The following is a 56272-nucleotide window of genomic DNA, read 5'->3' as shown; positions in this document are numbered from 1 at the left end:
ACAAACTGTGAGATCATGACCTGAATGGAAATCAAGAGTCATATGCTTAACCAACTGAGCCACCCAGGCACCCCTGAAACCCCAGTTTCCTAAGACAAAAACTAGATGTGTGTTTTTGCCATGATGAGTTAGTAAATTACTTACCTTCTCTTTCAGTCCCTTTAACAATAAAATAGAGACAATAACAGTATCGACCTCATAGGGCTGCTGAGAAAATTAAGATAATTATGTAAAACTTCTAGAATAGTCTCAAGTATGTGTGTGATAGATGGTATATAGCCACCACCGTAATTGTTTGTCCCCATGGCCTTTCCCGAGCGAGCCCAGCCAGGGCACTGGCTGACCAATGCCCCTCTCTGGCGAAGAGGGAGGGGGGAGATAAGTGACACCCTTGGAAAGATTTCTGAGCTCCTCCTGGGTCAGCCCCAGACCCTGGAGGGACTTTACCTCCTGCGGCAGCAGTGAAAGCTGCCCCTTCCCTAGTGCCCAACCCGGGATCCTCCTGCCCCCTCACAAGCCTCATCCACACAGAGCCTGTGCTTAATAGGTGATCAGTAAGTGGTCTGCTCTGAACAGAGACAGGCTCTGGGGACCACTGGAGCCCTGAAGCCAGGACAGGGAGGTCCTTGGTGACTCCAGGGACTTCCTGCCTGCCCCACCTCCCTTCCCCCTCTCCCCCTCCATGGGATCACTTTGACCCTGGGAGACCAGGGAAGTTAGGCATTCCAGGAAAGCCCTGATCCGCCCAGGAAACCCAAGTACCTGGTGGGGCCTCATCTGGCCCATTGTCCTAAAGGGACGGAAACCAAGTCCTCGGTCACCATGACCCTCCCTCCAGGGACATCCAGCCCCCAGCTCTCCGTGGGTGGGGTACGTATTCAGTCAGCCTTCCTCCTTGTAGCCTCCTGACCCTGGTGCTTCCTATGGTTCAGTTGTCCTCTGTCCCCAGCTCCCAGGTGGATCAGAGGGCATCTCAGCAGAACCACAGGGAAGGAGCATAAATGGGTCTGGGGACCCTCTGGGCCAGTGCATCATTAACTCCACGTTGCATCCTTGTGTCCCTCTCTCCTCGGCTCACCTCCAGGGCGGTCTCTCCCTGTCTCCCTGCAAGTGACATCAGCCCAGTGATCCCTACTAGATTCCCCAGATACTAGTGGGGATCCCAGACTATGTCTTCAAGCCCCCAGTTGCCAGCACCAGGGAAGCAGGGACAGCTGGAAATGAGACGCGGGTTTGCCTTAAGCCTGTAGACACACGAGAAAATAGCTTCATGCCCCTCCCCAAGTATGTGGATGGGACCCAAGGAGGGCAGGTCCTGTGGGTGTGCGCACGCGTGCACAGATGAGCGTGCCTGCATGAGTGTACACGTGAGCAGGTAATGTGTGTGGTCCTGTGTGCCTGCATGGTATATGTATACGTGCTTATCCTTTGTGAGTAAACCTAAGAGAACAAGTCACAGAGAGAATCAGGAGGGACGTGAAAAGAGAGAGACCGGTAGAAAAGGAATGGGACTGAGACAGAAAGGCACAGAGATAGAGACCCCGCAATTCCATCTTCCCCGGCGTGGGCTGCCAGGGCACAGCGCTCTCCTCTCATTACACTGCTTGGGGCAGGTGTCCAGAGGAGGTGAGCAGGCAGCAGGTGGAGTTCAGGGAAGGGACGCATCAGGGCTGGGATGGCAATAGTTCCACACCCCGTCATTCACAGAGCCATTCTGGGCCTTTTTCAAGGGCTGTGGTTTCTCAAACTGAGAAAGGGGTTTAGGGTCCCAAGGATGCTCTCCGGGGTACAGAAGAGCTCCAGATGCCTGTGGGCTCTTGAGGGAGCTAGGGGAGGGGAACACCTATGACATGCCCCAGGGCCAAAGACAGATGTCCTAAGACTGACACTGCATGGTGACCAATATTCACACTGAGGAGGGCCCCCATCTTCTGGGAAATGAAGGCGGTGGCTGCAGATAAGGAAACCTCAAGGGTCTATAAACTTCCCCCAACACCTTGGCCAAGAAGCATCTAGATCACACCCACCCCTGCTTCCTTGGGGGCACATGCCATGTAGGGGTGGGAAGAGGCAAAAGTCCTGGGTTCTAGGCTAGGCTGTCAGAAACTATGCATCTCTGGGCAAGAAGCTCTCCTCCCAGGCATCACTCCTCCCCCACCCGCCATCTTCTATGGGGGACAATAAGGCCCACACTGGCACTCTGCCTCCAAAGTGCCACACTGGCACTTTGGCCAGTCTACCAAGAGATGGTGGGGCAAGAAAGGACTTTGGTAGTAAGGATTCCTGCCACCAGGTATAGGAAGATCTGCTCTACGAACTCAGCATTTCCCCAAGAGTCACCCCTCAGAAAAGGAAAACATGACTTCCACTGCTCTCACTTCCTGCAGCTGTGACCCCGCTCAGCTCAGAGTGGGGAAACAGTCATGAGCCAACAGTGTCATCTGCATACTCACTCTTGCCACCAGGAAGGCCCTCCCCAGAGTAGGTTCCCAAACCCCACTCTTCAGACTCAGAGCAAGATGTGCTCCCAACAGTGATCAGCTGATCTCAGAGTGGGGGGTGGAGGGGGGATGGGTCCCAGCAGCGGGGTCAAGATATGGAGGTTCTAGTCCCAGTTCTGGGAGTCACTCCAGGTTGCCTTGAGTACCTCCTTTCTCTGGGCATCGGTGGAGAATCCTGCCTGTCCACCTGCAGCCTTATGAGCAGGCAGGAACCCAGGCAGATCATATCTGGAAGGTACCAGGGTTTCCCACAAATTATAGATGTGGGTGGCCTAAACTGCGGGGATGGGCCCTGGCATTGAGAGCCCCTGGGCTCCACACGTGGAATGGACAGAATGGCAACATGGGCTGCCAGATGTAAGAGGGACAGCCCCCTCCCTGTGGGGCAGGACAGAGTGGGCTAGAGGACCCATGCAAGGGGGATGGGAGCCAGCAGACCTACCCTACTGCCTTCCGGCCTGTGCCTGACCCCACCGCTCCATCTTGTTCAATCAGCCCTTCCAAACAGCTCATCCTCTGCCATGTGCTATAGCCTCTCACACCATTTGGTTGTGCACTTCCTGATTCTACTGCCTGGAACGCCCTCACCCTGCCTCTGTGTGTGGCCAACATCCCCTCAAGAAGGGGGAAATGGACAGAACACAGGGTTTGGAAGTCCAGGGTGTCGGGGCCCAGTCTGCTTGGGAGGGCGGAGCCACAGGCAGACCCTCAGCTGGTCTGACAGTGGGAGCATTGAGCTCAGGGTCCCCAGGGACCAGGATGGGACTGAGGCGGAGGAGACGTGGGTCGGTAGCTGGGGCAGACTGTGCAGACATTCTGGGCTGTGGGGGAGCTGGCGGGCTCAGGGCCTGGCTCGGTGCAGGCGGCTGTGGGGGAGGCTGAAACTGCAGACTATTTTTAGGCTCCTGCTGGATGGAGAGACAAGGATGCTCCAGGCTATAGCCCTTGTGTGCTGGGGAAAGACGGAAGTGGCCCCGTTTGCACCTGGAGCTCAAAAGCTTCCTATTTTGTCCCTAGAGACGAGGGGCTGGGGCCAGGAAGTAGACTGGAAGCATCTCCAGCACCCCAGAGAGGCAAATGCCCGTAAGAGGTGATTTCCATATCATTTGCACTGCCCTGCTTCCTCATCCGAAGGAACCGAAAGTTCCTCTTCAGAGGACCAGTGGCAGAGAAGAGCCGTCACCCAAGACCACCACTAGCTGCTCCTTCTGGGTTTCGAGAGAGTCCAGCGAAGGCGATACATGCCCTAAAATTGCAAAGCACAAATGGGGATTTTAGCACCTTGCTAGAGCTGTTGGATAGGCTCAGGGTAGCAAATGTGTTCTGATTAATTGGTGGAGGCCTGAAGGACCATGTTAATAAGGAGTCATTCATTCATTCCACACATAATGATTGAACCCCTACTATGTGCCAGACACTAATCTAGGTGCTGGAGATTTAGCTGTGAACAACAACAACAAAAAAGACACAATTCCCTGCCCTCATACAGCAGGTATTCTAACAGTAGTGCTGTCCAATAGAAATATCTGGGAGCCACACAGATAATTTTCAATTTTCTGGCAGCCACATTAAATAGAAGTTAAGAGAAACAGGTGAGATTAACTTTTACAATATGTATTGTTTAACCCAAGGTGTCCAATCATTTTCATTTCCAAGTGTAATCAATGTAACAAATTATTAAAAAGACCGTTTTTTCTCATATCGCACCTTCGAAATCCATTGTCTTCGGTACTTACAGCCCCTCTCAATTCAGATGAGTCACATTTCAAGTGCTCAGTAGCTTTTGAAGAATATAGTTCCAGAGGAAATTCTCCCTCTGAGCTCAGGAGAAAGAAATGCCGCCATTGATTAGTGATGTCTGCTACGGGCGTGGGTAGGCCCCATGAGCTAGCTGCATAATATTGCAGTCCACATGCTATAGCCTGTGTTCACCTCCACCTAAACCCTCTGAGCCCACTTACTATGCCTGACCTACTAAACCTCCAGTGTGGGAGTCCAGAACTTCACGTGCAGGTCAAGCAGTTCTGGCATGGGCACTATCCAAGTACTTCCTGGGTGTGGTTCTGTGTTTTTTCCTCTCCTGTGGGCTGGCCTGTGGCCACTGGTGACCCTGGGAATGTGCGTTTTGTTTTTGTTTTTTTTTTTTCCCAAGGCCTCTTCCTCCCAGAGTTAACCAATATCAACATAAAAGTGTTTCCTGAGACTGGGTTAGCCATTTCAGTCCCAGTCCACCAGCCCACGCCCGCAGACCTCCTGGCCAGAACCCCAGCTGGGAGGAACCCGACCCAGACGCTCCACTTGTTTTCCAGACAATGAGAGACTAAAATTGGGCTGCGGGGGCAGATGGAAATTGCTGGGGATGGGAGAGGAGGTGAGCTTTGGGGGACATGGGTAGGGAAGCCCCCATTAAGCCCCCATCACCCTTATCATCATTATAGTCCTCAACACCCACCCTCTGCTCAAAATCCTTTAATGGCTCCCTAGAACCCTCAGGGTGAAGATCAAAGGCCTTAGCTCTCAGGAGCTGGCACCAACAGTCATTCCGCCCCAGTTCCAGATACTCTCTCCTCTTTTATCTTATTCATGGATTCAACAAGATGTGTGGCAGTCACTGTCCTAGGTGCTAGAGATGCCACTGTGACCCAAACTGACAAAAGTCTCCCGGCCTTCCTGGAGCTCACACTGCTCTAGCCAAGCCCACGACACTCCAGGCCCTTGCACACCCCAGGCCTTCACAAATGCTCTTCCATTCTTCAGTGACTTCTCTACCCTAGGAAGTTCTACTCATCCCCCAAGGCCCACTCAAAACTTTCCCTGACCCCCACCCCACCATAGGTTGGGTACCTTCTTCCTAGGACCATCACTTGCACTTTCACCCTCCAGCCCCACTTCTGCCTCCCCTATCAGGCTGGGAGGGTCTCAGGGGCAGGTGCTATGCCTTCCATAGCCAGGACCCCAGGGTCTGATTCCAGCTGCACTCACCCGCAGGCTCCATCTGCCCCCTCCCCAACCCGCAGCTCAGGACCCAGTAGGCCTAGGCATTCGTGGTGCTGGTAGAGAGGGTGGTTCAGGACTCCTCTGAAGTCGTTCTGAAATCCCTGCCTGAGATCGCCCTACTCCTGGCATTCAAGGGGAGAGATTCACAAGAGCGAAATCACAGTGTTTCCAGCAAAAGTGGGTAGGGGACTGAGGGTGATGAGGATAGAGAAGACAGGGGTGTGTGGGGCTATAAACAGAGAGTCAAGGACATCAAGCAGCAGAGAAACTAGAAGGCAGTGATCTTTCCCCAAGGGAGACAGGAGGGGAGGGGGGCAGGGAGGCAGACACCCTGCCTCCACTCGCCTCCGCCTCCGCCTCCGCCTCTGGGGTAAACCTTAATGGCCCTGTAGTTATAAACGAGTTCCCCATTCCCTTCCCCAGGAGAGCTGAGCCTTGGTCTTTCACAGTCTCAACTCCCTATTTTGCCAGATCCCCTCTTCCCCTCTGGTGGCAGGAGGCGATGCACAGGAAAGAAGACAGAAAGCCAGGCCTGGCTCCTGGCCCCAGCCTGGCCCCCAAGAGGCTGATGCTGGTGCATTGATATCAGGTGGATCTCCATGCTTCCAGGCCCAGCCGAATGGTCCTGATGGTCCACCGCCATCCAAGGCCCACTGTGCTTCTTGCCCATTGGGAGAAAACAGGACAAGAGGCTTGTGCCCCGCATGCCCCTCCCCGCCGGCTCATTTACATGGGATTTACACGGGCTCATTTCATGCCTCGATGCACGCGGCTTCCTCCTTCCCTGGCCTCTGCCGGCACCTCTGTGGAGACAAAGGAGTGTGTTCTGTCCCTCAAGTCTTCTCCCCAAAGGCCCATCCGGGCACCTAGAGCACCGCCACAGGAAAGAGGGATCCTACCCAGAGAGGGCAGAAACCTCATTGGAGGTCACTCAGCAATCCAGGCAGGGCGAGGACCTGAACCCACACTTTCTCTACTTGCTGCTCCTGGAACCCACTCTTTCCTCCCTTTCCTCCACCGTGGGGTAGGTGGGCTTGCTGAGGGGGAAGCCCTGCCTCTACCTTTGCTTGGATGTGAGCTGGGAAAACAGACAAGGCCAAGATATAGACCCTGAGCTCCCTCCAAGACCGAGTTAATTGGTCTTAGAACCCAGAACTGTGTGCAAGAAAGGGCCCCACAGAAGCGCCGGCCCAGCCCCTTCTTCTTACACATAAGGAGAATGAGTCTCAGGGAAGGCAAGGTCTGCCCAGGATCACGAGGGTGACGGCAGACCCATGTCTCTACACCCAGCCCAGAGCTCTTCCAGATCCCCCCAAACTCCCGGACTCCTGGCCCGAGCACCTGCTGTTGCCTTAATCATTCTGGGAAGGCTGGGTATGGGGAAGAAAGAGCCAGGCAGAATCTTCAGTGGGGGACTGGCCCAGGAAAGCACAGGGGAGGCTGACAGGGAGGGGGTGCCATGGGTGAGGGTGATTCCAGTTCTGTGGGTGTCCACCAGAGCCACCCAGAGGCTGGGCTCAGACTCAGAGAGGGGAACTGCCCCAAATCTGCCACATTCGTCTTTCCAGCAGTTACTGTTCAGGAAAATCTCCCAGCAAACCCCAAAAGGTCTGGGTCCCTGCCACAGGGGTAGGCCAGAAAGGAACAAAGGGGAGGAGAGGCCTCTGGGGGATTGCAAGGTTCCTCTCTGCGTCCCTCCATCTAGCGCAGCCCCATTCCTGGTCCTGTCCTAGCCCACTACCTCCCTGAACAGCCTCCTAACTCCCCTCCCTGCCACTCACCCCATCCCTTCTCATGCACCCTTCTGAGTTCTGAAACCTACGCACTTTACCTTGGAGGGAGTCAAGTTTCTAAGGCACAGACCCCACCCCAGCCCTGGTCACTGCCCTGGGGGTTGAAAAGCCAAACTCTGGGGCTAGCACATAAACCCCGCACCCCGCCACCAGTGTCCCCTTGCTCGCCAGCCTCCCCCTCTGCACATATGCCCTGCCTGGCAGGCCAGCCCGGAGGAAGTACCTCGTCCCCACTCAGGCACCACCTGCCGCCACCCTCTGGCTTCCTGCACACACACTTCTATCACCACACATTTATCCCACCGGGTCTCATTTGATCAGCTCTCCCTCCCAGCATGGGCCCCCTGAAGGCAGGAAGGCCTGAGGCGGTTTCTAGCCTGGCTAGGCCAGGCCTCTCAGGGGAAGTGGTGGGAGGTAGAGGCAGGGGGGTGGGGGTGGAGGTGGGGGTGGGGTGGGGTGGGGAGAAAGGCCAGCTCCCCAGGTATGAACAGAGGAGCTGGCATGCAGAAGCCGCCTGGCTTCCCGTCAACAGCTTTGCAGGCAGCACACCACGGCCCAGGAGATGTGGGTGCACACCCCACCCCTGTCTCTCGCTAGCTAGGTCTCTAAGGGCAGAAACAGCGAGTGTGTGTGATGAGGAGGTGGCGAGTCATAAACAGGAGCCCCCCACCCTTGTCCCCCAACCGGGCTGGCTTTACAAGCAAGAAGCAGGCACAGGTAAATAAATAGCTTGTTTATTAGTAATATGTTACATTATTAAAGTGCATTGAGAAGAGATGCAGGGGCCAAAGCTGGAAGGCCGCCGGCCCCAGGCCCTGCCCTGCCCTGGGCTGGCCAGACACAGCCAGAGAAGGGCCCAGCTCTCTGTTGAAACCCACGGACAGGGCTGGGGGCAGAGCCGTGCACCTGGAGAGCTTGGCCCAGGCTGTCCCCACCGGAATTCACAGTTTAGCCTAAGTTATAACATGTCCTGAGCTGAAGGTGGGAGACTAGGAGCATGGAAGCACAGCCCCTGGGGAAGGGGGCTGAGGGGAGGGGAGGGGGCCCCCCCCCCGCCCCCCAGCCCCCAATGCCAAGGGCAGAGTCCTGGAACCTCCCCCTGAGGACCCGGCTCCTCCTTCTATATGAATGTGGTGAACCTAGGGCTCAGTTTCTCCTTCATTTTCCCCTGTCTCCCTCACCCGACCCCCTCCCATAACCGCCCCACACTGGGGACTGGGACCATGCCCCCCTCAGACTGGGATCCCAGGGCAGAGCCAGCTCATGCCACTCTCCTCGAACCCATGCCTGTCCCTAGACTCTTATCCCATCCCCGGAGCCTCAGACTGGGACCCCCCCACCCCAGCCCATTCCTTCCCCAGTCCCTCCCTGTCCCACCCCACCCCCAGCATGTAGTTTTGGTATTTTCATACAGATGCAGTCAGAATTAGCTATACATGAAATAAGCCTAACATAAAAATAGAGCTTTTTCCGTCCTTCTGTCCGGAAAGCAAACATCCTTCAATAAACATGCAAGACGGCTGCCTAGTGGGACCCAGGGCTGGTGAGGGAGCCGTAGAAGGCAGCCCTGGGCCTACAAGAACAGCAGCTACCCCCAGCCATGACAGGAGGGAGGAGGAGGGGGCAGTTTGCGTATAGAGAGTCCGATGGACTCGGGCCTCAGCCCCAAGGTCCAGAGCCTGGGGCCCAGCTTCCCTTTCCAAATCCCATTCTGGCCCATGGACTCTTGGGCTGGGAACATCGCTGCATTTAGTCAAGTTTGAGGAGGAGTTTTTGAAAAGTAATCTCCAGAAGGTAAAATCTTAGGTCACCAATGCCCCAGCTTCACAGTCAGCGCCTTCACTCTGTGGCCCCCGCCACCCGTGCCTGCTCGGGCCCGGCAGCCGCCTGCGGCTGGCCATCTCCAGGCCTGGTGTCCTTCATCAGGTTATGCAGTCCCCCTGGAAGAAGCATCGGGCAAGGAGCTCGCCGGGCCCAGCCGGCTCTGGATGGGAAACTTTTCTAGTGCCCCTGAGGCTGCAGGAGCCTGTGCCATGCCCAGCCCCAGGGGACCTTAGTGGACCAGCAGGCTGAGAGTGAGCGTGGGCAGGACGCCCAGCCAGAGGGAGGCGGCCAGGGCCCGGGCCCGACCCAGCAGGTGCTCAGCCATGGCACCGTCATCGGGCAGCAGCTCCCAGTGCTGAGCCTCACGGAGGTAGGAGCCCTCCTGGGCCTCGCAGTGGTAGTGGCCATACTGGCGGGCTGTGAGGTTCTCGATGAACAGGATGCAGTTGGGGCTCTGATGGCCTGGCTCGCAGCTCTGCTCCACGTTCTCCTCGTGGCGCCATGAGTAGGTGGCATGACGGGACTCCATGGGGCAGCTCAGGTAGTAACGAGAGTTCCGAGCCAGGGAAACCTTCTGCAGTGGGGCCCTGTCTGGAGAGGGACGGGGGAGGCAGCCGTGAGGAGAGGCCAAGCGCTCCCAGGGCAGACTGTATCCTCCTCTGCTGGCTGGGCCTCCAGGGCCAAGGCTTCTAAATGAACACAGTGCCAATCTCCTCCCCATTCTCCCCTGCCTCCCTCACCATCCCCCTCTCAACAACCACCCTCCCATACGACAGGGCCCCCTCTGCAGGACTGTCCTGCCCCATCTGCCTGGGGCCCCCAGGGCCAGGCCATGTCTCTCTCAGACAGGGCTGTGCCACCCTCAGCAGATTGGGGCCCAGCAGGGCCAGATCATGTACCTGGCTTTGGGTTGGGGCATTCTTTGTGTGGCTCAGCTGGATTAATGGACTGCAGCACCGGCCTGGAGTTGGAAGGGGAAGAGAAAGCTGAGTGGACAGGAGGTCTCGGGTCTGGCCCCCCATCCCTGTCCTCGTTCCCCACCCCCCACCCCCCCACCCCACTCAGAGGAGGTTGTGGCCCAGCACCGAAGCCTCTTGCAGCCCACTGACGCCACCCCCACTCCTATGTCCACCTCCTCCCAGGAACAAGGGATCCTGGCCAACGTACCCTTGGGAGCTGTAGATGGAGACACAGCGGCCCTGGTCCCAGCCGCAGTAGGGGTCTCGGGCCATGAGGCAGCCATGACAGCCCCCGCCGTAGACCTCACACAGGTCCAGGGGCACCTGGCTCACCTCCCACTGGGAGCTCACATACAGCTTCCGCTAGAAGAAGAACACAACTGGGTCAGGCCAGGGCCCCCAGCCCCAAGAGAGTTCTAAGTCCCCAGGCTACCCTCCAGGCTCTGAGCCCTGGGGCCCAGAGGCTCTTAAAAGGACATGCAAAGGAGCTCTGTCCTCAGCTGGCCATCGCTGGGTAGCTCCATAGGATACAGTGGGGTGGGGAGGCTCACCCGCTCAGCGTCCAGCGACATGGCCTGGATGGCGGCCGGGTGGTGAAAGGGCTGGATCTCCATGATGTTGAAGGCAAGGCTGCGTTCCCGCTCCTCTGACTCCACCACCTTGTGGATGGTGCCCCTGTCTGTGGGCGAGGGGCAGAGGGTCAGCGGGTCGGTGGGCAGGAGATCCCCAGAGCCAGGCAGCCTCCCTCTTGGCTGTGCCAACCAATGGGATAGTCGGTGGGGGAGGGCTGGGAAGTCATGGCTCAGGCGAGGGTCACAGGACTGGGGTGGGGTGAAGCGGGGAGAGGGTGACTAGGAGCCTGAGGGCAGCTCTGAAAGCTTCCAAATCTGGGCCACAGAGGCCATCCCAGGAGGCCCAAGGCTCTACCAGTCCACAGGGGCACAGAGCCGACTGTCCTATAGGCACAGCCCTGAGTGCCTAAATCCTGTGGGTGGGAGCCCATGCGCATTAGCATTTCGGTTGTTGAATCCTCCACACCCTTAAGAGGTGGGTATTATCCTCCCAGTTCAAAAAGGAGGAAATGAGGCTCAGAAAGGCTGAGCAACTTGCTCAAGGTCACACAGGTGATGACCGGAACCCAGAGGCATCAGAACCCCACCCCTCAGCTCCTTCTATGATTCCCCTGTTTCCTGGACTCTTTGGGGATGTTTTCTTTAAATAAACTTTTCATTTCGGAGTAATTTTAGCTTTACAGAAAAGCTGCAAAAATAGTACAGACTTCCCGAATACCCTTCACCCAGTTTCCCCTAACGTTACCGTCTTATGTAATTGTGGTACATTTGTCACAATGGAGCAATCGACACTGAGACATTACTATTACCTCAACTACAGACTTTATTTGGATTTCTTGGGTTTTTCCACTAATGTCCTTTGTCCGTTCCAGGATCCAATCCAGGACTCCACATTGTATTTAATCTTAGGGGATTTTCTTTTTAATTTTTATAAAATCTTAGATCTAAAAAGGACCAGGCTGCCTGCCTCTGAGGCCACGCTCTCTCCATTCATACCTGTCAGGGACTAATGGGCATCCTGACCCCCGGGCCCTCCCGTTCCCACCTCACCCGCTGTCCCAGTTTCTAGAATAGCCTACCTCCCCCATTCCTCCCTCCCAATTTCCCAGGGCATCACTTGCCCCAAAAAAGCAGTCAGATGATGGGATGATTGCTTGCCTAGGATTCTCCTTTATGTGTCTATGGCCCCCCTCCGCAGGCTCTGAGATGTGGCCAGACGCTCCTCTGTCCTGACAAGCCCCCAGCCTTGCCACTGCCTTTGCACACACTGCCTGCTGCAGCCCCATAACTGCTTCCCACAGCTTCTCCCAAATGGGTGAGCCTCCTGCTCTCTGCAGAGGGCTCAGAAAGTTCTATATCTCATCTGGCCCTAATCCTTCCTGCTGCAGGATCCAACATGGTATCTCTCCAATGGCCCTCACACCAAGACCTCATCACTCACGTGCACTCACCTCCCAGGTCTGCAGGAAGGGAGCCCACAGCCAACCTGGCTTTCCTGGTCCTGGCTCCTGCTCCCATGCCTGTGTTGTGTGACCCTTCCTCTCCGACACCCCAATGCCCTGCCATCGCCTGGCTGACCACAGCAGCTAGGCCAGCCGCTGCCAAGCAGAGAAAGGACAGGGGCCCATGGGTGTAGCCAGGATGAATGGAGGAGTAAAGAAGTGGGGTCTCAGGACCCAGAAGCCGGACCCCTTGGGGAATTCCTTTCCTGGAGGCCTCTAGGAGTGTCAAACAACCAGTAAGGCCACCATGGCCCTGAGAAGGCCACAGAGTGAAACTATAGCAGGAAGCCACATTGAGGGGGAGATGTGAATAACTGAGGGTGGGTGCCTGAGGCCCTGACTGCTAGGCTCCTGGGGGAGACACTGCCCTTTCTCACAGCACCACCACTCAGTCTCAAGGAAAGCCTGTGGCCCCACCAACACTGATCTCCATGCTTTCTCCCAGCAGCCCCCTTTGCCCACAGCCTGGGAGCAAGAAGCTACCAAAAACTCAGCTCAGAGCTGGCTCAGCAGAAAACTGCCCCCCGGGGAAGCCCCCTCTGTGGTCCTCTGCAAAGGCTCCGCTGTCTGGAAGCCCCTCCTCACGGCTCACTAAATTCTTGGCATCCCACATCAAATGTTTCCTCTCACCTGCATGGTCCCCAAGACAAGGAGAGAGTTTGATTTCCTCCTTCTGCCTAGCAGAGGCCCACAGGATCCCAGTGACCAGGTCCTTCCTCCTGACTTTCCATTTCTCTTCCTACCCCCTTCCCTGGGTCAGACATCTGGACCAAAGCTACGCCCAGCTTTGCTCGGTCTTGCTACATTTCTGCCTCTGAATCCCCACGCTTGTTCTCCTCCCATCCTAGGATACCCTCTCCTCTTCCCTCTGCCCCCACCTCCCTTCCACAGCCACACACACTGACACCTGACAGCTCTTGGTCACTCAATTCTTCCTTCCAAGTATAAAGTTCCAACCAGATGCCAGTGATATCATTCCCTATACATTTCATATCCGTTTTTACAAAGCAGGCCAGAAGGTCCTGGGGGAGCCCCTCACCTGTGGTTAGGTAAAGCACGTGGAAGGTCTCCCCACGGCTGGCCTGCATGCGGTGGACAACCACTTTCTGGTAGTGGTACTTTGAGTGGAACAGTGGCGTCTTCAAAGGCCCCATGGGCTCTACTCTCTGTGCCACCTCAGGGTGACTGTCAGCCACCTGGAAGGTCTCCGTGGGTATGGGCTGCCGGTCTGGGAGACACTGGGCAAGGAGAACAGGTCCAGGTTAGTCAAGTGGCTGGGGGGCGGGGCTGGGGCCTGGGCCACGGTGGGCGTCACAGCTTACCTTGCCAGGCCGAGGGTTGGGAAGGCTCGAATGGTAGCCCTTGAGTGAGGAAGTACGAAAGACCTTGTCAATGTCACCAAGGGAGTACACACAGACAGCTGAGTAGTTCCTGGGGGGACACAGAGACCGCCTCACTGGAGGGCCCAGGACCCACCCACCCTCATTCACCCAGGCCAGCCCAGCAAGTCCGGGCCTGAGAGTTATGAAACACCAGAGAAGGAAGGAGGAAACGGGAGAGGAAGGGGGAAGGGAGAGAGGGAAGTTTAACCAAATTTCTCTCTGTCACAATCTAACCACCCAACCTGTGTTCTGTCACAGAATCACTGAGTTCAGAGGCTAACCCCAGGGCAGGAGAAATCCCAACACACACACTCCTGTTGGGTGATTCGCCAACCTCGCTGGACACAGCGGCAGCACACTGATGCCCAACACAGGACTGTCCCCTTCCCAGCCTGGCTGGGTCTACCTGCCCAGGGGCAACAGAGCAAGGTTTTGGCCTCCCCACCCTGTCCCCCAACTCTCCTCACATCTGCCTAACACCTTTGCCTGCCTTGTTTTCAATCAATGAGAGTGATTAAGAGGTGTGAATTATCAGGCGCAGGCAATGCCTGAGGAGGTGTGATAGCACCCAGCACCTAAGAGTCCTCAGCAGCCTCTTCCCAGCGCCCAGCACCCACTCTGAGCACATAGCTGGTGGACACACAGGCACAGGCGCAGTCACGAGCATGCACATGGCATGTGCGCGCACACCCGTCGTATACAGACTCACAAACACACCAGTGCACACACCTCCCTGAGCACTGGCTATCCCCCACCCCATGCCCAGCAACGGCCCTGTCCCTTGAACCTGGGGTCCCCACTCGTGCCACATCAGCCTTCTCCTCAGCAGAGCCCAAGCCTCTTAACCAACGCCAGCTCCAGCCCCAGCCCCAGCATGAAGGTCACTCACCAAGGGTTGGAGAAAACACCATAGACTCTCGTGTCCCTCCACTGGCCATTAGGGTCAGGGAGCAGAAAGACGTCCTGCAGCCTGTTGAAGTTCTTGTTGGTGGCGACATCGCTGCACACCAGCATGGCTTTCAGGAAGGTGTTCCACTTGGAGACCGACAGTGAACTCTCGCCACCCTGGTCCCCCTGAAAGGGTGAGGAAGAGGAGGCCCTCAGCACCTGCCCACGCTGCTGCACACACCCGAGGTACCTGCCACCAGGAATGCCAGCGCCCAGGCTTCAGAGGAGGAAAGAGAGCTCTGAAAGGGGCCAGGACCTGCCAGGGGACAAGGCACAGCTGCCTCTCCTCTCAGGCCAGGTCCTTGGGCCAGGCTCCAGCCGATCCAGGGCACAGGGCCAGCAATGGGGACCTGCAGGGTAAGGGTGCCAGGTCCCCATAGAACAGATTGGCACCTTCACACAGGTGAAACAAACACGTGTAAACACACGTTCATACTCACAAACACACTCAAACACATCCGGCATGAATACAGACATTTGCACACCACCACACATGCACGAGACCCCCTCTTTGCCCACGTACCGATGCATGGACCTTCTCGTGCACACACATTTGCTCCCACAATCCCACTCCCAGACTCACTCGCACATTTCACGCACTCCTTTATGGAAACACGTGTGCACACCTGACCCAGGCATGCATTCCCTTGCTCCTGTTCAGGCTCAGACACACACTCTTGCCCACTAGGCCACACACTCACCCTGCAGAGCTGGGCCACACGGGACACATTGAGAGGAGCCTCGGGGTTCTTGTCGGGATTGTCCTCTCGGAAGAAGTAGTAGATCTTGTCATCATAGGCCTGGTCTTGGCGCACAATGGTAGCCTTGATGAACTGGGGGTCTGCCAGAGACACAGATGAATGGATGTGAGGCTGGGAGCCTGCCCGGAGGACCCATCCTGACTCTGTGCGCGCGCGCACACACACACACACACACACACACACACACACACACACAAACACACACCTAGTCTCTACAAACAAACCCAGAGCAAATCAGACCTAGACTAAAACTCAGAACATCAGGTCCAACAGCCCAAGGGGCCTGAGACTCTGCACCCCCACCCCACACTTGTTTTGCCCTCTTCCACAAAGATGTCATCGGCCCAGGAGCAATGACTTCATGCCTAGGGACTGGGGGGAGGTCCCTGGGGGCCCCTATGTCACTTCTGCCTAATTGGCAGAGCCCTAATGAGAAGGAGGAGGTGTGGCCCCGACATGAGCTCAGCAGAGGGATACACTATGGCTCTTGGGGACCCCACGCTGGGTCTGCAGCTTCCTCTGTTTTGCTCCCAATGTGTTGGGCCCACCCTGCCTCCACACCATTGTCTCTGTTGGTCCCTTAAAGACAACCTCCTCAGCTCTGGGTACCTGCCCCCCGTTTCTTGAGCGGGCTGTGGCCCAGCAGCCCTTGGGGAGCCCTCCTATGGAAACTGAGGGCTCTCCATCCACTGCCCTGGGCATTCACACCCCTTCAGCCCCCACAGCCCAGCCACAGCCCGACTCACTCTGCATAACGGTGTCACTGGTATACAGCTCAATCTCGCCCTGGATGCGGCGGAACCGAGGGATCTTCCCGTTGAACTCCTGCTTCCGGATTGTGGAGTACACTTCGTCCCCTGGGCATGGTGGGAGGGGCATGGGTAAGGGCAGACAGCTCCTAGAAGTCCCTCCTCCGAACCTGGGCCACTGGACACAGAGCTGACCACCCTCCCCCAGCCCAAGGCAGCTGCCCTACCATCAAACAGAACCAGCGAGTTCTCATCTGGGCTGAAGGGGGCATAGCCTCTCTTTTCACCAAGGGACTCCACGGTGCCGTTCACCTGGGGGAGACGAAGGAGGGTCAGACAGCACATGATGCCATGGCCACCACTTCCTGTGGGCGCCAGCTTCCCAGCCACGATCCCCATCCTCCCAGGGATTTGATGCAAAGTGAGGCCAGCCTCAGAGTCCCCCCCCCCCACCAGCTCCTTCCCAACGTGGTGGGGGCAGAAGCCCACCCAGACGAGGGTGAGCTGACCAGGTGCACGGGGAGGGGCCTTCTCACCAGACTCCAACAGCTGGGGCGCCGGGCATTGGTGCCACAGATGAGCAGCCCCTCACCCTTCCTCTCCAAGAGCGTGATATAGTTCTCACAGTCCTGCCCGGGCAAAAGGGAAAGAGAGATGTTGGCTGGAGGCCCGGCAGGCCCAGCACTAGGACCCTCAGTCTTAGGGCAGGAGGCTTCGGATCTGAGCAGAGGAGGTGCCACTGACTCCAATGCCCCAAGAACAGCAAGGACAAAGGGGCCTTGGTGAAGAAGCATGTCTCCGTTCAGAACTGGGAATCCTGGGGCAGGGCTACCTCTCTCCTCCCAGACTGTGGCTCCTGAGGCAGGGCCATGCCTCCTTCCCCAGACTCTCAGGGACTCCTGTCCTTTTTCCAAGCGGGTCAGCCTCCCCTCTGTACTCTTCTCCCTCACTCACCCGCTTGTCCAGGCAGGACCCCTTCGTGGAGCCAATGTTCACCTGGAGGGGAGGGGAAAGCATTAGGCCATTCTGCCAAGGCAACATGCCTGTGTGTGCTTTCTATGCATCCTCAGGACGAGCTCATTTTATAGATGAGCAACTAGGGTGAGTGATTTACCCAAGATCACACAGGCTATTTGCCCTGATACCCAGAGCCAAAGCCCAGAGCTCACAGGCCAGCCCAGAGATCTCAGAAGATAGGGGCCATAGGGTTCTGGAGCCCAGCTTCCTGACTGGGTCTCCCCCATCAGCACTACTCACTTGGCCTGGGAGGTTAGCTCCAGGCTTTTCTCCGCACTGCCCCAACACCCACACCAATCTGGACTACCTTTAGGGAGCCTCTCGCAGGGACCATATATGGAACATAATGGGGGGGAGACCTGTTCAGAAGAGATGCTAGCTCCCCCGGATTCCCTGAGGCCCCTCACCAAGGACAGAGGAGAGATGAGAGAAATGGGGCGGGTAGGGAAGGAGGAAGGGGCTCAGCTCTGTCCCTGGAGCCAGCAGAGGGGTCCAGGCAGAGGGGTCTAGGCTCACCGTGCGCATGGAGGCATTCTTGCCCTCGGGGAAGTCGAAGAAATAGACCTTGCCACGTCCACCCACCCACACGGAGGAGCTGCCGGGCTCGTGGAAAAGCACCGTGTGAGGCTCAGCCAGGCCAAAGTCCACCCAGTCCTGCCCTGCGCGGCCTGAGGAGGAGGCAATTGACAGAAACGTTGAGGCTGGGCCCTGGACAGGAAGAACCCCAACCCTCCCCACCCTGCCAGGCGTATCAGCACCTGCGTGGCAGCTAGTGTTTGGGTCTGGGCTGGGGCAGTACCAGGACTCAGAGCCACGAGTGGGAGAAGTGAGGGATCCCCTGCTGGGGTCCAGCAACCAGCTGTCCTCACCTCAAAGCCAAGGCCCCTGTCCTACAGTATGTGTAACCTCAGGATCAGGGCAGGATTTAGGGACCCCTGGGGAGAAAAAACACCCCCCCCCCCACACTCACCACGCACATACACACGCACACGCACACACAGTCGGCTCTTCCTGGGAAGCTGGGCTCTGGCAGGAGGAACCAGGGCTCCCCGTCTCTGCCGCCAGGACAGAGCAAGCAGCCACCTCCTTCCCCTGCAGGTAGCTGGGCCTCTAAGCAGCCCACTTAGAGTCAAGGTTCCCAGGGATCACTTTGGTCAGAGCCCAAACCCCTCCTTTGGGAAGCCCTCTGCAACCCCTTCCCGCCCACCCAGCCCCTTAGTGAGCCGGTCAACTTAGATCAGAGCTAGAAAGGAATCTGAATGTCCACTCCTTCCCATGTTTACAGATGGGAAAATGGAAGTCCAGAAAGAGGCAGCCCAAGGTCACACGGTCGGTAGCAGGCACTGAACTAGAGCCCACGCTGCTGCCCCCAACTGGGCTCTGTGGCCTGGCCTGCTCTGGTCTGGTTTCACAGGGCCGCCAGCTCACCCCAGTGGGGAGAGATCAGCCCTCTCTCCCCAGCAACTCCGGGACAGGGAGCCCTTCACAGGGCACAGTAAGCAGAAGGGCTGACCGGGACAATTTTGCCCAAAAAAGAAACCGTCTGTAGCCACTGCCTCCAGGGAGGAGACGTCTCATCTCCGGTGACATTGCTGAGGTTGTCCTGGTTGCAGGGCTAAATTACAGGGATGGGACAGCCTGTGGCTGTGACCCCAGCAATCAGCCACAGCTAGCATCTCCCCACCTCTGACCAGCTCGAGGCCTCACCCCAGAGCGCGGCCTGACCACTGTTTATTCAGCTGCAGCAATTTCAGGAGCAGCCAGCTTACCCAAGACCCTGAAGCAGGACGCACCACAGCCCCACAGGAGAGGACAGCCATTTCCCTGAGTCTGCCCCCACCCCCGAGCCCTCTTGCTGCCAACCAGCCATTCCTACCGATTCTGCCTTCAACGGGGGTGCACCCTGTGACCCATACCTTCGTTCCCTTTCCCTAAGCTACCTCCCTGCTCGGTCAAATCATCCCTGGAAGTGGGATATTCTCTGTCTTCACCTCAGCTGTGGCCTGGCTCACAGCACAGAGGCGGAAACTCGGCCCCTGGGGGGCACACCAGTCCAAGGTCACACTAGGAGGGAAGACAAGCTGCCTTATCCAGACAGTATTGGCTGGGGCGGGGGGCGGGGGGGTGGGGGGGGACATTCAGAGAGATGCAACACCGTGGGCCACAGAGAAGTGCTGAGCTCACAGCTCTCAGGTTCCCCTGGCTCTCCTGGGGCACCCCACACACAGCCAGAGCAGCTCAGCACATCAGGCCTCATCGTATCCCAGGCTCACCCCTTCAGCCCCAGCTGTGCAGGGCAGGGCTGAGACCCCGGCTCTGCACCGGGTCGTGGGGATGTGGTGCTGGCCAAGGCTCATGGCTGGCAGGTCTCAGCCCCCGGGCTCCCCCGCCTTTTCAGTTGGGGTAAAATTAAAGTGCTGGGGTCAGCTCTCTGGCTCCCCTTTTACCGGCAGCCAGCCAGAGATCCAGACGGTCTGCAGCCACTGCCCCCCCCCCCCGCCCCCACTTCCCTAGCCAGCTATGGCCAGGGAAGGCTGCTTGTCTGCGTCTGGAGACAGGCTGGGCCCTGAGAGCCCAAGCCCCTGGAATCCTACCCCTCAAGCCACACTGGCCTCAGAGGAGGGGACTGCAAGGCCAATCACACACAGCTCTAGTGGTTGGGAAAGAGGCACCCAAGTGGCCCCTGAGGGACAGCTCTTGTCTGGGGGTCACGGTCCTGCCGTGGGGAATTTAGTCTGATGGGGGAAAGAAAGCCCTGCCCTGGGGAGTCAAGCCTGATGGGAGACGCATGGCCCAGCCCTGGAGAGCAAGGCCTGAGGGGGAGATCCGGCCCTACACCAAAATCCAGCCACAGAAGCGAGATGGCCATACCAAAGCAAGCCTCCCCAGATCTCATGCAAAACTGTTCTGGGACAGAACTCAGGACTGCTCATGAAGTACTTTTGAGGACACAATGGGAGGGAGGGTGAGGGCTGCCCGCAGCTGGGTGCAGCACCAGACCCAGGGCAGTGCTGCACAGATCTGCAAGCCTGCGCCCCATTCCCTTTAAATCCTGGCTGCAGCAGCCGGGGTTGGGGGGAAGCAAGGGACTACTCGCCCCATTTTGCAGAAGAACAAACAGGGGCTGGCAGCATTGCCTCCCTTGACCCCCTGGCTCCTACCCCTCCCCAGTCTGCGCCTGGCGATGTGTATGGGGAGGACGGCACCAGCTCGAGGCCTTGGCCCATTCTCCACCCCTGCCCCAGCCTGGCTCCCGCACTGCCCGAGGCCCTCAAAGGGCCTGATTGTGCCCGGGAAGTGTCTGAGCGGCAGCAGCTCGATGAATACATGAAAGGAAGCTTTGTTCAGGTCACAGGAGCGGGGGCTGGGGGCTCAGGGGCAGGAGGGCTGCCTGGAAGTGAAGGCAGCACTAAGCCTTCACAGCCAGGACCCATGGCCCGATGGCACCATCACAGAGAGCTGGGTCAAGGAGGGGGCGGCATTCAAGGCTCCGCCCATGCAGGGGCTGAGCAAGCCCAGAGGTTGCCCCTAAAAAGACCCAGCCAAGTGAGCAAGTGTCACATCCTTAAAGGCATCTTTTTGCTTCCCAGTGAATCCACAGGGCTGGGGGAGGCAGATCAAAGCTACGTGGGTCAGGAACAGGCAGGAAGAGAATTCCAGACAAGGGAACCAGCTGAGCAAAGGTGGGGAGGCTGACTGAATGGTGGGTACATAGACCAAAAGGTCCAGAACGTGATGTGGAGGGGAGGTACGGAAGCCCAAGGATACTGCCCATCAGTCTCCACTGCTGCCTTCTCCTCCCTTGGAGCAGGGCTAGGGTTGCAGGGCCAAGCTGGGGAAACCTCCCCTCCTCCAGCATCCCCTACCTCCTTTCTCTCCCTGCCTGACCAGCCCCCTCTGCTTCCCATCCTGCATGTCTAAAAGGAGCACCGTCTGGCACCGTGTCTCCCCCCTCACTCCCCGGCCTGACGCATTAGTGGCTGACTAAGTGGTAGCTAAAAGCTCCCAGAATAACCAGGGGTTCAGGCAGGGGAGGGGCTAGGGGCACATGGGGAGGGCATGGCCCCAAAGGTGGGCCAGGCACCCACCCCATCCTTGCTCCTTCTGGACCCAGAAAGCCCTCCCTCCTCACAGTGGCAGGAGCTGCAAGGCCCAGCCCCAGCCAGAAAGGAGGATCAAGAAGATAGCTGGGGGTGGGAGACAAGATGCTGTTGGCAAGAATCAGACCTGACTGCTCGTGGAGCCACCACCCTCCTACCACAGTCCCAGTGGCCCATGGGCTGGGGCAAGTCCGGGGTTCACACGCGCTGAGTTTTCCTAAAGCAGGCTGGCCTGGAGAGGTACTGCTCCTCCTCTCCTTCACTCTGTGTGTTGTCACCATCTGGTCCCCACTGTCCCCATATCCTCATTGCCTATGAAAGACGGGGGCAGCCCAAGGGGACGGTAGAATTGGGGCTGGAATGTATGGGATGTTGCTGTCCATGAAGGGAGCAACAAGGCAGGGACAGCCTTCCAACCTGACCCACTGACCCAAAGGGCCTTGAATGCTAACCTCAGGGAGCCCTTTGAAAGTGGGCATTGAGGCAGGCTCTGAGAATGGCAGGAATGTGGGCACGCAGCAGGGAATGCCTGAGTCAGGCAGCCTGGGGGGCCGGGGCACGGAGCAGGAGCCAGGCCAACCTCTGACTGGGGACCCAGCCACATCCTCCCACGACGGCACCCCACCCTGCATTGTCAGGCCCACCTCACACCCTCGCATACCACACACACGTGGCTGAGAAAGAGGAGGGAGTCCTCCTCCCCACATGCAGTCCAAGAATTAGCATGCAGCCTCTCCACCCTTTGCAACCCATACCCCACAGGTCAAGGTGGAAGAGAGAGGATCTGAACAATCACTGGGCTGAGAGGGCACAGAGGCCAGACACATGGCAAGGAGGGCAGAGGTAGGGCCAGGCTACAGCCCAGGGCTTCCGGTGCCCATCACCAGCTCCAGCCCTCCAGAACCACAGCCCGGACCTCCCTGAGAGCCTCTTGATTTACAAAGCACTGTATATTGCTTCTTCCTACTTTCCTGGGTCATTTCCTGCTCCCCATCCTTCCCTCCCTGACCACCAGGTGAAAACTTGCTAACCTGATAACTGAAGGGAATCACCCACTCGCCCACTTTCCAGGTGAGCCCTGATCTCTAGGGAGCCTTTAGTAATTCAGGCCTCAAACCCTAAGGAGTGACTAATGGGGAAACTCAGCACTGCATCAGATCAGCGGAGGGAAACTCTTCCACTAGGATGAGTGCAAATGAACAAGTGTTTCATCTCTGTTTCTCCAGATATGGCCAGGAATGAGGGCAGGAGAAGCCGTTCCTATCCACAAGCCCAGTTTCCAGGGTGGCCCTGGCCCATGCCAAGGAGCAGTGATGGTTGCTCTTGGAGATCTGGTAACACAGGACAGAGCAATGTTCCAGACAGCTGCCTGGCAGGCCCTTGAGGCGGTACTTAGCTCATGGCGGAGTGACGGGTCTGCCTGTCTTCATCAGCCATAGGAACAGTGAGCTGTGTGCTGGGCTGAAGGGGCACATCCTCCCACCCACCAAGGTTGGCTGTGGCAGGGAGGGGAACATATCTCACGTGTGGGCTCAGTCCTGGCTCCAAGAAGCCTGTGCTCCCTTTGGAAGCCAGGTGGCTGGTTGTTTGTGACCAGGGCCTTCCTGAGTTCAGTTTCCTTCTCTGTGAATTGAAGAGGTTGGTACCTGCTACCATACCTGAGAACCCACTCATGGTTCTCAGGACAAATCACAAAACAGTCAGGGTTGAGTTCACAGGTCCTTTTGGGGAAGGTGGGATTACGAGTCCTGGAAAGGTCAGAGACAGCTTTTGGATGGAGGTGGGGGTAGCAGAAGAAGCCAACCTCACCTTCTGCCTCCATCAACTAGCCTGCCAAATTCCCCAGCCACCCTGCAATGAAGGCAAGTCAAGTGTATGCACCCCCATTTTTTTAGTTACTTTTTTATTTGAGAGAGAGAGAGTGGAGGAGAGGAGCAGAGGGGGGGGGGATGCAGAATCCCAAGCAGGCTCCAGGTTGAGCATGGAGCCTGATGAGGGGCTCGATATCATGACCTGAGCTGACAAAATCAAGAGTCAGACGCTCAACCCACTGAGCCACCCAGGTGCCCCTGTACCATTTTATAGACAGGAAAACTAAGGCCCCTCCAAGCCGGCAAGGGCCATGCGCTCTCTGCACCACGCCACTGTGCTCAAAGGGCCAGAGGCTTGGCTGGTGGGGAGACCAGCTGGGGCCAAGGCTTCAGGGGAAACGGCAGTGTGGACAGCAAGCTGTGGGGGCGCCAGTCTGACACCAAAGCCTGTGTGGAGCAGGGAGGAGGTTCCAAGGCCAGGGAAGGCAGGAAACCCAGGATGAACATCATGTCCTGTCCACCTTCCGCCTGCTCTTCAGCCCAGCAGGTTCCAAAAGCCCCAGAGTAAGGTCAAGATCAACTATCCTTCAAAGGAGAGGATGGGCAGAGGCATAGGGCCTGCCCTTGGGCCCAGAGCCAGGGCAGAGGTGGGGGAGAGGGCAGAGATGGCTACATCACCCTAGCAGAGGGAGGCAGACACGATGGGAAGACTTGAGAAACAGAAGGTTCCCCAGCTCACTCTTAGCCTGGGCCAGTCGGAGGGTGGGAGTGGGCAAAGAGCAAGGGCAGGCACCCAGCAGAGCCAGTAAGGGAGAGCTGGCAGGGGCCGGCTGCCAGGGCTGCATTTCATCAGAAATCAGAATGTCAAAGGAGGAGAATGACAGTGATGGCAACAGTGATTTTCCTACCACCAAACTGTTCCACTGCATTTATTATGTGCCAGGCACTATTCTTAAGTGATTTGTAGATAAATTAACTCACTTGGTCATCACTGAACTCTTAGAAGGTGGGATCTCTTACTACCCCCATTTTATAATGAGTTCAGCGAGACACAGAACTTGAGTAACCCGCCCAGGATCACACAGCTGTTAAGTGATGGAGGTTGACTCTCAGGCAGCTTGATTCTGGAATCTGTGCTTAAAGCACTGCGCTCCATAGAAGGGCCCTTGGAAGCTTCCAGGCCAGTGCCTCCCACACAAAAGAGAAGACTGGGGGGCAGAGAGGGTGGAGCCTGGTCAGAGGCCTCTTGACCCATGAAGGCCTGACCGCGATGCCCCAAAGAGAGTGTAAGAGCGTGGGTGTGCAGACCCGAGGCACCAGGGATTAGGGGTGTGGGGTGGGGTGGGGTGGTAGGGATCTGGGGGTGCAGCACAGCACTGAGCGCTGACCAGCATGACTAATTAGGAAGATAAATCTCTTGAGATCTCTACCCAAAATAGAAAGCACTGTCGAGCCTGAGGCAGACCACAGTGAAGGGCAGGATATGCTCATGAACCCTTCTTTATTATCTGTCCAGCCAGGTTCCTACCCAACCAGCACCAACCAAAAACGCTCGCCTCCACCCCTGACCCCTCAGCTCAAAAACCCACCATGACTCTCAACTGCCTACCCAGCAGGGCCCTCCCCCTCTACCTGGCAGTCAAGGCCCATGTCTGCTCATCTCTGCCAAGGCTCTTTCCCTCCTCCGCACCTTTGCTTGTGCTCTCCTTTACCTTGATTGCCCTTTCCCCTTCTGTCTGTGCACATGGTCTTTCCTGTCCTTGAACACCTGGTCTCAACCTCCCTGGCTTTAGGAAGTGTTCCCTACTGCTCCAGCCCTCACTGCTCTGTCCTCCCTCTGACCTTGTGCTATATACCATCTGGCACACACCATCTTCTCTCAGATCACCTGTCTGGTGGGATTTCACCTGGACTGTGGGGTCCTGAAGGTGAAGTCCAGGCTTCCTCTCGCTCTGTGGGCCGTGGGCCAAGCCAAGGCCAGGGCTGGGCAAGTAGGGACAGTTTAGATAGTAGGGAGGGGCAGACTGGGGTAGTAGGCCACGTCGGAGGAACTAACATCTTGGATGAGGCTCCTGAGCCACTGACAGCATGCTTAGTTTATCACAGTGACCTTCCTTCCTCACCAGGCTGGCTCAGAGCCCTGGGCCCAGCAGATAAACAACATGAGTGGTTCTCTGCGCCCCACCTTGCCCCCACCACACACACCTGCCCTTTGCTCTCAGTCTGGCTCTTCCTCTCACCCCACACTGACCTGTCCTGCTCTCATCTCCTGTCACAGTCCGTGGCTACACCTACAGGTTCCAGATCTCCCAGGTGCCCTCCCTAACCAGGCAGCAGGCCCACCTCTCCAGGCACCTGTGTGCTTCCCAAGGGCAAACCCTTGGGCCTTCTTCTGCTCTCTCCCCTAGAGAAGCTGCACAGACCTAGGCACGGGGGCAGGTGCTGGCTGCCTCCACAGTGAGGGCTGCCCCTGAGGGTGTTAGCACAGAGCCCAAGCCCTTGACTAGAAGCAAGGGGTGCAGGAGGCAGGGTAGGATCAGCCTAATCCCAGGCTGCCGTGACAGTTAAACCCAGATTAGCCCGTGACACAGATCAACCTGCCCTCAAGACCTGAGGCCCAGCTGCCCTGAGGAAAAGACCAGAGGAGGCACATCGAGCTGGCCCAATCTAAAGTCCTGAAGGGAAGATGGTCATGGCCAGTGGGGCTCCTGGGAGCAGAAAGCACTGGGGCCAGAAGAGTCTGGGCTCAGCCGAGCTGGCCGAGGAGGAAAGTGCTCAGTGAGCCCCAAGCCTGGGGAAAGAGCATGTAGACAGACAGACAAGTGAAGGGAGGCCAATAGCTGAGGCCAAGAGCAGGCTTGGGCAGAAGATACAGTCCTGGTCCCAGCTCTGCCTATGTCATTGGGTGACCTTGGGCCAGTCTCTGTCATCTCTGGCCTCAGTTTCCCCATCTGTGGAACATGTCAGGGAACGTGTGGATCTCTGACATTTGTCTTCTGATGTCCTAAGCTCTGCCCCATCAGGCTGTGTGGGTTGGAGTCATTCAAGAAGTTTCCTTGGAGGAAGTGAGACAGAAATGGCAGAAAGGAAGAGAATGGGGTGCTGGGGCGGATGACAAGCAGGGCAGTGGCCCCGAGGCAGGAAAACATGGGCGCTGGGGAGCGGTGAGGAAAGATGTGTGGGAGACAAGGTGGGCATGGGGCCCAGCCACCACGCAGCACTGGGGAAAGCAGTAGCTCTGTCACTGTGTATTCGAGGTGAACTGTTCAGCGCATTAACGTGAAGGGATGGAGGGGCCTCACGGGACAGACAGACGTGTCCAAAAAAGGAAATTAAGAGAAGGGGAAGCTTTCCGGCCCCCGAGCTGCCAACAGAGCAGAGGAAGTATGGTCAGTCTCTTGTGACATAGCCAGACGCCTATAGTGGCTGACATAAGGGACACGGGGCTGGGTGTGGAAGACAGGACGTCAGCTAGGGCCTCAGCTGTCAACTCTGGGGCCACCCACTCCCACCACTGCCCTCTGCGGGCTGCTGGGCCCCTTCCCCTGGCTGAAGCCTCAGCTTACCACCTGCACATTAGGGGCCCTGACCCGACCCCCCACAAAGAAGGGTACCCAGTTCTCCCTGCTTCTCCTGGGTGCCCAGAATTCTGCCCCACACCTGCCACGTCCCCTATGCCCAATGACCTACCCCTGCTAAGGTGACCTTCTCCTGGAAGGGAAAGCTGGTCAGAGGAAGGGCATGCTGCCCTCAGCAACAGGGCCTAGATCTTCCCCACAGGGAGAGTCTCTGGTGAGGAATAGGCTGCCTCATCTGCAGAACCTGGGCAGTCAGGAGTTAGGCAGAAAGCTCTGGTCTCCCTGGACCCAGCCCTGGCTTCCCATCAGGGAGCTAGGACACTCAGGAGGCCTTCCCTGCCAGATCCCTCTTCCTGCTGGCTGTGTAAGGTCAAATGGCTCACTTTAGATGTCCCCTCCTGCAAGAAACCTTCCTGGAGCCCCCAAGCCCTGGCTAACTCAACGTCTCCCTCCTGGAGACACCCACTCAGCTCCTCTCCTCTCCCTGGTCCTAGTTGCAAGTTTATGAAATTATATCACACCAGGTACTTCCTCCTGTCCCTCCCCTCCGAAGCTGGCTTCTACTCCTCCTGGCATCCCAACTTACCACCTCTCCCGGGAAGCCCTCCTTGATTGGGCAGACTGGGTTAGGTACCTCCTCAACCCCCATAGTTGCCCTTTGTTACAGGCCCTGCCACATTTTATTGTAACTGAAGGCTGACCTGCCTGTCTGCCTCCCCATCTACCCTGAGAAATCTACAAACTTGTCTACTTTCTCATCCCTGGGTCCCCAAGCCCTGCCCTGGGACCAATACAAGGTTGGCCCCAGCAAATGTCAAATATGCTAAATTACTATGTCCACCCTGGAGACCACAAACCAATGAGCCACTTCCTCCAGCTGATTCACAGCCTTCAGCTCACAAGAGAAAAAGATAGGAAAGAACACAGAACTCAAGGATTTCCCCTGACTTCCCAGGTTTCAATTTCTCCTCACCGCTAAGGTTTGAACTGGCCACCACAGCGTCTGCCCATCCCAGAGAATTCGCACTCTGATAAATATAAGCTCCTCCCTCCTTCTGCCCACTTTGGACATTTGAGGAAACTGAGGCTCAGAAAAAGGCAAGTACGTGCCCAAGGTCACACAAAAAACCAGGTCAGAGCTAGGACCAGAGCCAGGCTCCAGACCTCCCATCTCTTTTCTCCAAGCCGTATAGTCTTAAGCCCGTGCCAGCATCCACCCCACCCCAGCCTACTCTCAGAATCTTCACTATCCAGGACAGAGGGGCCACACAGCTTGGCAGGATGCTCCCGGTGACATCACCGTGCATCTCTCCCAGCTCTCCCAGCTTAGGAAACCCCCCTCTCCTCCTGGGAATTGCCCCCCTTCCCTGGTTCTGCAGAGGGAGTTCACCTTGAAGGTGATGAGCACATCTAAGTCCCCAAGGGGGCAAGGATTTCCACTGGAAATGCTGATGCTTGGGGAGCCCCAGCTGTGACCTCATCTCCTGGAGGAGGTGACAACAACCCCCTGCCCTGGGGAGTCGCCCCATAATGGCTCCCCCAGCAGCCACCAAGTCAACAATAACATCCTGTTGTTTAATTGGACAAGGGAGAGCCCAGAACCAGCTGGGCAGGTGGGGACTGGAGACTGGGCACTGTTTCTCTCGTTTCATGCTGGCTCACCTCTGATCTTGGGGGTCAGGACCTTCCTGGGCTTCTCCATCTCCTCCAAGCAGGGATGGAACAGGAGAGGGGTGCACAGCTTACATAAGCATGCCAACACAATCTCCTCTAGCCCCTGCTTGCAGGGAGGTAAGGCTCACACCTGGCATCTGTGACCAGTTCATGTGTCAGTGATGCCCTCAGAGGACAATCTCCAGAGCCCTTCCTGATCTGGCAAGCTCTGAGGGTCAGAGACAGATGCAGAGTTCAAGGGAACCCAGCAGGTCAGTGCTGACACAGTCCTCTCTCTCCTGGCCAGGCCTTCATCAGGCTGAAGAGGCATCAGCCTTCCCAATAAGTGCAGGCTGGGAATCTCTCAGAACTCCCTGATCTAATCTTTCCCTGAGGCTTAGGAGACCAAGCAACAAAAAATAAATGACAGAGAAGAACCCTCCGTATCCACTCCAGTCCTTGCACCTATCCTGGCTTAAAACTAAAACTCTAGTCTATGCTTCATAAAAAAAACTGGCTCCAGAACTACCATTATCTTTGACCTAGTCATTCATGGAAGTCAATTCCCACAGCACCCCAACCCCTGCAAGACAGGGACCTGGCCTACAGCAAAGGCTGGAGGGCCCTCTTCTCAGCCTACTCCCCTGTTTGCCCTGCCCAAACCCATTCCTGTCCGACTGCCATGTGTCACCCCACAGGAAATAGGAGACAGCTGTCAGCCAGGCATACCATCACCAGCTGGTGGGCCTGGGGGATAGGCGGATGGCAGGGTCCGTCTGGCCAGTGGGGCGCCTGGCACTGGTGCAGATGAGCAAAGACTGCCTTTGGACAAGATAGGTGAGGGGGTGGCAGATCCCAGTAGGGATCAATAGTGCATTATGAAGCAGAGGGCACGGCCAATGCGGGCCTCTGTGGTACAGTTGTGAACTGCGCGCAGGGGAGAGGTGGAGCTGGGCTGGGAGCTTTGAAAGTGGGTAAGAGGACTGAAAGCAGCTTTAAATAGCCCCAGGGTGGGGACTAAGTGCCCAAGATGTGGAGGTTCACATTAAGTGCTAAGATGTGGCTGTGCATTAAGTATAGGGGGAGGGGTCTTAGGAAGACTTGGGGCTAGGAACAAGCAGAGCCAAATGCAAGGGGTTGGGTGCAGGGGGGAGATTCCAGAACACTCAGATATGGCCATTTGCCCTTTTCAGAGTGCCCAAATGCTGTGCTGTCCAGGACAGCCAAGGGGACGGAGTCAAGGCAGGGATGCTGGCAATGCAGAGAAAGCCTGGGCTGGAGCTCGTATGACTGAGGGGTGGGCAGGTGTCCATCATGAATAGGCGACCAGAGGTCCAGCTTCCTGCCCTACTCCTACCAGAAATACCTCTGGCTGGGTAGCAGAACTGGCCCCCAGAGTCCCTCCTTTATGGCCAAAAAATTGCCTAAATCCTTCTCCCCTCCCTAACTCAGAAATAGCACTGGTCCTGTGCCAGATCAGAGCCCCCAGTTTGCACCGTGAGCTCACACACTGCGGAGTGACCTTGGGCAAGTCACATTCCCCCCGCTGCAGCTGCAGATCAGGCTACTTGTTTTGTGTGTGGGATTTTTTCCTCTCTCTGCTAAGAATACCTGCCCCAGATAATGCTCAGGCTCTGGCAATTCCTGCAAACCGCCTCGGGCATCAAAGGGCCTCCAGCAGGGCCAGACCAGACCAGTCCCCCAGTCCCCCAGCCCCCACTACGAGTCCACCACCACCACAGGGAGTCTGCAGTGCCGCCAAATTTGGAGGACAGAGCTCTGTCGGTCTAGGGGCGGGGAAGCATTTGTGTGCAATGCAGGGGAGGGGAGCTCAGTTCCTGGCAGCAGAAAGACTCAAACCCCACCTAAGCCGGCTTTCTGACCCATTGTACAGGGGTCTAAAGTGAGGCGCCCCTGGGGGAGACTCTGGTCCCCCGGTTCACATATCTATCGAGGCCTAAAAGCTGCACTCCCTCCCCAGATCCGCCACCTGGGGGTCCCAACGTCCGTGCCCCACCCAATGGGCACTGCCCCCCAAGCTGGCGCCGATTCCTGATGACAACTGCCACGTGCAGACAAGGGGGGAGCGGCCGGTCCTGGCATTGCAGAGGCAGCGCCCGGGTGCCCCAAGCCTCCGCACCGCACCTTGTCCCGGCTCGCCACTGGGTGTCCACCCCTTTACCCGGCCCGCGCTCGGGGCCGGGGCGGGGGCGGGGGCAGGCAGCGGGGTCTTTGTTCCCGCAGCCGGAGCGCAGCGGCGGCGGCAAGGGGTCCGCGCCCCCCTTGCCGGCCCAGCCTGCGCTGCGTGCGACAGCGGAGCCCGCAGCTCAAGAAGAGGAGACCTGGGTGGAGGTCCCGGCCGAAGAAAAGGTCCTGTACAGAGGTCCTAGCGCTGGAGGACCGAGAATGCCTCTCGGCCGAGAGAGGGGCCCTCTTCCTCCCCTGCGCCCCGGCGCTGCGGTTCCCGACTGGGGGCGGACTTGGAGCGACTTAGCCGGGGCTCCGGCCCCCGCCGCTCGCTCGCCGCAGCGTTACAGCCGCTCCAGCGTGCCAGCGCGCACACTCACACACTCACCCAGACCCACACGCTCCCCGCGGGGACAGCCCGGGACCCGCAGCGCAGCGCACGCACTCCCTCCGGTGCCGCACACTCTGCACCCGCCCCGCGCGGCGTCCGTTCCCTTTCCCCACCGGCCGCGCGGCGCCACCTACCTTTCCAGACAGCGGAGATGCGGGGTCCGCTCCTCTGGTGGCCTTGGGTGGCGGCGGCAGTCCAGAGCAGCAGCAGCAGCTGCAGCAGGAGCCAAGACCGAGCCAGCCGGCCGGGAACGCGGGCGCGCGGGGCGCCGAGGGAGGCGCATCCGGGCGGAGGCGGTGTCATCCCGCAGCCCGGGAGCGACAGCGGCGAGCAGCCGAGACTGAGCCAGCGCCCGACCGCAGGCTGCTCCCAGTGCAAGGAGGCGGAGTCAAATTCCTGACCCCACCCTCCCTCCCCGCTTCCCCACCCCGCAGCCTTTCTCGCCTCCCTGCTGCCCAAGGGGGGCGCAGTGCCCGCAGCTAGGGAACCTTCGCCACCCTCTCCAGGGCAACTCCAAGGGGAGAACCCGGACCGCCAGGGACAAGACAGACGTGGACTTCTCTGATCGGTGGCAGGCCCTGTACCCTCTCTGGGCCTGAAATCCACTCCCCCATACCCCATGAAAGGGTTGGCCTAGAAGTCGGGAAGCAGCTCTCCTAGGGCATGGACCAGGTAACTGCACTAATGGCCAGCTAAGTGGTTTGGCCCCTGAAAGCTTGGTTCTCAGAGGACAGGCTAGCTTGAGTGTGCATGGTTCCCTCGGAGACTATATGGAGGAGCAAGATGCTTTCCCCTGGGGGAAAACAGGCAGAGGAGTAGATGATCTGTGGGGAGCACTCAGCACCCCATCATTGCTCTGCCGTGAGAACGTGGAATTTTCATCTTGGCCTGACTCCCTCCCCTCTCCCTTCTCCTCCCTTTCCCAACCAGCAGCCTTCTGGGCTGCCTCCCCCCAGCCAGCTGGTGTATGCTCAGAAAATCCAAACTCATTTCCATGTGAGTGGAGGGGGATGTAATTAAGAAGTCCCCTTTCCCAAGTAGAGAGAGGGGAGCCTCCTGCATTCCCAGGACTCCTTGTCCTGGAGGCAGGGTCAGACCAGCTTTAGGGAGTCTCCGCCCCCAAAGCATATAGGGCTCAGCCAAGCAACCTGATGACTGAGTGATGATGCCCGGCAGGATCCAGACCCAGTCCCTCTGCAGTTGGGTGGACAGTCCAGGCAGTTCTGCCATCAGCTCATCCTCTTAGAGCCACGTGGCTGCCCTCTATGAGGGGGTCTCCTCTCCTCGGGCCAGAGAGCGCCCAGACTCTCCACCTCTGCTGTGCCTGAGGGAACCAGGGATGGGAATCCCACTTACCCAGGACTTACTGGATACCTCTCCCCAGGCAGGCTGCACTGAGAGGAGGCAGGTGAGGAGGACGTAGCAGAGGTACACATGGGCCTCTAGGACCCACACGCCTAGCTGGACTTGATTTACACGCTTCAGATACCATCGAAGACGGATATAGGCTGCCCAGGCCTCAGCCCCGGCTCCAGCCTTTTGCCCTGTGCCATGGCCAGAAGAGTTTTCTTACCAGGAAGTTTTGCTGTACCATTCCATACTTTGTTTCCAGCTATCCCCTTCCTTCTTCCCTAAGGGCCCCAAGATACCCGAACAGGCCAAAAGGTGAAACCAGGATGCCTCTAGAGACCGGGCAGGACTAGGTTCCTGGCCTCCTGGGTGGGGCCAAAAGCTTCCTGATGCCCAGAGTACAGTGCCCCAAAAAAGAGGGAGGCTATGAGCAAAGAGCCACTCCCCAGGCCGCACCCAAGCCTGTGGCCCTGAACCCAGCAGCATGTCCTTGCCCAGGCTCATCTCCAGGACATACTCTCTCTCCAGCCCAGGGCCTCATCTGCTGAATTGTATGGCCTCCAAAGTCTATCCTCTCTGCAAAGATAAAGAAAATTAAGAAATCACCTGTGCCTGCCTTTAAGCACTGAGAAGTCAGACTTAATGATCACATTGCCCATGTGCTAGGCAACTCACAACACACAACCCACTTCCACCTACCTTATCCCTTATCCCCACCAGTTTTACATTCTCTCCCTCACCGAGGGAGGGGGCACAACCCCATATTAGAGGACACTGAGGCACAGGGAGGGGGAGGGATCTGCCCAAGGTCAGCTGGTAGAGCCAAGGTGGACCTGGGTTTTCTGACTGCAACAACCAGTGGCTGGCGCTGAGGTTACTATGTGCTACGCATGTTTCACAGCCCCACTTTAACTCAGTCCATCTTCTGTCTTGTAAGTAGGTGCTATTGTTTGGCTCCCTTTGCAAACAAACAAACAAACAGAAACCAAGGTACAGAGAGGGCATGTGATGTACCCAAGGTCACACAGCTAGATAGAGAAGGGCTGGGATAGAAGCTCAGGTCATCTCCCTGGGGCCCACACCTTTATCTTCTACATCATCATGCTCCACTCTCAGTGCACTGCACCCTGCTGCTGCTGCCTGCTGTGTGTAGCTGGGATCTGGATCCAGATGATCCTCGGAAAGACGCAGACAGGGCCCAGGTTACCAGGTGCCAGGCTCGGGCTCAGCCTCCCAAGCAACAGGGCAGCAGATGGAAACTGGGGTAGATGCCAAGGAATTTTCTTTTTCCAGGCTGGGGTGGGGATGAGGGGGTAATGCTGAAGATTGTTCCACCTCATGCCCTAGGGTGGGCCTCTGGCTGGGCTTCTCCATGCCTGGCTTAGCACCTGCTACACCAACGGGCACCCCTGAGCCAGCCAATCTAGGGGCAAAGGGCCAGATGGCAGCCCACTCCTGGTTGGCTGGGGAGGTAAGGACTGGGAGTCCAGGGAGGTAAGGACTGGGCCCTTGATTGGGGCAGTAGCTCTGCAGGAGAAAGCAACTACACTGTGGGTATAGTGGGAGCAGGTACCCAGGGTGCGCAAAGCAGAGGACTGGTGTTTGGGTGTGGACTTTGGTGTGCCTCGGGCAGCACGGGGAAATCAAATGAGGATGGCACAGGTGGTGACAAGAGCCTGCCTGCCTCAATGGAGGCCAAGGCTAGCTTTGGGGCCTGGACCAAGGGTGGGGGCATAATCTCCACTTACAGCAAATGGTGGGAAATGAAGGAGCAGAGGAAGCCACAGATGTGACTGCAGACAGATCTGAGGGGAAGTGCATTCCTATTGCCCTCTTTCCCATGGCTCCCCACATGGGGGAGTCCGGAGAGAAAGCTGGGAGAAAGAAATGGTGCAGGGGCTCCTATTTGGAGAAAAAGACCTTGAAGGGGTCTTCCCTGTGGGGAGCTGAGGCACAGCCAAATCCGGAAGACCCCTTAGGGAGTCAGAAAAATGGACACACACCGACCTGAAGTTCATGGCCCCATAGCAGCATCGGGACCCCCTCCCCAGACTTCCAAGCAAAGCCTTGCAGGGCCCTATCAGAGCATTCCTCCTCTCTCCAAGCTTTCTCTGACCCCCTCCTCAGCCCTGATTCCATGGGTCTTCAAAGGAGTGACCTGCCTCTAACAAGAAGCCCTTCATAGGTATAAGGCACCCAAGCCCATAACAGCCCCTTCGTGCTAGACCCACCATGTTAGGAGGTCTCATGTCCACTCACAGCAGCAGCTCTAACTGCAACCCCTCCACTAGCACGGGGCAGAGACCAGGGAAATTCTGAGAACAGTGAAGCGGAAGGGGGGCTGGGTGGGGCTGGGGAACACCAGGAGGGCACACGCTCCATCTACAGAGCAGTTGCTACTTAGCCCCAGGCTATAGGGGCCATGGGAAAGTACACCCAAGATGACAGGCAGTCTGACTTTTCACTGGAAGCTGAAAACTGAGTTTATGTTGAAACTATCAGTTTTAAAACAGTGGCAAAAAAAAAAAAAAACCCAAAAAACAAAAACCAAAAAACTCAAGTAAAATGTTTATGACCACCCAGGCCACGTCTGGAAATTCCAACTTACTGTGTGCTCACTGTATGCAGGCCCGTGACTATCTCATGGGCACAGGCATAGACACAACAGTGGCTGCCTCCCCTGTACTTGGCCCAACCTCCAAAGACCACATCAGGGCTTGGGCATGGACCACATGATGTACACACAGGACACCCTCCTTGGCTTGCGCGGGCCCCGGTACCACATCTCCCCCTCCCCTCAGAGCTCTGTCTGCCCCTAAAACTCTCCCCACCTATCCAAGCCTGTGTCTTCCTTCTAGGCCAGCTCAGAGCCATGGTCTCCCAGGCGGCTGCTCAGACGGAGAACTTCACACAACTGCTGCTACCCTTCCTAGGCTGAGGGTCAGCGCTTTCCTGAAGCATCCTATTCCTGCATCTCTGTTCTCCGATCTAGTTATTCCAGATACATTTTTATTTGTTTGGCCCTACCCTAAATTGTTAAGATTGGGGTCTGGCTTGCCAAGGGGAGAGACAAAAGCAAAAATCCACAGGGGGCTATTCAGTGATGGACAGGAGACTGGCAGATAAGAGCTAGCCCTTTTCTCCTTCTATCAGGACACTCAGCTCACCTAAAAACATGTCAGGTCCCTCCCATGGCTTGCAGGGGCAACCCAGTGTCTTATCCCCCAAACTCTACACGCCAGGCCCTGGGCTTGTGGGGCAGGAGTGCCACCTGGTGGCCACTTTGGAACAGAGGGGAGTCTTAGCATAGACTGTGGGTAGATACAGACTCCCAAGCCTTTCTGGAGACAAACTCCTCCCTCCACCCCACCACACCCCCACCCCCATCTTTGAGCCTCTATTCTCAGTGCCCAAGGCCTGTGGCACAGCAGAATCTCGTGGGAGTCATGTGGAACCCATCCTGCCTAAAAAAGTCTCCTGACTAGATGTGGCTGAGGTCAGAGCAGGTCCCAGCATGGCCAGTGACCCAAGTAAGGCCCTGCCCTAGCCCAGGCCTCCATTTCTTTGTTTACAAAATGACAAAGAAAAACTATCCTTCTGGTCTATCTCCAATCTAGACCAGAGACACACCAAACTTTCTCATTCTTTCTGCGTTTCCTTGTTTGTAGATTGAAACAGATATGCTTTTAAAATTATCTCTGCAGGACAGGTGTCCCAGGCCCTCCCAGCTCTGATGTGTCACCCGAGCCTGCTAGGGCCACCTGCATGAAAAGAAAGACATGCAGACATGTGATCTCCCACAAACAGTTCACGTTCTTTTGTAGATACAATGATCTAAGAATCCCAATTCTTGACTCTCGGAGGTCATTCTGTCCAACCTGGGAGCCCCTCACAGCAGCCTAGATGGCAGTCATGCAGCCTCTTACATACCCCCAGTGATGATGAGCTCACTTCCAAGGCATCTTACTCAGCTTTCATTAAGCCATCTCCCCTGGGAGAAGACTCCTGCCCAGTGGTCCTAAATCTGTCCTCTGAGGCCACACAGACCACGTCTAATCTCTCTTCCTGGGATACAGCCAGGGGATTTCAATAGGGGATTTCAGCAGAGGTCATGCCCTTCTAAATCTACTCTTTTTTCACGGCAAATAACCCCAATTCCAACTAGATCCCTCAGGGGCTTTGCTTGTTCTCTGTGATCCTTGTTGATTCCTAGGACGTCAGCCGTCAGGCATTTGACAAACTTCTACAGAGAAGCTCTTAGGTGCTGGGCAGCTCGGTTTGTGTCCATCTCCTTCATTTACTTTTTTTTTTTTTTTTTTTAAAGTAAGCTCTACGCCCAATGTAGGGCTTGAACTCACAACCCCAAGATCAGGAGTTGCATGCTCCTTGGGCGCCTGGGTGGCTCAGTCAGTTAAGTGTCTGACTTCAGCTCAGGTAATGATCTTACAATTCATGGCTTCAGGCCCTGCATCAGGCTCTGTGCTGACAGCTCAGAGCCTGGAGCCTGCTTCGGATTCTGTGTCCCCCTCTCTGCCCCTCCCCCACTCATGTTTGCGCGCGCTCTCTCTCTCTCTCTCAAATAAATAAACATAAACAAAAACTTTTTTTTTTAATTAAAAAAAAAAAAAGAGTTGCACATTCTCCTGACTGAGCCACCTGGGCACCCCTGTGTCCATCTCCTTCAAAAATAGCACCCTGGTGGTAGATCAGAACACATTTAGAGGACAGGCTGAGTAGTAAAGAGTTGGAAGACTGATTTCCCTCCTGACTACAGCCCCCCAAAGGCACTGCCTCATGGGGCTGAGATACCAGGCTGCTAAATCCTATCGATCTTAGCCCAGGGCCATCCTTGGGCCAATTCCCACCCATCAGCAGTGGCCTTCTGGAACACTGGTTGAGAAAGACTGAGTCTGAATCTGGGCTTGGGGGGGGGGGGGGGAATGAGAACCCATCCTTCATGAGAACAATTGGTTTTCTAGTCCCCACCACAGGACCTCAGGTTGTCCCTATTCCTGTCCCTCTTGTTAGGGTTGTCCCTGACTCCATCAGTCATCTAGAACACTCACCAGTCCAGCTCTGAGTGCCCTTCCATCTCTGCTTTACACCCTGTCAATATCTACCTCTACAAACTGAGAGGAAATGTCAAACAGGACACGAGCGAGGCTCCAAGAGGTTAGGCTGTCTGTGGAGAAGACCTAACTCTCAGCCCATCTGACTCAGAAGATTGATTCCCCTCGAAGACCCAAGCTGCCGCTTCCTGGAGAGATGTGCCTCCGAGTGGCTTCCAGGTCTGGCAGCCAGGCCCCACGTGTGCACACTGACGGAATCGTGCTGATACAATCCCACCCCAGTCCTAGAAAGGGCCAGTTTCCCAGCACAGCCACATCCTGTTACACGAGGAAGCCCTCATCAGTAAATGGGGTAGTATCTACCTCTCTGGGTTGTTAGGAGGTTCAGCCGAGATGGCATATGTGTGTACCCAGCTCAATGACTGGCACAGACAGGGTTAATAGACGAGTACTGCCCTACTGCACTGCTGTCAGCCACTTTGCCAAGGTACAGCAGGGCAGTGCCTGGGTCTCTGCACAAGGCATTGCAAGCATACAGGGAGCTGAATGCTGTCACCGGCAACTGCAGAGCCTGAAGGAGCCAGACAGGGCGGGCCCAGGGACACAGGGGCAGAGCCAAGCCGACCTAACCCCCACCCAGGCCCACAGGGGGCTCGGGGAGGCTGGGTAAGCACACGGAGGCCTAAATAACCCCCCAACGTTCTCACCAAACGTTCAATGCCATGGCCCGTGGCAGAAGTGACAAGGGCCAGCTCAGGGTAGGGCTCTGAGAGCTTGGTCTGGGGCCCAGGCCAGATGGGGCTGAGGCGAGGAGCAGAACCGGGGCCCATGTGCCCAGCAAGCTGTGCCAGCCCAGCCCATGCCAGCCCAGCCAAATTTGAGTTATATCAGGAGAAGGGATCTGCTCAGAAAACTCACCCATCTCTGCGTATTTACATATTCTATTTTGGGGTCTTTTCCTTTTTTTTCCCTTAGCTTCCTAGAAAAGTTCTCGTGATCAATTCCAACTTCACCTCTGCTGAACTGCAAAAGCTCACTCTCAGTCCTATCTCCCTTCCAACTGCCAACTATCTCCCCTCCAGCTACCCTCCTGCAGGCAAGGTTCTCCAGAGTTCTCTGCCCTCCCTGCCTCTGCTGCCCCCACCTATTCAGGCCTCAACCTCTGCCACTGTTTTCTGGTTCCACTATAACGTTTCCGCAAGGTCACCATGGCTCAAGTCAGCAAGTCCAAGGTCAGCCCTGGCTGCTAAGGTCTCTCCACAGAGCTCACAAAACTGACCGTGCCCTCTTTGTCCAGTTCCATTCCGGCAGCTTTGATGACTCATGGTCTCACCTTCCCAGAAGCGGCAGAGACCGCCCCCTTCTGTGTTCCATGGTCACCAGTCACCATCCCTATAAAGTCTAACTCCTTAGTGGGTGTCCCTTGGATGCTACCCATCCCTGAAAAGTTGAATTCCCTTCTCACAGGACACAAGCAGAGTCTTCAACCCAAGACTCCCTGATCATTATCTCCAACTTAAGAAACACCCACTGTTCTACAAGACACCCCCACCTGACTGTCCCATGGCACCGTGAGCCCAACGTGTCCCAAACTGGCCCTGCATTCCAAAGCCAACCCCCGATCTCTTATTCTGGCCGCACCACCATCTACCCACTCACGCCCCACCACCTTCTCCGTCTCCCTCGTCCCCACATCTAGTCTGTCTTTCACATCTCACATCCCTCCCCTCCACCCAGCCCCCCTGCTGCGGCTCTAGTCCCCACGTGCGTGCGTCCCATCTGCAGGCAGCAAGCCGCCGAGCCGCCGAGCTGGTCTCCCACTGCCAATCTCACTTCCCACAAATCCAGCCTCCACACAGCTGTCAGGTTACCTCACGCGAATTTGGTCCCCGCCCCCCACCCCCCCCCCACCCCCCAACTGGCCTGCCTAAAGCCATCCAAAGGGTGCTCTCTGCCTTTAGGATAAAGCCCGAGCTCCTCCACCTGGTCAGCCCCTGCACCGCCTCCCACCCCTCTGCACCCACCAGCCAGGAGCAGCAGTGGGAAGTGCACCAGCTTTGGAGCAAGACAGACCTGAGTTCCTGAGGCCAACTTGTCCAATGCCTAACTGCGATTGTGGACGGATGACCTCACCTCTCAAGCCCCTGTGTCCTCACCTGAAAACCGGGGCTAATTAAGTAACGCTCACCTTTCCCAAGAGGCCATGTGAATGCTAAGTCCTCAAATGGCTCTCCACCCGCCCCCCTTCCACACAGCCAGACTGGCAGGTGAGCCCACGGTCAGTGCTTAGTGGATCACAGCTTCCTCACTGGCCTCCCTGCCTCAAGCCTGCCCCACTCTCCACCTGTTCACACACAGCAGCCAGTGACCTATCTACAATGCAAACCTCACTCTCCCTGGACTCAAAATCTCCTGTGACTCCCAGTGTTCTTAAGGGAAGTCCAAACTCTTTATACATGGCTTAAAAGGATCCAGCCTCTGCCTACCTCAAAAATCCACCCTGCCACACAGGGCTACAGGAGCTGTATTCTCCCTGCTTCTGGCCCTCTCAGCACGTCCACTTTCCTGCCCAACTCCTCCTCCCCCTCAGCTCTCAAGTCAGACACCACTCTCTCCAAGAAGCTCTCCCTCACTCACACACCCCCACCCCAACCCTTTCTATGGGGACCCTTTCTCCCCTTTCTATGGGGACCTGCCTCGTCTGCCTGTCATCAGGCTTTAGTGTAAACATCTGTTTTTCTGTCTTCCCAATGATGTGGCTCTGTGACAGCAAGGACCCCATCAGGTTTACCTGGCACAGAGCAGAGGCTGAACGAATGTTTTTTGGGAGAGTAAAGGGAACAATGGTGAGGAAGGAGTCCTTGGCCCATGGAAAGCCCCAGGCTCTGTGCGGGCGCTTATCAGACTCAACATATATTATTTAAAACATGGCCACAGGAAGTAAAGCCAACTTGCCAAGACCTCGGAGGAAAGAGCTGACAAAGAAGGGAAGGGGAAATCGTGGAAACGGTTCAATTCTTGGAAACAGTGCAACTGGTATTTGGGGGGTCAGTTCCAGGGACAGGGCAGGTTTACTCAAATGTCCCCCAGAATGATGGTGTGGGAGAGTTGAGCCCCAGTGCTTGCGATGGCAGTCCCCAGGGGCAGGGTATGAGTGGCCACAGAATGGAAACTAGCTCTAGGCACGCAGTGTCATGGGGAGAAGGGCTGTGTCAGCAAGTGGTCCCATGTGGCTGGAAATGACCTCTGTTTCTACCACAGACAAGCCAGAGACGTTGGGTAAAAAGACAGAGAGCTTCCTTCTTGGTCTTTGTTCCCACCCACAAGGAGGCAGCTGAGCTCCAGGTAGACCACTGAGGCCCAAAAGAGGCCCAGCACCAAGAAGCCTGGTAAGTTCCAAGCCTTTGCAGCAAATGCAAACACCTCTCAACATTAATTCTAGGATGGAGAGGGAAATGTGGCAAGACTTCACAGTTTCTGGAGGAAGGACAGAACACTATGCTACTCAGGCCATATCTAGAACAGGGGGTCCTCCTGAGCGCCTCCTCTTAAGAGCATCACTGATATGAAGTCATTCATGGAGAACAGGATGTGCGAGGCACCAAAACCAGCACAGGCCAAAGGGGCAAGTGAATTGTCACCCCTCTCCCTAACTAAAGCCACGCTAACAGCAGACAGGGCAGCAGGCTTGTCTGTGTGCTCCCTCGGGGCAGAGATGGGACCAAAGGACAGAAGAGGCAGTCCTTATCAGTGGTAGACCTCTTGTCCCAGGAAGTGACAAGCAGAGGCTGAATGACCAGGACGGTGGATGCTGTGGGCAGGACGTCTGCCTAAGGCACAGGGCAGGCGCAGACCTGAGCTCCTTTCCACTGAAACACCATCTGAGGGGAAGGATCTTTTCCTGACAAAGTATTCAAAGCACACGAAACCCACTCGCTCAACTTGGACGTGTCTGCGATGCAGTAGGAAACACTGTGCCAAGGGGAACGAGAGCTCGGGCAGATGGAGCGGCAGCTTGGGGGTTGGTGCCCTCTCTTCAAGATGAAAGCTGAGCCCTGTTCGTGTTGGTGTTGTTGTTTAGTATTGTTATTTAACTGCTCTTGTATTTATGCCTTGAGGACAGAGAAGAGGGCCCTGCCTCCTGGCACAGCTCTGAGGCCCAGAGTCTGGCATGGTTACAGAATAGGCATCAAAGACTCCCTGGCGAGAGGAGGCCAGGGGAGGAATACGGAATCTTGTGGGAGCCTGTGGGAAGGCGAGCTGCCCTACCCGCTCACAGTAAAAGGACACCTGGCCACTCCTCAGACTGGGGTCATCTCAGAAGCGCAGGCCTCTTCTGGCCACAGCCGCCACAGCAGCCACCCTGGACACTGGGTGGCGGCTCTGCTCCAGCCTTGGGCATGTCCTGAGGCTGCCACACCCCAACGTACCAAAGGTCCTGGCGCTATCACTGGAAACTTCTCCAAAAAAGAGAATGTGGGCATCACACAGCATCCCGTGATGTGGGTCTAAAATTCTCCACCCAGGGCTCAGAAGCAGGGGCAGGCCACAATCCCTGATCCCACAGTGCCAAGACCCACACACCACGCTTGCCCCATTGCCTCCACCAGCTCAGATCAGCCAGAACGGCCAAGCAATGGACAAGGCGGAAGGTCGACCATCAGATGTATTGGGGAGAGGAGAGATGGGGCACCTTCAGGAGTGCCTCCCACGGGCAGCCGCCTTGGCAGTTTGCTGGGGGGTCAGGAGGAGCAGGAGTTCACGGGGCTCCTCCGGCAAAGATGAGCTCCAGGGCCGCTTGGATGTCACCGCCAGTGGCCTGCAGGGCCCGCAGGCTCAGCTCATCGTCCTGGATGCCCATGTCACGCAGCTGCTGCAGCTGGGGCTGCCACTGGCTCTGCAGAAAGACAGGACAAGCGGAAGCCATTAGCTGGGATCCTCAGTAGACTTGCCGGGGTCTGCTCTTTCAGGGGGAGGGACAAAGGTCGGTTCCTAAGGCAAAGTCGCTGATGTGAAGTTCCGCAGAACACAGGGCTTCTAGGAAGACTACCAGAGGGCCTTGAGAGTTTAGAGAACAAACGAGAAGTTTTCCCAATTAAAAAAGGAAAAATTTAACATAAGGATCAAAAAAGAAGGCACAGATTACTCACTATCTAAATTTTAAAAAATTAAATTACTTTCTTTCTCCTGCTCTATGTATAGACAGACAGACACATACACACAGATGGGGGGAGGGGGTACATTTTTAAATTAGTTTTGTTTTTGAGTGTGATGCATAGTGAAAAGTTTCCCTCTATCCACTCCCATACCCACCCCAGAGAACCTATTTTACTTATCTTTGAGAAAATACAAATATATATTCCCATAGCTACTCTTTTCTTAGACCCTGTTCTACCCTCAGCACCTGCCTTTTTTCCAACATAATTAACGTAGCCTGATGATCTCTCTTTGCCACTAGAGAGCTTTTTAATAACTGTACAATATTCCAACTCATACGTGTCTTGAAATGTACCATAACTGAGCTGTTTCCAACCCTTCGCCACTACAAACGATGCCAAGGTGACGGCCTCTGTACAAATGTCGTTTTCTACATGCACACACATAACTCCAGGAGAAATTCCAAGAAATGGGGCTGGAAGGAATCATGGCGTTAATCAGCACTTCCTTTCCACGAAGAGCCTGTTCCTGTCCTTTGCCCATTTTTCTATGGAGCTGTTGGTCCTAAATTACTAGAATTCTATACACCAGGGAAGTTTTGCCTGGTATGTGTTACAGACTTTTTCCCTGTTTGTTGTTGGCCTTTGGTCTTTGCTTCTGGTTTGGTGTGGTTTCCTATGCAGAAATCTTCACTTTTACAAACTCAGAATGTATTACTCTTTATGTAATGGCTCCTGGATTTTGACTCTCAGCTACAAAAGGCCCTCTCCACTATAAGGGTTTAAAGAAAGTAACCCACATTTTCTTTCTTTCTTTTTTTTTAAATCTTTTTTTTTTTTAAGTTTTTTTAATGTTTATTTTTGACAGAGAGAGAGAGAGATAGAGAGAGAGAGAGAGAGAGAGAGCATGAGCAGGGGAGGGGCAGAGAGAGAGCGAGACACAGAATCCGAAGCAGGCTCCAGGCTCTGAGCTGTCAGCACAGAGCCCAACGCAGGGCTTGAACTCACGAGCTGTGAGATCATGACCTGAGCTGAAGACGGATGCTCAACCGACTGAACCACCCAGGCGCCCCCCACATTTTCTTTTAGTACTTTCAAAGCTTTATCAATATCTCTACTTCATGAAGGAGGAAGTGCACAACTTAGGGAAGACAATGTGCTCACTCGTGGGAAGAAGGCATGGGGATGAAATGCAAATTCAGAGAGATGGGCAGGCAGTGAGGTGTGGAGGGTCTTTCAGAAACCACACAAACCAACTTGGTTGGTCAGGTGGAGCCAGTGAAAGCTCTTGAGCTGGAGAGCAGAGTGAACAGGCATCTAGCTGGGGAAGATGAAGGAATGGAAAAGACAAGCTGTCCACGGACCCTGCTCCTATTCCCCTCACTGTCCACTGGGACCACACAGGTTTAGAGGAAACCACAGGAGCTTGAACCCTGTCTTTCCCACTTGATGGCTATATGACCCTGGACCAATTCCAGAAATGACATTCACCCCCAGGCTCAGGAAACAGAGTGGAAACAGAGTGAAGGAAACAAAGGAAACAAAGTGTTTGGAAACAGAGTGAAGGAAACAAAGCAAAGGAAACAGAGTGAAGCAGACAGCTCATGCACAGAAATATGCAATAAAACGTTGGCTCCTACGGTCTTCCATTTAGTTGCTCGAGTGACCTTTCTATGAAGCAGAGCAGCCATGGTGTCATTCCCTGCTGAAACCTTCCTTGGCTCCCTGGTGACTACAGGATCAAGTCTGGTCTCCTTCCTCAAACACTCAGGGCTGTCACACTCAGGGTCCTGCTCCCCTGTTCTCTGGCTCCGTCTGAGGATCTTTTCCATGAGGACACTGCCTTCTGGCCTTGCAGGCTCGGGAATGTCACACGTACCTCCACACATTTGCTCCAACAGGTGGCTGCCTGTACCTGGACACCATCCTCCCAAATACCCCGTTCCTGTCTGGCTAACCTCTAACCAATTCTTTGATAATCAGTTCAAACGCTCCTTCCTCAGAAAAGTTCTGCCTGACCCAGGCCCTCACTCGAAGCCTGGGCCGGGCTTTTCGCTCTACTGCTCCCGTTTCAATCTCCTGGTACCCCTCCACGGCAGAGATGATGATGGCTCACCTCTGCCCCAGGAGCTGGACCCAGATCTGGTATTTCAGTACTCAATACTCAGTCAATGCTCACGGAATGAATGAATGACTCTTTGACTAAAACGGCCATTAAGTGTCCCAGCCACACAGTCAGTGGAGTCAGGCCAGGGCCACAGGGTGCAGGAGTGGAAGCCACAGGGAAAACTGCCCTTGCTGGAAGCATCCTCTCCTGTCACACTGCCAGGCACCAGCTGTTCCTAGAGTGAAGAAGGCCCTCTAGAGAGCAGAAAGAAGCTCCGTATTCAAAGTAACCAGGCAGCTGCATGGATACCGGAGTGGGGAAAACTGACCTGAAGGCTGGGCTGCCCAGAGGCCTGCAGAGCGTGCTGTAGGGCTTGGCTGAAGAGATCGTTGGTGATGGGTGTCCCTGACTGGACACCAGAGGACATTGGTGAGGTCCCTGAGGAATGGCCCTAGAGACAAATCAGTGGTTAGTGCCACCCTCAGAGCCACCTCAATCTTCCAGTACATACATGAGACCGTCACAGCACCCCATCGTGGGTCCCTGGGGTACCCAACTACTGCCTCCCAATAGACACCTACGTGGGACAACCACACAGGGGTGCCTAAAAGCTCGCTGAGGCCAGAAAAGATTCCATCCTCTTCTGCCCAGGGAAATGGAACTGAGCCTCTGACCTAGCCTAGGACCGCAGCATTGGGAGAGATGGCCTTGGCAGCTACAGTGACCATTACCAGGAACGCTTAAGCTGGTGACGGCTGAGACCTGTCAAGGATGAGGAAGGGCACACTACGCGAGGGGAGGTTCTGAACGACGAGGGGAGGAATTCTGGACTGTACTGCACCCCGGATGCTAAGCCCTAAAGGCAAGTCAGGGAGAGGGTGACCGGGCTGCAGTGAGAACCCCACCAGGGTTCCAGGAAGACTTCAGCTCAAACCAGATCTAGCACCAGGGTCAGCAAAGGTAAACCCACTGTACTGCTGGGGAGCTTCTCCCCTGGGGGCCCGGCCCCCATCTTCATACCTGGGTGCCAGGAGTCGGCGTGTGAGAGCTGCTCTCCGGAGTGCTGGCCAGGGCCAGGGCAGTGGCCAGCTCGCTCTGGGTAATGGGCCGGGGGCCAGCAGCTCCACTGTACCCCAGGGAGGCTGGGCGGGAGCTGGGTGTGCTGCTAGAAGGCGTGGACCTGGAGGTCTGGAGAAGGGAGGTGCCCAGGATCAGGGAAGTGGCACTGAGACATTCCCAGATGAACCCCGCCCCCGCGGCAGGAACAGAAGGAGCCTCCCCAAGCTGCCAGGTTCAGAAAGGAATAGTATGACATAGATTGGCCACCAGAGGGGTTAAGACCACCCCCTGGCTTGGGTGTGCCAAGTCCCAGGGAGAGGCGCATCCCTGGCACCATCTCCTCTAAATGGCAAGCAGCCAGGCCACTTACTGGGTGAAAGTCGTCCTCATCGTCAGAGAGCCCTTCAAACAGGAAGCCACCTGGAGGAGGGAGAACAGATTTCGGGAGGAAGAACAGAAAGGCACAGGCGTAGCTCCAGAATCTCAGTTCAGATACTCTCCAAATTCACATTTTCATCTCTCCCCTTGGAAAATTACAGGACAGATGCACTCCCTGACTCAAACCGAGAGTTCCCGAGGAACGCCCTCTGCCAGCGCTATACATAGCTGCTGAGTAAAGCAAATCCCTGGGCCACTGCCGGCTCCCGAGGGGGCCTACGTTACGCTTTCTGGGGCCTACCTGGCATGTCCCGGTACGAGCTGGAGGGCATGCTCCTCGAAGAGGAGTCAGCTCCTGGCAGTGGGGTGCTACCCGCCACCGAGTGCAGAACCAGGACAATGGCATTGACCAGGGCTGGGTGAGCAGGCACCAACCTGGGACAGAGGCAGGAAGAAACACAAGGGTGACTAAGAAGGAAAGAGACCCCTCAGCATGCCAGCAGTTCTGGGTGCCCCTCAAAACAGCTGCATTCCCTTGCCTGACTTTAAATTCCTTGGCATCTCCCACCGGTTGGCTCTGTTCTCTTGCCCTGCCCTCAGCAGCAATGGCAAGGCCGCCAGTCCTAGGGTCCACTACCAATGTTTCACCTTCCCCTCTGGCAAGGCATGATAGGACATGCACAGCCAAGGCGGCTCAGGGGTCTCTCTCTAGTCTCATCTCCGTCACTACTTTCCTGGATGACCTCTGTCAGGTGCCTTCTCTTCCCAGGGTGGAGCTGTTTTCTTCACTTACAAAATAAGGTCTATAACCTGTACTGTCCCTTCTAGTTCTAAAATTTTAGGGATCAATGCTCCTGCATCTTTCCCCATCTTAAAATATTTTAAAGGCTCAGGGCACCTGGGTGGCTCCGTTGGTTAAGCATCCGACTTCGGCTCAGGTCATGATCTCGTGGATCGTGAGTTCAAGCCCTGCATCAGGCTCTCTACTGTCAGCATGGGGCCCGCTTTGGATCCTCTGCCTCCCTCTCTCTTTGCCCCTCCCCTGCTTGTGCATGTGTGTGTTCGCTCTCTCACTCTCTCAAAAAAAAAAGTATATATATATGTGTGTGTGTGTATATATATATACACACATATATATATACTTTTATATATATATTTATATTTATATATATTTTTACATATATATATACACACATATATATATATTTTAAAGGCTCTCCAATGTCTACCGAATAAGCACTGAACTGAGCCCGGCTGCAAAGCCACCTCCCTCAGAACCCTGCTTCAACTCCGCATCTCCACGTGTCCTGTCCCTGGGCTTGGTCGGTCTACTGGGAGCCCCTGCTCTTTCTCACCTGCTGACATACTTAACAGGTAGACTTTGGGAGAGATGGGGTTGGGCTCTAAGAGCAGAATCTGGGGTGACGATTAGGTTTCTGGCCCAACCATGAGGAGACACAGGGTACCCTTTAATAATATGGGTAGACTTACGTATCAAGCATGCTGGGATCAGCGAAGACAGAGAAGAGGTCCTTGTCCTGGAGAACACCTGAAGGAGAACAGGGCTCACCTCAGAGACTCTTCCTAGTCTAGGAGGGTATGAAGAGGCTTTAGGCCTCAGAGCAACCAGTTCAACAGGGACACAGGACCACAGAGCAGCTCTCATGAGAAGGGGAGGAAACAAAACACCAAGAAGCACAACCCAAGTGTTCTCCACCGTGTTCCCCACTCATCACCTCCCTCTGCACTTAGGTCACATGCTGCATACCGACACATCAGCCTCTCTTCCCCGTATGTCTGGGTTCCTCCCTTGGCCACCAAAGTGTGTAGGAAGTCTTCCCTCCTGGGGGCAAAATGCTGCCCCTATCTGGCAACCTACCATCTCATTTATGATGTTAGCTAGGCCATGATTTCTCAGCAGCACTGACCGCTCTTGGAGGGCTGGGTGTATGTAACACATCTTGGTTACCCCTCGCCCCAACAAGACCAGTGGTTCTTCACAAGATGGTAATTGCCTCTCCCTGTTTCTCCTTCTCCAACAACTCCTGTTTCCTCAGGCTCAGTCCTGCACTTACCGAGGGCAATGGGGTCACTGCTGAGACCTGGGGTGGCCACAATGATCTGATCCAGAGATTCCTTATTGCTGAGCATCTTAAAGACCTGCAGGAGAAATGGGGGTGGGGGCAGGGGCGCTGAGCACTCAACCAGCTCAATCCACTCAGCAAACACCTGCACGCTGCTGAAGTGCTTCCTCCCTCTGTGTGCTTGCATGCACATCACCACAGTGGAACAATAGCCCCAGGAAACACATGAACTTTTTTCTCTAAGATTGTAGCTTACTGGAGGGGAAACAAACAATTTTTAAAGAAAGCAAGACCACGGTAAACCTTTAATCTCTAGTCCTGTCCCTCATCTGTAGTTCTAATGCTTCCAAAATAAAAGCTCTCTTTGTAAGCCCAATGGCAAACGTTCTTCTAGGTGCCAAAAGTCCTCTTCAATCTCTGTAAAATTATCATTTCATATGCATATATGTCGGGAAGTTTGCAGCTCTATTAATTCTGCTTATCAACTCTCCTACAGAAAGACATCAGCACATTTGCCCAGTGAGGAAATCCAGGTAAGGAGCAGTGGGCAGGCAGTTCAGCAAAAGTCAAAGAATGACGCCCGGCAGAAACAGCATGTGGATCCATTGGCTGTAACTATATTCATTCCGTGAGGCCAATCCAATATCAGGAGAGGTAGTATCATTCTCACGAGAGGAAATCAACAAGACCTAGCTGAGAGAGCCTGTTTGGGGGATGATAGGGCTCTAGTGAGACCCACAGACACGACAAAAACTCCCCAAGGAACTCTTAGTAGCCATGGTAACAGGCTTCCAGCTCCCACTCGACACCACTCACCAGCATTCACACCCTCTCCTGCCATCCTGGCAAGAGTCTGGGGCGAGGGGCCTCGGCACACACTCACCGCCTCCCTGTAGGAGGAGCTGCTGTGCAGGGCAGTGTGCAGCACCCGGAACTCCCTCAGGGCAGCCACTCTGTCCACAGGCTCTGGGGACAAGACACTCAGTTACCTACAACCCGGCCCTGTTCCTGCGGCAGATGCAGAGCATCATCCAGCGTGTTCCCTCAGCACCCCACAAAGAACATGAGTGCCCATTCAGAAAAACCCACTGATGCCACCACAGATGGGAGAACCACACCCTCTTTGGAGCAGCTCCAGTACACAAGGCAAACAAATTCAAGTTCAGGTGGCAGTGGTGGATCTCAGCACCTGAAAGAGACCGCTCCGATCAATATCCCACTGCGGGAGTTCTAGACTTGTTACATTTGAAAAGGAGGAATGTATAGCCAACTCTGTAGACTTTTAAACAGCGATTTAAAATAAGAACCAAAAGCCATCTGAACAATATGGAGCAATGCTGACACAATATGTTAAGAGAAAGAAATAGAACACGAAGTTGTACATATGTTCTCTAGTAAAACTCCGTAAAATGTGTCAGTGTGCACGTGGTCCAAGGCTGGAAGGGGACAAAGGGGAGAAGAGAACTTAGGGAGGGTGGCAGGATCAAGGCTAATTGTTTTCTCTGTCATATTTTCTTTCAGGCTTCTATATTATTTTTAATCTTAAAATATACATATATATATATATATATATATATATAAGAACCAAGAAAAAACACTGTACCCCTTAACCTTGTTATCACCTACGCCCAACAGCAAGCGCTTCACTGGGACTCAAAGCTCCTTCCTGATCTTTGGACACTATGATTTGTATATATGGGAAAGTTTAGCCGTTGGCTTAGTTTTAATTGGTAAAGCAGATGTTTTCTAGGAGAAGGTATTCTCCTAGATGGAATCCCAAGTCATTTTTTTTTGTAGCCAGGGCTCACGGTACACGTCCCTGCTCAAACAGCAGGCTAAGTAAGATCCTGAAGAGATCCGTAACCTGCCACAGAGAACCATCAAAGAGATCCAGGTGGGAAGGGAGGGACTGACAGGTTCTCCTCCTACAGGCGCTAATCTAGTGGGAGACCCAGAAATGTGCTTCCTTTTATAAGAGCACTCAAAAATAAAATATCCAAAATGCCACCGCGAAACCGTTTCTTTTCAGATCTAAGTTTATTTTCACCCCGCAATAAAACATGCACGTGTTTCAAAGATAAAACTCCAGGCCAAAGGGAGGAGGAAAAGGACTCTTAATATCTGAATCCAGTCATCAGCTAAGAGCTGTGGTTGTCTCTGTAACATCTCTGAGCTAATCTCTATCTACCTCACTCTATGGAAGTGGGAAGCAGCCAGCCCAGTGGAAAGAATGTGGGCTCTAGAGCCAGGAAAACCTGATTCACATCCCAGCTCTTGCATTAATTTTCTAAGTAGGTGACCTTGAATAAATACCTTTTCTAACTTTCCTTTTCTTCATCTATCAAATGCTAATGCTGTTACCTGGCCTGCAGGTCTAATGATTAAATGGGATATCAAAGAGAAACAATCTGGCTTGAAGAAGCAACAAATGTTACTTTCCTTCTGTCAGTGCCCTCCAGCCAAAGACGAGAGGGGCACACCTGCAGTGGACCAAGTTGGGCTCACTGCTCTGTACAAAGGGAAGGATGCACACCACGAGAATTGGGGGTATCGCCATATGATGATGTTACAGAACATTTATAGGATTTGGGATTCGGCTGGGGGATCGGGGGTGGGGGGGCGGTTTCAAGAAGTAGGGTTTTGTTCTGGATTGAACGCTGTCAGGAAGTGGGGGTGATTTTATGATTGGATAGCTAATAATTCTTAGCTAGAAGGAAAGAAAACTAGAGCGAGGCCAACGCTGTAACTGGTAAAGAAGCAACAGCCGCTCATAATAGCTAGGATGGAGGGATATTTGGTCACTTCTGTGATGTGAACAACACTCAGGGCTTTGTCTCTGTTCAGAAATGAGAGGGATCTTATTTTTGTCTTGATCCATTATAGTCTCAGAGTGAGTGGCCTTACAGGTGTTGGCGATCTGTTGAAATTGTTCATGTTTCAAGGCCTAGCCAAGGGCCAGGCCAACCCTTGAATGTCAGAGACTGCTTTTCTCTTTCTCACCTCCCGTCAGTGGACAAGAGATCTTTTTGTCCTTGATGTTTAGAATTGAAAAGAGGGGATATTTCAGACTGATAACCAATCACAGCAGTCATGAACATTTCAAAAATATGTCAGATGGCCAGTTTACCAAACCTCTTTTACATAGCTTAGCTTTATCCCTGGGGACACTTTTAGTATATGTGCTGCCGAAGCGAGCACCCTGGGGACACTTTTAAAACACAGATGTAAAACTGAAATTATGAATGCCAAGCAGCACCTTTTATTAATAAATCAAAAGGGCATTTGAGGTTTTGTGAGTGTTCTCCAAGAGCTACTTTAGTACTGTTCAAATATTTTCAAGCTTCAGGAAAATAAACTACCAGTACAGCAGAAGTGAGCTGTCCAGGGCCACTTGTGGGAAGATTTGCTACAGCATTAGGAGAGCACAGGGAGTTTCAGCTTTTTCCTAGTAAGAACAACAACAACAAAGAGATCCAAAGTTCACTGAGAAAGAAACTGTTAATCTAACCAAGTTTAAAGAGACACACGCTTCCTACCCCCACTAGAATACAATGGGTAATGAACTTAAAATGTAGAGAAACAAGTCTCCTTCTGTTAGTGGTGTTGGCAGCAAGTAGATCAAAACTGTACTCTATTGGGGCACCTGGGCGGCTCAGTCAGTTAAGCGTCTGACTTCGGCTCAGGTCATGATCTCCCAATCCGTGGGTTTGAGCCCCGTGACGGGCTCTGTGCTGACAGCTCCGAGTCTGGACCCTGCTTTGGATTCTGTCTCCCTCTCTCTCTGCCCCTCCCCTGCTCGTGCTCTGTCTCTCTCTCTCTCGAAAATAAAGAAACATTAAAAAAAAAAAAATCAAAACTGCACTCTATTACCAATGGGACTAATCCACTAGGTAATAATAGATATCCTCCATCACTATCTCAGTAACTCACTTCTTTGTTCCACCCAGACCAGGCCTCAAGAGCACACAGACCCTTTTGGTGTAGACATTACAGAAACTCTGCTTGTCTAAGGGCCCTTACTCACCTGGTTTCTGATCAGGCTCGGGCCAGGACTTGCGCAGAACATGGACTGTGGACCCAGGTTGGATGCCGTAGAAGTCAAGGGTCTGGTCATCTTTAAGCTTCCGACCACAGTAGATCAGATCTAAAAAGAGAACTGTCCATTTATATTATATTCTTCAAAACAGTGTAGATAGTTTCTGCCCCTAAGAAACTTATCTTGATCGGATAGCTGGAGAAGGATACGTGCTTTAAAAAGTACTCTTTATTAATAAATACATTTTAGTAACAAATTATTAGCAAGTACAAACTCATAAAATACAGAATCTATGCGCAGGTAGGCTCTAGCGCTTAACATCATGCTGACTGATATTTAAATGAATGGGAAAATGCAACAACAAAAAAGGATGAACCCAGTGTTTTTATGACTAAGAACATACTTTTTGCCAGTTGGACACCTCAGCTATTATAAATTACGTTTATGATATAATTTAACATTATATTTAAATTCCCTCTTCCTCCACCTAGAATACCCTTACCATCTTCCTTTCCTTTATTTACTGCCTTCCCTCTAACCATCCAACCAAGCAAAAACACAAATCCTTCTAATTATCCTTTAAAACCCATCTCAAATGCCATATACTGGGGGCCTCCCCCAACGAGCTGCTCCTTCCCTAGAGTACCCCAAATTCTTGCTCTTTCAGGGAAAGAATTTAACAATGTCATGGTTAAGGAGCTCTGTGATAAAGGAACTCAGTATAATGCACAACTGAAATGGCAACCAATAGTTTTATTTTATTTCATGGTATGTGTTTCTATTCACCCAACTACCATTAACTTCCCTGGACCATTAACATTATGAGGCAACAAATCCCAAACTCTTAATTTACCCTTGTAATTCCCGAAGTATCCTCCCCCGAAAGACAGCAGAGCAGCAGCCCAACCCGTTTCAGAGACTCACCAATCAGCTCAGGGTCTGGAACAGACTCCTGGAGTTTTCCAGCAATGAGTTGCTTCAGAAATGAAATACTATAGCCCCCCAGTGAGTATTCACCCAGCTCTGACTCCGGCAACTGAAGAACAGACTTTGGGGCAAGCGGCTGGTCGGCCAGCTTCACCGCCAGATGCCAATCTGAGAGAGACATCCTCTCTCTTTCGCGCTCTCTCTTTCTCCCTGTAAAGGAACAGAGCCTTAGTGGTTAAAGGACAGACTGCCACCCTACACCACCCCCACCCCACCAAGGGGCTGAATGAAAGATAATTCATTGTGACACTGTTGGAAAAACACAGGGTGCAACATCAGGAAGCCAGAACTAGAATGTGGGGTCCTTTCTATACCCATCCTATGATAAACAGCAAAAAACCTTCAGCTCGCTAGGCCTCAGTTTCTTTAACTTTAAAGTGGACATAAAAATGGAATGTCGTGAGGTTCAAATGAGATCATCCAACCCCCTCCCTTACGGACACTCCTTATTTCCAATTTTCTTCATCAACTCTTGCTTGAACTGCAATAGCTTTATAACAAGCCCCTGCCTCTTGCCTCTCTTCCTATCAAATATCCATGCTGCCACCCAACTCATCACTATTTTTTTTCAATTCAGTATGCTAACAAACAGTGTTATATTATTTTCAGGTGTACAGTCTAGTGATTCAATAATTGTGTACATTACTCAGTGCTCATCATGCCAAATGTACTCAATCTCCATCACTATTTCACCCATCCCCCCCACCCACCTCTGTTCTGGTAACCATCTGTTTGTTCTCCATAGTTAATCATCACTTTAAAACACAGATCTTATCAAAACACTCCTCTGCTTAGGACTCCTCCAACGACTCCAAACCACTTCTGTGAATAAGTCTATAACTCCACAGCCTGGCTTATGACAACATTTGTTTTGTTTTATGTTTTGTTTTGTTTTATGACAACATTCTTTCTGTTCCCTCTGCCAGCCTTCCTCCCCAACAGAGCCCTGCCCTGCCCTAACCTCCCCAGCACTTAAGTCCACCCCCAGGAAGCCTCCAGTCTTAACAAACGTCTCCCACTTTATATCTCTGTTCATCTGCTAACTCTGCATGTATAATTCCTCCTCCTCCCTCTGGCCTCTTAGCAAACTACCAAGATCAACTCAAATACAACCTTCTCTGTCCCCTCTCTCCTTCCTCTGTTGTTCCCACATACCCTCAGGGCAAAGGGTTACAAATATCTATATACTTGTCAAACCCCAGTCCCCAACGCGTTCCTGAAGGCCCCTGATAGCAAAGACTAGAATTTTTGCCTTTATTGTCCCAACGCTTGGCAGATGTGGGTCCCCATAAAATGAATCAGAAACTCTGAGGGTGGAAGAATCCTCCAAGGCAAGCCCTCGTATAATCATTATTGCTTCCAAAGAGGCCTCTAGTAGGGAAGCTAAAAAAAAAAAAGGCCGTGTGGCTTTGAAGCTGCACAGCAGACCCCAAGGCATCCTCAAGGTACCGATCTCCAGGTTTATAAGAAGGAAGGAAAGAAATAGGTCTTTTTATATACCATATCATTTTATCCTCACAACTGTTCCTTGAGGCAGGCATTACCAACTAAACATTAAAGACAAGGGAACCGTGACTCAGAAAGGTGAAGTCACCGGCCCAAGGTTACAGACAGCTAATGGTGGGGCAAAAACACTATCTCTTAGGTGACGACCCCACCACTCCTACGGAACCAGCTAACTAATGGACACATGTCGAACCCGCGCGACCCGGGGCCCAGAGCCCTCACCCGTCCCGCGGAAGGAACCCGGCCGCAGAGCCGCCGGTGTAAACACACTCCGGTCCTCTCGCCGGAAACCGGAAACCCTGCGCTGCATTCTGGGAATTGCAGTTTCTGCTTGCGGCCCCGTCCCTTCTAAATCCCCTGCCTGCTGGTGGCGCTAATTGCAAAGCTTCCGGTTCTGGGGTGGGCGTGGCTTCCGAGCCCCTTGAAATTTCCCGCGTGGGGCACCACCGCGGCTTTCGCGGGTGAAAGACCTGGTGCCTGTGTGCGTTCCAGGGCGCGAGTTGCCGGAGGTGGGCCTGGCGCCGTCCCCAGAAGCATGCAGAGTCCTGCGGCGGTGCTGGGTTGTTACTGCGCCGCCAGAGGGAAGGCCCCTCCTGGATCCCCTCCTGCTCCGACGCTCGCCACCCGCCTTCCCTAGCGGCCTCTTCAGACACACCCAGTGGTACCTTGCGGCCCTCCCCTGGAAAACCGAGGGCTCTCGGATGAAGGCATCCTCTTTTGCGCTTCTCGCAGCCAGTCTACCAATGAGGCAAAAGCAGGAACAGAAGGACGACTCCCTCTAAACGTGGGTCCGCTGTTAAGTCGGAATCCTTGCTTCACCATGCAGTGGTGAGGTTTATATAACAGTCATTCATAGAATCAATTTGGAGAGGGGAATTTCCACTGAACTGTAATAGAGAAACTGCATATTTTAAATGCATGGTTAGAATTGGTTTGCGTTTGCACAGAAATTAGAATTAGCGCTAAAATGTTGAAGAAGGTTACTTTTTTTTTTTTTTTTAATCTTAGAGCGAGAGAGAGCAAGGGAAGGGAAGAGAGAATCTTGGGCTCGGCTCAGTGCCCGAGGCAGGACTTGATCCTGTGACCCTGGGATCATGACCTGCGCTGAAATCAATAGTCGGGTGCTCAACCTGCTTAGCCACCCAGGCGCCCCAAGAGGGGCCACTTCTAATTGGATTCTATTAGAGAATTAATTCAAGGACTAAGGAAAGCAAAAGAACAGGCGAATATAAGTGAATGAGGTTGATCATAGCAGCTGAAGGCTGATCTGGTGTGCACAAACGTAGAAGTGTAATTCTAGAACATTCTAACGTAAGCCTGGCACTGGGGCAGCAACTGAGCGGGATAGCTTGTCTGAGGAGAGCAAACCACAGGGTCTGGAAGGGCCTGACATTGCAGGCAGGGACCCCTCTGCTTTTCTGATATGTTATGTGGGAGATTTTCAGAAAGTCTGTCAGTCTGTTTTCAGGCTGAAGTCCACATTCCTTATGGCTGTTGCCCTACCCATCCTACCCATCTTTAGATATAACTCCTCAGAAATCCTGCCTAACTAGCCAGCTCTCTTTAGGCTCCTACATCTCCTGTCTACTAAGGTATTTGTACCTGAACCACATATTTTAGTGTTTTATTAAGTTTTGTTCGATACTATGTTGTAACTGCCTGCAGAAGACAGGGACCCTGTCTTCATTTTATTTTCCTCAAAGTGGAGCTGAATATACTAGGTGCTCGAGAATTTGTTTTGATTGATTTCATGATAATTTCCATAGAGAAATGAACAATGACTGTCTTACCCACACTTTATCTTCAGCAGTGGAC

General features: G+C 54.5%; 2 protein-coding genes across 3 annotated transcripts; both read right to left on the bottom strand.

Moving 5' to 3' along the window:
• Positions 1-8009: 8009 nt before the first annotated feature.
• On the bottom strand, positions 8010-31103 carry SEMA7A (semaphorin 7A (John Milton Hagen blood group)). The gene is made up of 14 exons (XM_027067765.2): positions 30860-31103; positions 17522-17673; positions 16943-16984; positions 16525-16617; positions 16216-16300; positions 15986-16096; positions 15180-15319; positions 14420-14604; positions 13471-13579; positions 13188-13386; positions 10626-10753; positions 10283-10437; positions 10015-10076; positions 8010-9706 (listed from the first exon to the last, which is right to left on the bottom strand). Exons 1-14 carry the CDS (start codon positions 31026-31028, stop codon positions 9345-9347), a joined length of 1992 nt encoding a protein of 663 aa, XP_026923566.1. The 5' UTR covers positions 31029-31103; the 3' UTR covers positions 8010-9344.
• A 10689-nt stretch (positions 31104-41792) lies between these two features.
• UBL7 (ubiquitin like 7) lies at positions 41793-54833 on the bottom strand. Of its 2 annotated transcripts, none has more exons than XM_027067767.2 (11): positions 54680-54833; positions 52889-53101; positions 51953-52084; positions 48812-48894; positions 47920-48004; positions 47336-47393; positions 46146-46279; positions 45837-45886; positions 45428-45595; positions 44736-44858; positions 41793-42041 (listed from the first exon to the last, which is right to left on the bottom strand). In XM_027067767.2, the coding sequence occupies exons 1-11, from the start codon at positions 54765-54767 to the stop codon at positions 41904-41906; spliced, it is 1272 nt and encodes a 423-aa protein (XP_026923568.1). In that variant the 5' UTR covers positions 54768-54833; the 3' UTR covers positions 41793-41903. The 2 variants fall into 2 exon arrangements, with proteins under 2 accessions (XP_026923568.1, XP_014932788.1); XM_015077302.3 differs by having other exon boundaries at positions 51953-52072.
• Positions 54834-56272: the final 1439 nt, after the last annotated feature.

Source organism: Acinonyx jubatus, chromosome B3 (genome assembly GCF_027475565.1).
Source record: "Acinonyx jubatus isolate Ajub_Pintada_27869175 chromosome B3, VMU_Ajub_asm_v1.0, whole genome shotgun sequence".
Classification (NCBI taxonomy): Eukaryota; Metazoa; Chordata; class Mammalia; order Carnivora; family Felidae; genus Acinonyx; species Acinonyx jubatus.
This window is presented reverse-complemented; position numbering and strand designations above follow the sequence as displayed.

Coding starts and splice junctions, on each gene's coding strand:
- SEMA7A (XM_027067765.2), bottom strand. CDS start 31,028: ATGACACCGCCTCCGCCCGGATGCGCCTCCCTCGGCGCCCCGCGCGCC. Junction 16,301..16,524: donor GCCCCAGCTGTTGGAGTCTG/GTGAGAAGGCCC, acceptor CGTCTCCCCCAG/GTGAACGGCACCGTGGAGTC. Junction 9,707..10,014: donor ATGCCCCAACCCAAAGCCAG/GTACATGATCTG, acceptor GTCCCTCTCCAG/ACAGGGCCCCACTGCAGAAG.
- UBL7 (XM_027067767.2), bottom strand. CDS start 54,767: ATGCAGCGCAGGGTTTCCGGTTTCCGGCGAGAGGACCGGAGTGTGTTT. Junction 47,394..47,919: donor CAGTGACCCCATTGCCCTCG/GTAAGTGCAGGA, acceptor GTTCTCCTTCAG/GTGTTCTCCAGGACAAGGAC. Junction 42,042..44,735: donor CTGGGCAGCCCAGCCTTCAG/GTCAGTTTTCCC, acceptor GTCTTTCTGCAG/AGCCAGTGGCAGCCCCAGCT.